At 38.5% G+C, this 70603-nt stretch overlaps 2 protein-coding genes and 2 long non-coding RNA genes across 5 annotated transcripts; 3 read left to right on the plus strand and 1 right to left on the minus strand.

Moving 5' to 3' along the window:
- Positions 1-15814: 15814 nt before the first annotated feature.
- On the plus strand, positions 15815-19951 carry LOC121777139. The gene is made up of 9 exons (XM_042174285.1): positions 15815-16776; positions 18013-18068; positions 18137-18219; positions 18291-18369; positions 18727-18837; positions 19066-19175; positions 19332-19415; positions 19548-19585; positions 19810-19951. The coding sequence occupies exons 1-9, from the start codon at positions 15852-15854 to the stop codon at positions 19878-19880; spliced, it is 1557 nt and encodes a 518-aa protein (XP_042030219.1). The 5' UTR covers positions 15815-15851; the 3' UTR covers positions 19881-19951.
- Positions 19952-23609: 3658 nt separating this feature from the next.
- LOC121777141 lies at positions 23610-32605 on the plus strand. Its single transcript, XR_006045381.1, has 5 exons — positions 23610-24240; positions 25198-25293; positions 27084-29767; positions 30725-30820; positions 32406-32605. It is a non-coding gene; the product is annotated as an uncharacterized LOC121777141 (long non-coding RNA).
- A 1891-nt stretch (positions 32606-34496) lies between these two features.
- Positions 34497-36235, plus strand: LOC121777677. The gene is made up of 2 exons (XR_006045549.1): positions 34497-35824; positions 35939-36235. It is a non-coding gene; the product is annotated as an uncharacterized LOC121777677 (long non-coding RNA).
- A 486-nt stretch (positions 36236-36721) lies between these two features.
- Positions 36722-40468, minus strand: LOC121777535. 2 transcript variants are annotated; one of them, XM_042174821.1, is made up of 15 exons: positions 40290-40468; positions 39762-39868; positions 39558-39672; positions 39283-39429; positions 38741-38845; positions 38457-38540; positions 38268-38383; positions 38047-38148; positions 37850-37963; positions 37701-37757; positions 37531-37597; positions 37410-37463; positions 37253-37327; positions 37141-37176; positions 36722-37053 (listed from the first exon to the last, which is right to left on the minus strand). In XM_042174821.1, exons 2-15 carry the CDS (start codon positions 39794-39796, stop codon positions 36937-36939), a joined length of 1224 nt encoding a protein of 407 aa, XP_042030755.1. In that variant the 5' UTR covers positions 39797-39868; positions 40290-40468; the 3' UTR covers positions 36722-36936. The 2 variants fall into 2 exon arrangements, with proteins under 2 accessions (XP_042030755.1, XP_042030754.1); XM_042174820.1 differs by lacking the exon at positions 40290-40468 and having other exon boundaries at positions 39762-40277.
- Positions 40469-70603: the final 30135 nt, after the last annotated feature.

A 70603-nucleotide genomic window follows, 5' to 3' on the forward strand; every position in this document is an offset into this window, starting at 1 on the left:
TTCATTCTGCCTAGGTAGCTTAGATCTAGTTGTTGCAGTAATTTCTAAGTGTTGGAAGCATGATTTCATTTGGAGTTGTTCGATCTGTGATTTGTCAGTTCAGTGGCTGTTTAGATTTATTTTCCAGAAGTGTTTTAGTGTGAAATCCGAGTTTACGTTATTCTGCCACACTGCATGTTGACCAGTAAGCATAATTGCAGTTTCAGTGTTTAATCTTTTGATTTGGAGTTTAGATTGTAGATCTGTTTTTGTGAAGTTGTTAATCTGCATTTCTCGTTCATGGAACCTGAGTTGTTTGATTTGTGATCAGACTTGCTGGAGAAGACAATGTCCACATCCAAATTTGGGACCACATTTACTTTTTAGTTACTTTTGCTTTTGTCATTTACTTTTCCTTACTTTTCAGCTGTTACTTTTCAGACCTGTAGGCCTAGTCACCTAACTACCTCTTTTTCCTCTGATATTCTGTTTAACATTTTATAGTAAACTCGTACCTTCCACATTTATTAACCAAAAACCATGTTCCCCACTTTCCACGTACACAGCCGCCTGTCCAACACCTTTTCCGCCTCCTAGTCAATAGAGTACCACCTTAAATTCCAGCCTAGATAAATCTCAACCCAAAGCGTGGTAGCTAACCAAACCTTCCAGAATATCACCACAATCACTACAAAACGCTTTCATCTCTGTGGGATTCGACCCCTACCTTCACTATACTACCCAGTAGAAGAGGGTTGAGGATTTATTGATACCAGGTTCAGCATTAGCAGGGACTTCCATACTGATCAGTAGGATACACCCTTTGCTTGAAACGACACCTGCACAAACCTGCTCTTTCAGCTATGCTGGATTCAGGAGCCAATGGGGGATTCTTGAGGAAGAGTGGACTAGAGGCCATGTCGGTGATAGAGGAGTTCGCCACCAACAGTAGAGGGTGGTCGAAAGAGAGGCACAACTCGCGGAGAGTAGCGGCCATAGAGGAGGCCGAGGAGAGTTCATTTGCTAAGGAATTGGTCGAGCTTAGAGTTCGGGTTAACCAAATGGACACATCTAGAAGAGAGGATCCGGCTCCACCAACCTCCGTCATTGTGGTCACCAAACCCGACACTCCTTCCGCTCCCGTAGAAGACATCAACTACGTGAAACAAGGAGGTGGTCCCAATCGGGGTTACAACAACAATTATCGCCCTAACCAAGGGGCGGTAATTTCAATAATTATAATGGGAACCGTTCTCATCCAAACCTTTCTTATTCTAACAATAATTTCTTGCAACCTCCCGCGGGGTTTAATGTTAGCAAAGGTGGGGTAGTTGATCCAATAAAAAAGGAGGACAAGTACGACCAAGGGATCATGAAGATTTTAGAAGTGCTAGTGCAAGATAAAAAGACCAATGACACCAAGATTGGGGTTGTTGAAGCAAGGTTGAACAATCTCGAGCAAGGAATAAACACCATTGCCACTACCGTCTGGAACATCCAAACTCAAATGGACCAAGTTCACAAGAAGCTCGAGGAATACAAGGCAAAGGCAGCAGCCCAAGTGGCGGACATAAACAAAAAGTGGGTCGCCAAGCAGAAAAAGGACGAAGGCAGCATCTCCAGAACGAAATCTAGGGACTACCTGACGCCCAGCGGACCGCCGCATACTTTGCAGCGGGCCCCTACTGGGGCACCGTCTGGAGTCTGCCCAACACCTAGCGGACCGCCGCACATCCCGCAATGGTCCGCCACACAAGAGGCAGAGGGCCCCGCCAAGAATGAGCTGGTGCGGCACAACAGGATTGTACCCCCTTTCCAGCCGAAGAAGAAGTTCAAGCTTGAAGAGCAACTCAAGCATTTTCTAAACATGTTATGCAAGGTCCATATTAACATCCCTCTCGTTGAATCATTCCAGGAGATACCTAGGTACGCGAAGCTACTAAGGGAGGTCGTGATGAGAAAGAAGAAACCCACCAAAGCCGACCTTAAGTTGCCGCATCATTGCAGCGAGATCATTCAACGACAAAGGCCGTGAAGGAAAGGGACCCCGGTCAGTTCATCATAAGGTGCTCTATTGGAAAATGAAAAGTGGACAAGGCTCTTTGTGACTTGGGAGCCAGCATCAACACCATGCCACTTAAGTACTATGAAAAGCTCAACATCGAACCTCTCAAGACGTCGGATGTAATCATAAGGTTGGCCGACAATTCGGCAATCAAGACATTTAGCATGATTGAGGATGTATTGGTAAAGGTAGACGATTTCATTATCCTTGATATGAAAGTAGACAAAAATGTGCCCATAATCTTAGGCAGAGATTTTCTAGCCACATGCAAAGCTCTTATTGATGTAGGTAGAGTCGAGATCACAATCAGTGACAACTACAGTCACTTCACCTACAAGATTGAGACCGAAGTGCTTAAGTATGAAGAGGCGCGCAACAAGCAAGGATGGAGCGCGAATGTAGGGCAGTCGTGATGTCTGACACGTCTAAGCCTTATAGGCCATGTGAAGGGGAGGACTCTTCTAACTCTTCTATCTTTATTGTCCATACTCCTCCCCAATCTCCCAAAAAGGGTGCACCTAAGCAAGCTAAGCTTCCCTCTCAGGAGACGGCCAAAAAGAGGAAGAAGGCTAAGAAGAAGCCTCAAATTCAAGTCGACCCCGATGTTTTCGTGATCAAGACCCCGAACGGGAAATACAAATGGTTGAGAAAAATTGGAAATAAAATGATCCAGTTCGCGGTCTTCAGCACAAGGGTCGTTGAGCTGCCCACCTAGTTGGGGCACTTCAAGTCGAGCCAACGACTCAAAACAAAAGCGATTGTTGGAGGCAACCCAACTTGTTTTTCCTTTATGTCTTTAATTTTCATTTTATGTGTTTTCCCTTTAATTTTCGTGCATTTTCTGTACCCAAAAAAAAATTAAAAATCTAATCGTAGCGACCGCTGCATAATCCACAGCGGTCGGCACAAAGTTATTAGTGTGCAGGAGCAGTTTGGGCCTAGGGCGGGCTGTAGCAGGCGCTGTGCGGGCCGCAGCTGCCCGTTGGAGATGCGCCGTTCTCAGATCACGTGCTGCAGTCGCTGCACAAGTCGTAGCGGTCGCCACGGAGAGGTCAGAATACGCGAAAAGCCTATATAAGGTGAGTTTTCTCTCCTTTCACCCATCTTCTCCAATTCTCCCTTGCACACGACCCCAACTACAAAACATCATCAAATTCACACACCCACACTCTCATTCTCTCATTCCATTCCGAAATTCAAGCTTTCGTCTTGCAATTCTCTCCAACTCAAGGTATGAATCCTATCTTTAATACCTGAGTTTTGGTTGAATTCTTTCATGGATTTTGTTCTTTCATGTTGAATTGTTCGGTTGAAAAGCATGTTGAATTGTTCGGTTGAAAAGCATGTTTTATGAGAACTGTGCATATTTGAGCCTAAAAAGAGAGTCAAAACGCGAAATTGGAAATTTGTAGTTGTTCTGCATGTCCAGCGGTCCGCTGCACCATTGCTGGCAACTGCTGGCGCCCAACGACCGCTAAGCCAGTAGCGGCCTGCTCCGGGAAAGTTGTGCATGAAGTCAAGACACACCCAGCGACCGCTGGAGGATGCGCGGCGACCGCTACCAAGAGTCCAGAGAGTTACGGGATGATGGATGGCGACCGCTGAAACAAGTGCAGCGACCGCCAGCGACACAACTTGGTTGGGGATCACCTCCTGATCAGTTGAATACACGAGCCTGCATAAACCTGCTCTTGGAAATGGTGGCGTTGTCGGGGATGGATGACGTTCTTATTTGCTATTGTGTGTGATAGTTTGGCGTATATATTGTTCATAATTTTTCTTTTTTTCTTGTTTTCCAGTTTATGAGAAGGAGCTCAAACTTTGAGCAGTGGAGACCAAAGATACTCCCGGGAGGATCAATACTTGTCACCACTCGTTCTGGCCTGTCGACAACCCTATATGATCTAGGCACGAGTAGCGACGAGGACAAGGATACCATAGAGAAAGTAGAGCCAGTATCACCAGTTAAGCCAGAATGAAGTCCAGCAAGGATGGCTGAAATCATAGAGGATGATTCGGAGATCGGGTCACTGAATGCACATGCCGATGGAAAACCTCCACAGGCTATAGTTGTCACCCTAGGGCAAGCCGCATGTGATGTCAAGCCCGCATGTTATAGCAGTTCTGCCCACATACCATGGGAAGAGCTATGAAGGGCCTTACGAGTTCCTTCATGAATTCTGTAAGATTTGTAAGGCGCGGAAGTGGCCAACAGGGTCGAGTGAAGTTGATTACTAGTTGAAGTCATTACCGTTCGTCCTCAAGAGAGAAGTGAACACATGGTTCATGCATCTACCACCCAACTCCATCAGAACTTGGGTCGACTTCAAGCTAGCCTTCCTGGATTAGTTTTTTCCATCGATAAAGACGAGTGCGCTGAAAAATGAAATATCATGCATCAGGAGAGATTATGACGGGTCCCTAAGTGACTACTGGGAACGATACATGAGTCTCTTTGACGCATGCCCCAACCATCGCATGTCGGAGGTGGAGATCTATAATACCTTCGATAAGGCAATGAACAAGGAGACCAAAGATCTGGCGAACTCATCAGTCGGATGTGGTTTCCCTCATGTGAAGGTCAGTAAGGCCAAAGAAGTCCTTGGGAAACTTTTAAGTGCAAAAAGAGCTTACGACAGCCCAAGAGAGAACTATACCAGGAGGGGAATGGCCAGCGCTTCGTCATCCGAGAAGGGTGATAAGTTGGAAACGCGCATGGATAAGCTTGAAAAGGCGCTCAGAACGGCGATAGAAAAGCATGCGCCACTTTCACCAGCTGAGAACAAACAAGTTGCCGAGCCGAGAGGTCAGGATCCTACCTATAATCAACCGGAGGATCAAGACAATATGGCACAAGTCAATGTAGCTGGGCACTGGAATCCCAATGGGAGTTGGAACCCAGGGTGGCAGAGGCACGCACCGTGGATGGAACGTCCAAAACCTGAACCACCAGAACCAATACAACCCCCCTCAAAATTAGAAACCCTACCGAGGCTCTACAAACCCAGACCACCAATCCAACTGGCCAGGAAGAAACCAGCAGCCACAGAACCCAATTAAATCCCCGTAGAATTCAAACTCAAGTTCCCCGTATGTACCGCCCCATTAGAGGAACTACTAGAACCTCCAGAACTAAAACTCCCAACCTCTATACCATTCCCACCAAGAACACCAGAACCAATCTAACCAGTTCAATTACTACCCACCTAACCCATCAACCCCACCCTACCTATCACTCAAACAACCCGAATTACCAGTAAAATCCCAACAGCCAGTATAACTCTTACCACCAGCCAGGACCCAACCAGTACCAGAACCCCAACAAGCCAAAAAGGTCAATTGAGGACATGATGGGGGGGAGCTACTTTCGTCACAGCAAAATATAAGGAATGAGTTGCAGTCCAATGACGAAGTGGTGCAAGGGATGCAAAGTGCCCAAAAGGAACACAAGGCTAATATGGACATGATGAACAAGCAACTATCCCAGCTGGCAAACTCGATGAGTGAGATGAAAGGGAACTCGGGGAGACTCTCATCTGCAGTCCATATACCAGAGAAGGAAAATGTTAGTAAGATCACGCTGTGATCCGGCACATCATACAAAGGGCCTGAGATGAAAAGGTCAGTAGGGGAGCCGAGCGCAAGGTTTGGGTCGCAAGAGTTTTCGACTCAAGGAGGAGAGCCTGAACGAGGTAGGGAAGGAGTCTGGAGAAAAGGAACAGATGTACCAAATCCACAAGTGATGGAACCAGTCCAAATCGGGAGAAAGTCGTGTGAAATTGAAAAGGAAGGAGACCAACTGACTGAGAGGAATGGCCATAACAAAACTGGTTCAGTTACTAAACCCCCAACCAGAGTGGAAAGGGAGAATTCCGAGGAGGTCACCGAAATTCCAAGGAAGGTAGCGAAGGGAGAGAAACCATTCTCATATCGCTTTGTAACAAAAAGAAGGAATGAGGACCTCGTGGATTATTCGTCAATATTCGGGAAGATGGATGTTACCATACCTTTCCTCCAAGCTGTGAAGCTGCCCCTATTGGGGAAATTCATCAAAGATTTCATAGCAGGAAAGGCCAAGGAGGATGGAAAGATCGTGGTGGAAGGAATAACAACAGCTATTGTCCAGGAGAAATTCCCGCCCAAGAGAGACGCCTAGGTATGTTCACTTTACCCATAACCATTGAAAATGTAAAATTGACTATGCAATATGCGATCTAGGAGCATCCATAAATGTCATGCCTTGTCAATATACAACCGTTTGAAGGGGGTAAGGTTAGCAAGCACTAGGGTCCTAATTCAACAGGCTGATAGGTCATGCATTAATCCTAAAGGTGTCTTAGAGAATGTGTTAGTAAAGGTGCATGATTTTTTGTACCCTGCTGACTTTTACGTGATTAAAATGAGTGAACCCGAAGCTAGGGAGTCTAGCGGGGTACTTCTAGGAAGACCCTTCTTGAGAACAGCAAAAAATATTGTAGATATGGCCAAGGGAACAATATGCATAGATTTTCATGGTGAAAAATTGACGTTTAATATTGATGAAGCCATGAGAAAACCCATCGACTCTGAGAATCTATGCTATATTGATGTGATTGACCCCCTAGTCCAAGAATATCTTGTGTTGTGGAGTTATAAGTGTTAAGCTACCAGTCAGAAGATGTTGTGGAGTTAGAAATAGAGAAGGAGGATGAATCAGGAAGGAACCACTTGCCTTCAAATACACTCTCCCCATAAGTTGAATTGAAGAAGCTACCAGCCTATTTGAAGTACGCCTACCAAGGGGAGGAAGATTAGCTCCCAGTAATTATCAATAGCGAGCTGACTGAGGAGCAAGAGGCAAGGCTACTGGCTATGCTGAGCAAGAACAAAAAAGCCATCAGATAGGTCTGACGGACCTAGTGGGAATAAGCCCAGATGTATGTATGCACCATATCAGGTTGGAGGACGGAGCTAAAGCAAACTGGGAGTCTCAGCGAAAGTTGAATCTGAATATGCGGGAAGAGATTTTAAAGGAAATCTTGAAGTTGTTGTCATTGGGGATTATCTACTCGGTGCCTCATAGTGAGTGGGCTGGTCCAGTCCATATGGTTCCTAAGAAGTCGGGAATCCAGGAGGTGAAAAATGACAAGAATGAGTTGGTACCCACCCGGTTAGTTACTGGTTGGCGGATGTGTATCGACTACAGCAAGCTATACGCTGCCACCAGGAAGGACCATTTCCCCCTACCGTTCATCGACCAGATGTTGGAGCGTTTAGCTGGGAGGTAATATTTTTGTTTTCTGGACGGGTACAATGGATATTTCCAAATCTCCGTAGATCCTGAAGATCAAGATAAGACCACATTTACCTGCCCGTTTGGAACCTATGCATATAGGCGGATGTCGTTTGGTCTATGTAATGCTCAGGGAACGTTCCAGCGATCCATGATGAGCATCTTCTCTAACCTGATCGAAGACTGTATAGAAATCTTCATGGATGACTTCACAGTCTACGGAGATTTTTTTGACTCCTGTCTACGCCACCTAGACATGGTTCTGGAGAGATGCCAAGCGAGAAACCTGGTCCTAAATTTCGAAAAATGTTATTTCATGGTTACAGAAAGCATTGTCTTAGAGTATGTGGTTTCAGAAAGAGGAATCCAGGCGGATCAAGCCAAAGTAGAAGTCATATCCAAGCTACCGTTCCCCACTAACCAGAAGGAGATAAGAGATTTTATGGGGCATGCAGGGTTTTATCGAAGGTTCATTAAATATTTCGCCAAGATCACCTAACCTCTTACCAGACTCCTCCAGAATGAAGTGGAGTTTGTCTTTGACGACTCCTATACGGGTGCTCCTGCTGCCTACATTTTATTTGACTTGATCCGTCTGGCCGCCCAAATGATCCATGCAGCTTCTGATTATGGCGGATTTTAAACACACCTAGCTCACAATTATACGTTAGCTTACAGAAATGGGTGTAGTTTTATCACAAAGCAAATGCATGAAACGAGCCTTATCACAGTTCACACAAGATATCAAGTTTAATTAACTAACTCTAATAATACTGCAATATTGCAAGATTACAACATCGTAGTAGTATTTCAAGTGTCGATCTACAGGGAAGTGAAAGTTTTTTACACTTAAAAGCATGCAAAACCATGTAAAGATTTGATTTTTGATTTTGAAAGTTGTTGACAAAGTGCATATTAACTAGAGAAGACTTTTTCAAACGGGAAAAATATGTCACTCCAAGTTGCTCAATAGACTTGTAATGTTCTAAACCTCTAACAAAGAAACTTATGCAGGTATTAAAACATCAACCTAATCACATACACTGAACATGTGCATAATGAATCGTTCACAATTAGCTGAACACATAATATATGAACTAATTTTCAACGACTACAAACTCCTGCGAAAGCACGGGAGAAATACTCATCTACTATGATCACCTACTTAATCCACTATCAAATTATCCTCTGAATAATTCTAATTCAATAGCATACCAACAATCAAACACACCCAAACTACGTTAAAGAGAATATAGCATAGGAAATAACAACACTGCGTTTTTAGCCAAAAACATACTGTATAAACATCAAGCATATTGTTGGTAACAAAACATAATGATTCAATGGCGTTGAAACATCCATACAAGCCTAAATTACAACTTGGAGTGTTAATATATTATATGTATTCTATCCCACATCGGAGATGTAATATAGCCTAGCTTAGTCTCTTGTACTATATATATGTGGCATATGTTTATTAATGAAATATACAACTCTTTCTCCACTATGTCTCTATATTTTACTGTTCTACATGGAGCAACATTGAGAGTTTTAGCCTAAACACATGGTAGATTTTGCAATAAAACCATAGGAAGCATTCCCTCGTTGAGTGGAATTGGAATTTGGAGACGGATCGTCGGAATGTTGGCCGGAATTTCTTCCTTCTCTTCTTCCTCCTCTCTTTCTCTCTTTTTCTCTCTCTTTTCTCGTCCAAATATGTCTAAATAATCCTCCAAAAACTGCCTCAAAACTATTAACAAACTGAATATTGCGGTTAATGCGTCTTCGTACCCGGATGCGTGGCTCTTTTTCAGCCTCTTCTGTTTCTTAGTCACCCGACCGCGTGAATTATTAGGTACAAAATTCACTCGGCCGGGTGCCTCATTTTAAGCACATTCTGGACTCGCGGCGCAGACTGGGCAGTCTGTCAAATTGGGCATTTTGTACGACTTTTTTCAATGACCTTGTTCTCATTCCGAGCTTCATTATGTGCCACGTTTCACCATCCATTCCACTTCCTACACCATAAAACATATTTTTGCGAGCATCAAATCATATAAATCACGTAAAGCAATGGGAATAAAGATATACTATTTTATTCACATCACTAGGCAAACAATCTGTGATATATATGGAAGCAATATGTGATACATTGGCAAGCAACTCGGCATATGGTTCCAAGCAATATGTGATACGAAGTCAAAGATAATCAAACAATCAACGATATATAGGCAGGCTATGATTGAATCTGCTCCCAAATCTAAGGGTTCTCATTGGTGATACATTGTTATTTTAAAAGTGGTTGTCAACTTAATACAATCCTATTTTCATACTTCGTATTGATTAAGAGAAAATGTGTTTTAAAAAGAAAATGTATCTTTTATAGGATAAATTAAAAAGAAAAATATGATATGTATTTGGGATAGCGGCAGTATTATACCATCATTATTAACTAATTAATATACATTTTTTAAGAAATTATAAATTACTCATAAGTCTAGAAATAGTTTGATAATCATTATTAATATTTTCTTTATCCAAAATAATAATCTCATTGACATGGACACCCATAGGAACGTCTTGGACTTTAGATGTAAGCCCTATTAGAAATGGGTCACTCACCCCTTCAAAGGCCTTATAAGTGGAGGGTTGTCCACACATAGATTAGATGGGATCTTCACCAAGTCGATGTGGGACAGAATTTTTAGAGAATTTAACACGCCCCCTCACGTGGGGGCCGAAAAGGACATCGGTCTTCCATCACGTGGGTAGGCAATGCAAGAGATAAGAGAACCATCATCGATGTGGGCCGGAAAGGACATCGGTCTTCCAGCCATCGGTCTTCCACTCGTGAGGTAGATAAGAGATAAAGAGAAAACCATCATCGACTTGGGCCCGCTCTGATACCATATTAGAAATAGGCCACTCACCCCTTAAAAGACCTTATAAGGGGGAGGGTTATCCACACTTATATAGATTAGATGGGATCTTCACCAAGTCGATGTGGGACAGAATTTTTAGAGAATTTAACAAGCCTCTAATAAAGATGGTTTTTTTTCCTTCTGTAAATTTTTAAAATTTATATAAAATTTACGTAAATATTTATATATCAGCCCTTAGAGGCCCATTATAGCAAATCCACTCTTAAAGATCGAATTAGAGACCAAATTTGGGCCCTTAGATCTTAAATTTGATGGATTAGATTAGATAATCAAGGGTTATTTTTCGCACTTCATTGCATACTCAATTTACTTCAATGCGGGGGTATTTATGTCATTTCATAATTAGGGTAAAAAATCAAAATCACCAAAAATTTAATCGTCCCGCTTACGAGTCTTCAGCTATAAACTTCTTCTCTCTCAAAACTTCTCTCACTAACCTAGCTAAAATCCGACGAAGAATCTTCATTTTCATCGGTCATCTCCAGCAAAAACGACATTCATCGACGATTCAGCACTTCGATCAATCTGTTCAGCATTTAAATCGGTAGATTTAGCATCTACATCAAATCCACATATTCAAAATGGTTGATACTCGAAAAAGTTCGACCGAAAATTCTGGCCTCCACTTGCGTTTTGGTCGATCTTCTGGTGAAGGTAATACACCTTTGAAGCTTTGCAAAGTTCTTAGTCTTAATTTACATCATCTAATTCCTAACTTGGAATATGATTTTTGTCAAAATAGTAGTAAAATATACTCGCAAGCAGCCGGGTAAATCAAAGACGGTCAAACAATCAAATCCGAAGCCCGATACAGATGCTGGAAACAAAATTCCAGATCCAGAAGGTAAAACCTAGAAATTAAATTGGTAAAATGAAGAAATAAATTATCATAATGAGGTAGCAGAGTATTCCAAGTGAACTGTCTATAATTGTGGATGATATGTTGTATATTGATATAATGTTTCTTATGAATGGGTTTAGGGTTTTAGGATTAAACTTAAGTGTTGTGTTGTTTCCACATAAAAATGAACTACATATTCTAATTTATGATATAATAACCTCATGTGATGAAGTAATGCAAGTAATCTGTTTTACTATTATCTATAACCTTGTTGTTGTGAAGTATTGAATTGATATAATGAAGTTATCTATGTATTAAATGAAGTAATATACACTGACTGGATGTATGTAAAAGGTTTAGAAGTAATAATCTATTGCACATGTAAATAGATAGTAATGAAGTTAAAGCCCTACTCCTACTGTATAAAGCTAAGAAGTAGTAAATTGGTAAAACAAAGTAATAAAACATGATAATGAAGTAACAGAGTCTAAAAATGAACTATCTATTTACTGTGTTGCATGGGTTTAGGGTTTTAGGATTAAACTTAACTGTTGTGTTGTTTCCACATTGAAATGAACTACATATTCTTTTTAATGAAGTAATAAATTGGTAAGATGAAGTAATAAATTATGATAATGAACTAATATAAATGACTTGTTTATACAGTAGGGTTTATTACTAAAATGAAGTAATAAATTAAGATAATGAAGTGTTGTACTTATTATATGAAGTATATGCACATAGTACTGTAGTAATGATATATTTTGATGGAGTAATATTATTATTATAAATTGAAATATTCTATTTCCTAAATTTTTTTTATTGTACTTCATTCTCACAGTTTATTACTCCATTCGTGTGGTCTGTTACTTCATTACATAGGTCTTCTTCCCCATATGTGCGAATCAACATTATTATGGTATTTGCTTTTGCTTCAAAAGAAGTGGAAAGTACTAGATAACTCTGGAAATGGCAACAGCAATGATCTCACCATCAATTATGGTGACATTCCAGAGACGCTGGTTTGTATTCTTATCATATGATTGAATTTTATTAGACTTACATATGAAATTGATACACAACTAAAAATAACATATATTTGTTTTATACATGCATAGATCATATTTTTGTCACTTCCTCACACAAACAGGTCTTCACACACAGTGCAAGACAATATCCAATGCTAAAATACAAAGATTCAAAATGCCATGGAGAATTTCTGATAATGTTGAAGACCGTGGAGTATTTCTAATGCGCCACATGGAAATATACAAGGGTGAGCGTGAAGGTTGCTGGAACTGTGGCTTAAAAAAATCAAGTTTAGGTGTGCTCCAGAGCTTGAGGGCCAAATATTGCTCAGCGTTGATGTTAGCAAATAACAGTCATGAAAGCTTCAACAGAAAACACGTTACAACATCATACTACGAGGAGGAAAGCAAACACCATGTAATAGATGTTGAGAAAATGATTGCAGCATATTTGAACAAGAAATGATGATTTTAGCAGATTAAGTTTTGTAATACTCATACATCTGTTTTGAGCAATTGAAAATAAAGTACCACGCTTTTTAATGTTGTTCATTATTAGCTTTAAATACTGCATTGGGTAATGGATATAGTTCATTGGGTAGTAAATTGGTAGAATGAAGTAACAAACTACAAATTTGAAGTATCAGACTCTAATAATGAAGTAACATACTCTAATTATGAACTATATATAACCTCATGTGATGAGGTAATGCAAATGATCTGTTTTCATATTAACTATAACCTAGTTGCTGTGAAGTACTGAATTGCTATAATGAAATTATCTGTGTACTAAATGAAATAATGACATTTTACTTTATGTCAATTAATAAACTAAACTATAGAACTTTTAAAATATTTACAGCTTCAACAATAAAAAAACATCATAATAAAGAACAACATAAGCCATTATAAAAACACTTTAGTCTATACTCTTTAAGATTGCAAAAAGTTTAAACAAATTCAAATTCAAAGTGTAAATGAATTAAGAAACTGCGGGAATGAAGTACAGAACTTAAAGAATGAAGTACAAAACATATCCCACTGAAGTAATAAACAATTGAACAGAACTACTGGAACATAACAGAACAACAAGCCTCAACATTGTTGTTTCCTCTTTTTCTTCTTCTTCTCCTTCTATATCTTGTCATAATTCCTTGAATCATGCCGACCAACCTCGCCACATTTGGCACATTTCCGACCAAGCTTGGACAACTCTCTTAATTGTTTCTCAAGGCGTGAAAGACGTCGATCGGAACCCTTGGTGCTGAATACATCAGGTGGATGAACTTCTATTTCACTAGGGACTTGTGAGCCATAAAAATTCTCAATCATCTGTCTCTTTTCACTTATGGACAATACATTTCCCTCACTAAGTACTTCTTTTCTCACATAGTAGTTCATTATGAGTCGTATTGATCGCATACAAATTACTGTTAGTGGAAAATCAAAACAAAAATCAAATCAAATCAAAACAAAACAAAACATATTCATTCAACAAGCATATAAGTTCATTCGGCTCTATTAATACTTCATTATAATCACACAGTAGTTCATTATGAGTCGTATTGATCGCATACAAACTATTGTCGCATACAAACTACTGTTAGTGGAAAATCAAAACAAAACAAAACATATTCATTCAACAAGAATATAAGTTTATTCAGTTGTATTACTACTTCGTTATAATCAAAGATTAGTTCATTATGAGTCGTATTTATCGCATACAATACAGAGCATGTCAGCATACATATTACGATAAAATCTTCATTAGTGTGTTTGCTAATGCATTAATTCGACCTTTTACTTCATTATGAATCTGTTTACACTATAGCATGAAAAAAAATTAAATTACAACCTTCAACTGCGTTACTTTCTCCTTCTAACTCTGAATCTGAATCTGAATCGAATAGAGTGCCTCCTTGATATTGTAGATCATCTAGAATTGATCCAATACTAGCTTCTTCATTATTGGTCGATGAAGATCCATCTTTAACCCCAGAATTTGTCGGTGTCGTTCCTACTCCATCGAGACGCAGATGAATTTCACGTGTGGGATTCTCCATGGATGACAATTGAGGCAGATCGTGAATTGAAGGAATTGCGAAAACTGAGACAGATCGATCGAGAATTTGATGCAGATCGCGATTGTCCGGCGATGCAGATCGTGAATTGATGCAATTGCAAAACGATCGTGAATTGAGGAAGCAAAACTGAGGAAGCAAAACGTGATGGAGGTAGAACATGAATTGAAGGAATTGCATATTGAGGCAGATCGCGATTGAGGTAGATCGTGGAGATCGATGCAGATTGAAGAAGATGTTGATGCAGATTATACAGCTAACGTAAATTGCGAGGAAATTGAAGAAGATTGCGTAAAAATTGATGGAGATTAATAAACTGATTTCCGAAAATACCCCTCAGCATGTTTTAATTGAATAAAATATTAAATTAATTGTAAATTAATCCTAACCACAAGATTAAAAAAATGGAGGGCCCTAATTTGGTCTCTAGTTCGACCCTTAAGAATGGTTCGACATTGATCACAACTCTATATATATATATATAGAGAGAGAGAGAGAGTTGTGATCAATGTCGAACCAATTTTAAAGACCGAACTAGAGACCAAATCTGGGCCATTAGATCTAGTTTATTTGATGAGATGTGCTGCTGTGTAAATTTTTCGGTCTTCATTATAGGCCCATTTTACTTCATTGTATAGGTTTATTACTTCATTCCGTACGTAATACCTTGAAACTACAACATGTTTTTACTTTCTTCCAGTAGGTTTTGAAATGATTCAACATATGTTTCATTTGAATTCATTGACCCGAGTTTTTACTTTATTTACATTAAAAAAATGCAATTTATTCAAGTAAGTTTATTACTTCATTCAGAAACGTTATTACTTCATTAGATAAGGTTTTTACTTCATTCCAGTAGGACTTCAAATGCTTCTACACATACTTCATTCCAATAATTTATTACATCATTCCATGTGTTTATTACACCATATCAGCGTTGTGGCGGTGGTAATAGATATTGTAGAGAGAAAGAACGGCACGCGACGGCGAAACCGCATTTACGTACTGGAATGAAGTAATAATCCTACTGGAATAAAGTAAAAACCTACTGGAATGAAGTAAAAACCTACTGGAATGAAGTAAAAACCTACTGGAATGAAGTTAAATCTTCGTAACATGTTAGTATGACTTATTTACCTTCGGATGAATTAAAATAGGCTCGTGATGAAGGCGAAAATAATTGATAAATTTGTGTCTCTCATCCATAAAAAACTAGATCTAAAAACCCTAATTTGGTATGGTTCGGTGGTTCGGTTTTTAAGAGTGGATTTGTGAATAATGAGACTCTATATATATATATATATATATATATATATATATATATATATATATATATATATATATATATATATTTCTTTTAACCTTAGTTACAAGTTATTTAAATTAAATTATTTTAATATTAAAAAGTAATCAAATTTAACTCCAAGTTATTTTAATGATTAAATTTATAAATTATATTTTATAATTCATATTTTAATAATTTTTATACTAGTATTTTTTCCCCTAAAAGTTTAAGAGAGTGAATGAAATTCAAGCAGAAAATATCAGTAATTAAATAATTAATATTGTACTATTATTGTGAAGACTGAAGAGGGACACTGAATAAGAAAAGTAAGCTTAGCTTTGTTTCAAACAGATTACCAATGGCGGCATCTCTGCACCTAAATCTCCTCCACCACCTCCGCCGCTGCAAACCTCTCTACTCCTCCCGACTCCTCCTCCGATCTAAACCATCTAAACTCGCTTCCAAAAGACTCTTCTCCACCCCAGCAACACCATACCCTCTGCAATACGAAATGATAATCGCCCGCCCCGCCAATTCCTCCAACCCCCCTCCCCGCCGCCGCCGCCTCCCCGATCCCCCCGCCGCATCCTCAACTCCCCAATCCGACTCCGAAATTACCTTCAACGAGTGGGTCGACAAGAAGCTCTCCGCCAAAGAAGCCGACAACACAAACCCCCAATTATCCATGGACAAATCGAAAAGAAAGTATTACAACAAGCGGAGGAAGCGAATGTACGGTGAATCGGAATCGGACGAGGAAGGCGGCAGCGGCCGCCGCGGAGGCGACAGCGATTTCATCGAATTGAAGCAGGAAGTGGTGGAGCTCAAAACCCTACACAAGAGGGAGGAGGAATTGTATTTCTACGACGCATTCGCTTACCCGTGGGAGAAAAACAAGCACTACAAAATGGTGTATCAGATGGAGAAGAAGTTTTTCCCTGACCAGTGCTTCGATAGGGCGTTTTTGGAGCCGGGGAAGGTGAATTCGAAGCAGGGGAAGAGGGATTTGAGGTGTGAGGCTGTGAAAGGGAAGGGCGGAGATGAGAGAGGGTTGGTTTTCTTCGATGAGAGAGAGGGAGAAGGTGGGGATTTGAAGAGTGGAGAGGGAGAGGCAACAGATGTTAGTGAGAAGAGAGTGGAGGATTTCTTCAAGTGTTTGAAGAAAGTCCCCAATGAAAATGGTGGTGGAGCTCCAGAGCCGTTTCTTTCAAGTAGGAGAGTTGGGCTTCCGCCCAAGTGGGATGGCCCAAATGGGACTGTGGTTTTGGTGAACAAACCTAAAGGTACAATTAATTTTCGATTGATCAAGTTCTGTGTCATTAACTTTCAGCATTTTATGGATAAATGTCCTCAATTTGGGTTTTCTCTTCGAAAAATCCCAACTTTGTGATAGGCTTGGTTTATGTCTTGCATGATACTATATCTAGTAGGAACCTGAGTTCTTAGATATGTTATACTCCCTCCGACCCATTGAAAATAACCGACTTTCCTTTTTGGTTTTGTTCCAACCAAGATGACCACTTTTTTTCTACTTTATTCTCTCTCTTACTTTACTTTCTCCACTTCACCCCCAAAATAAAGTTGCATAAATTCCCGTGCCGCCCAAGGAAATGGTCATCTTCCTTGGGACAGAGGGAGTAGTTGATTTCTTTTGAGATTAGTTTAACTATAATCCACCATAGTCAGTAAATCATGATATAAGTTAATTTTTTGGTTAATTTGGGATTCTTGTAAGATGACGAAATGTTGGGTACATTGCACAATGATTAATCTAAACTAAATAATTTGGGAGTTTTTCATTAATTTTTTGTTAAATTTGGGATTCTTTTGCGTGGTTCTGGTTTCTTCTCGTGAAGTAGGAGGTTCTTGGTTTTCTAGGTTTGATGGATTTGATCAGCTGATATTGTATTAATGAATTATGAATTAGAATCTTGCGTATTATATATCGGTTGGTGCCTAGAGTTCAAGCTATGTTTATGATGTAGAATTTTATTTATGAGTTTTGCATTGTTAAAATGAACCCGAAACATCTCCCTTTTACAGAATGCATTGATTGATGTACTGATGTTATATAATCTGGTTCGACATTTTGAGGATGAGATGAGAAAGATGTGTCTAAGCCACTTCGTTTCTTGGTGTCCAAGTTGTTTTTTCTTTTTTGTTGAACTCTTTTTTTTCTGAGTTTTGGTAAAATCCCCCTCATGGGTCCGAGATGTATATCTGTCAATGCCTCAATTGAAAGGTCTGAAAGATCAACTCTGCAATCACTTGTTAGAGTCAATAGGTCTTCAAACTATTCATTTGAAGAATGGAAACCTTCTTATTGGATGATCATGATACTTCCCGAAATGTAAATTCTTGATCAATGGAGGAACGCCCTGTTTGTTCAATAAGTGTAGGAGAAAGGGGAATGATATTAACCGAGTTAATGAACTGTGTTGAGTCACTGAAATCTTTGATTTCTAGTGTTCTGAGGCAGTAGCGTATCCAAGAGACGAACTAATAACCATTTGGAACAGGTTGGACTTCATTTACTGTGTGTGGAAAACTGCGACGTGTGGTTAATGTGAAAAAGGTGATTGATATATTTCTACCCCAGAGGCTCCTTGATTCATATTCATTGACGGGGTTTCTCATCCTCAGGTAGGCCATGCCGGAACTCTAGATCCAATGGCAACCGGCCTGTTGATTGTATGTGTAGGTAAAGCTACCAAGGTGGTCGACAGGTAAGTTACGACGTGCTTCATCCATATTTTCTATATCTTTTTTAATTATTACAATTTCATCTTGCTTGTAGTTACCAGGGCATGTTGAAGGGATACAGTGGAACCTTTCGCTTAGGGGAAGCCACCTCAACCTGGGATGCTGATTCGCCTGTGTGTTTTCACTTAACCCGATTATTTTTAGTCCTTGCGCTTGCTTTTTAGCTGTTTATTTCCTGTTAAAAGAAGAAATGGATTAGGAAGCTTCAGTATTAGAATTTGGACTTTTATATGTGATAATGTAGGTTACAAACAAGAATTGAAGCACTATGATGTCACCTTTAAATATATTTCTTGATGAGTATGCTCTATCCATCTTCAAACCTTTTGTAAAAGTATGAAAACCCTATGATCTTAAGGAGAAACTATGGGATTCCCCTGATCTAAGTTTAGCAATATTAATCATTTTTCTAGCCTTCTGTATTCACACGCGTGCATGAATTAAGTGAGTTGTTTCTTTTGTCTATGCAGGTAATCCAAAGGGAGTCTTGGGAACACATCAAGGACAACGATATAAAGAAAGCTGCTGCGTCCTTTTGTGGAGAGATATGGCAAGTTCCACCAATGTTCTCTGCTATTAAAGTAAGATTTTCAGTGCCTGTAGCTTGTTGCTCGTATCCCATTTTCAAGCACTCGGCTTTATAACTACTCTCACATTCTTCATCCCTGACAAAAACCGTGCCTAGAAAAATGCAATGAGGCAATTGCTCTTGTCCTGTGAATTCTGTGTTTATGGCTACAAGCCTACAACGATAAAATCTTAATAAACCTTTCTTGATTATTTGATTTGAATTTGCCCCTAATATTTAGGTTGGAGGGGAGAGGATGTATGAGAAAGCTAGGAAAGGAGAAAGCATTGAGCTTTCCCCTAGAAGGATATCAATCTTCCAGTTCGACGTTGAAAGAAGTTTAGAAGACAGGTTTGATCTCATCCGGCTAATATTTTCTAAATTAATAGTAAAATGTTTATGATTTATATGTATCTCAGTAGGTAATTTATGTTCATCCTGTTGTTTCTATCTTTTGAGGTTGTAAAATGGTTCTATTTGTTGATACATTTCTATAACTATTCGCAGGCAAAATGTGGTTTTTCGAGTGACTTGCTCGAAAGGAACTTATATTCGTTCACTTTGTGCTGATTTTGGAAAGGCTCTGGGGAGGTACGATTACAAACTATAATATTGTTATAAATATATGTAGACGATATTTTCATGATACTTTTTCGACGTTTTATTTTGCAATTCGAACATATTTTTTTTGTTTTTATCGATCCGATTTCATCTCTTTTACAGCTGCGCTCACTTAACAGCTCTACGCAGAGATTCAATAGGTGAGTTCCTATCTGTTCATGATTTTTATGAAGTTCTTGTAGTACTACCAACTAAGCCATGATTTTATTCTTAAACAATGATCTTAAATCAGAGTATAAATTATCTAATTAATGCAACAAAAGAAAATTACACACATAAAAATCAAAACTTCAAGTAGCTACATGATCATTGACTGTATTTAAATATATTTTTCGTGGCTTATTTATGCTGAAAAATATCACAGGTGAATATTCAGCAGATGATGCTTGGGAATTTCAAGAGCTGGAAGAAGAAATTACCAAAGGATATATGTAGTGTTTTTCTACTCAACAATTCCATTGTTCAACCTTCTTAATTTCATGGCAAAAGTAAATTCGTTTATCTTATAATGTGGTATAATACTAATAAATACAAATCTTAAACTATAAAAATTATCAAGCATTTAATTTAATACATTCTTCCTAATAATGAATTATTAGTATAATATACTATTAGAAATGACTTGAGTTTTAATGCATAATTAGAAAAATAAGAGAGATAGAAAGAAAGAAAGAAAAAAGGTGATTGAAATATGATTTGTGGAGAATGAGTTCAACTTTATTAAAGTAAAAAAAGTTTTAAAATTGAAAGTTTAGAATTTTAAGTGACAGGTCCAAAATAGAAATAGATAGAAATAAATTTTATTTTAAAAGACACAGGGCGTACCAAATGATTGTGAATATTGTTATACTATTAACAAATATGAAAATAATTGTTTCTAGCATTTTGCTTGTTAATAATTTTATTGCGGATAACGAGAATGTTTTGTACATAACCAATTTATGATTACACGAGCTATTCAATGTTAATTTCCGCTCTAATTATAATGTGTTGGGGTTTAAGTTGATGTCAATTTTGTTGCTCCACTTATATTGTTTAGCAGTAGTAAGTAAATGAAGCCATAGAAATGGCTGGGTAAATATACCGAAAAATGGTATATCGATCGTATCGTACCGAAAAATATCAAATTTTTGGTATACTGAAATTTTCGTTATGATACAATACCGTATCGTAAGTTTTCGATACGATAACGATATGAATTTTCTTGTACCGCGGTATACCGTTTTATATCAAACATACGAAAAATATATCGATATTATCGGTTGTCACGACCACAACTCTCTAGTAATAGCGAGTGCAGCTATATCATGACTAAACAACTCTTAACAAGTAAACATAGATGATAAATCAAGTTCAAAACGTAAATCTCAAAGGTGAAAGTGGTACAAGGTCGAATATCGGTTGTCACGACCACAACTCCCTAGTAATAGCGAGTGCAGCTATATCATGACTAAACAACTCTTAACAAGTAAACATAGATGATACATCAAGTTCAAAACGTAAATCTCAAAGGTGAAAGTGGTACAAGGTCGAAATAAGTTCAGAGTACATTAACTAGGTTCGTGAATTCCTAGTATAAAGTCCTAGTGCAGCGGAAGAGACCAAGACAAAGTAGCATGTGTGAATTCCCACTTATTAATACCATTTCCCAACATCTTCGTCTTTTCGTTCACGCTCAACCTGCACGTTAGAAAAGAAACATGCATGGCTGAGTACTTAATATACTCACTGGACATAGTACCAAAAATATAAGTTCCATTTAAATTTGTCAGCCACAGTTGAGTGAACACATGGTGTTTATTTAAAAGGCCTGAGTCACTAAATTTCCTTTAATTTCATAAAATGGATTGCGTAATCACATAAACATAGATACCATATCTGAAACGTATGTGAACCGGGAATGTAGCCACAGTCTACGACGGTCACTGGACCGGCCAACTCGAAAGTTAGCTAACGATCCCCATGTGTGTACACTAGTCCAAGTAGGGTTTTCGGCCCTACTAGGACCCGAATTCGATTTAAAATGATTGGCATAGCCAAGCAGATAGGTAATTGTAAAAGTAAAACATGGCATGACAAACATGTTTAGGAAAGATTTACGTATTCATACTAAAATCACGTTTTGAAAAGAATGTCCACCTCAAAGCTATTTCTTTAGCTGAAGAGTTTCTTGATTTGGTCTTAAACTAAGTGCGAAGACGCCCATTTTAGAAATAAGAAATAATTCTTAATTAGACGTAAGAGATTAAGAACTTAACGTGAATGCATCCCTAAGTGCGTGGTCAGTTTATTCTTTTTTTTTCTTATTTCATAGAAAATTCCTTGAGCATTAAATTAAATCAAGTGATTTTATTTATGTGGAGGTTTACAAATTATTCGCTTAACAAGAGAGTCTTACTTCCTATGCAAATTATTCAATTATTAAAGAAAATCCGGAAATTTAGCTTATCATCGTGGAATTAATCAGCTGACCGTCAAATTATTTGATCGGGCCAAAACGCAAAATAAACAAGTCCTTGTCCCAAACTTTAAAATTTTAATGGGTGGCCCAACTCTATACTTAAATTCTACCAGCCCACCTTCCCATTTAATTTTCCTTAATCTCTATTACTTTGGGAGGCCCAATAGAAAAGAGAAAAAGAAAGGCCCAGCAGGTGCCCCCTTAATCCCCATCGGCCTCATCCCCCTTCATTTCCAACGAGAAATTTCGGAATAAGGGGTTCATTTCGCTGACCTCTCAAAACTTAGGATTAAATTCGCTGACCTTTCGTAATTTGGGATTGTGGCATGCGTATTTTTCAAAACAAGGGATTTCTGATTTTTTTTCTCTTTTTTTCTCCTTTTCAATATTATTTCCCTCCATCCATTTATGAATTGCCTAAATAACCCACTCAAATATTTTACCTAATTTCTACAAAATCAGTGCCGTTTCTGTGATCATTCCCAATCACTCAGCCTTTTTTTTGTTCCAAGCCTGCTTCTACTCTCCACCCTCCTTCACGGCGCTTCCACTATTCGCCGCCTCCGCCTCCACCCTCCTCTTCCGTCTCTCAGACTCAAAACAGTCATGATTCTGTAAGGATTCAAAAATACACACATATATATATATATAGGGTAGTGATCTATGGCAAACACCCCTTAACTAAATAACTAGAGAACAAATCATAGCCACATGATCAAAAAAATCAAGGGCTAGTATTAATATATGTAATTTTCGAATTTAAGTAGAAATTAGTTCCCTCATCACAAATTTACTCCACATTAACAAGGCGGGGGTATAATTGTCATTGCATAGCCAAAATTAGGCAAATTTACAAATTCAATTCAAACGAATTCTTCGTTAAGCTCCGAGAATCCGAGCAAGCGGAAGCAGGTGGCGGAGAAGAAGCCCTACCGCGGGATTCGGATGGCAAGTGGGGGAAATGGGTGGCGGAGATCAGGGAGCCCAACTAGCGCTCCAAAATCTGGCTGGGCTCCCACTCCTCCCCCGTCGCTGCCACCCGGGCATACGACACCGCCGTCTTCCTCCTCCGCGGCCCCACCGCCCGCCTCAACTTCCCCGACTGCGTCCCCGAGTACGGCCACCAGGACCTCTCCGCCGCCGCCATCAAGAAGAAGGCCACCGAGGTCGGCGCTAGAGTCGACGCGACCCATTGAGAAAATAAGGGTGAAGAAATTGGAAATTTGAGCTTCTCTGTGAGCTCAAAAGTGTAGAGACGGTTTGGTTTGGTTTGAATAATTTGAGCTTTCTATTGATTGTATTTTTGCGGTTGATACACGCGAATCGCACATTCCAGGCTAATTGAACAGTTTCCAACATTTGAAATGAGTGGATTTGTCTCTTCGATTTAGATGGTGAAGATATGTGAACAGACGCACAGTTGGTATTCAATGTTCAGGGATTGGCGTTATTAATTAATATTCCTATTAATTCTCAACTTCATTTTAAATGAAATTTGATTAATTTAATATGGAGTAGTAGTTTATTTAATATACTTACTAGCATTTAATTCAAAAATAATAATTTTCATATTTGAGTAATAAATAGTGAAGTAAAAACATGCTAAGAGTGATGTGTTTTGTAAACAAGAGTGAAGTAAAATTATGCTAAGAGTGATGTGTTTTGTAAACAAGATGGAAGTAAAATCATGCTAAGAGTGTAACATCCCGAATTATAGGCACCAATAAAAGGTTTGGATATGTGGTGAGGAATAGTAGTTAAGTTAAACCGTAAGGTATAAATTTGATACGAAATGCCGATTAGTCAATTTTCGGCAATTTCTTTTGTCCGTGTAAAATCATAAATCGAAGCTAAGGGGTAATAATTTTATAAATTACAAATTATGGCCTAGAATAATTGTTGATAATGTGAGGAATTGTTTTGGGCCATTTGAAGGTAATTAAAAAAATTTCTATCGCCGATAATTTCAGTTTTTAACGAAAACGATCGGCGAAACTTTTGAAGATATAGACAGGAATAATTTTGCCTTAAACTAGAATTTAAATGCTAAATGATGATATAAAGAGTTCCTAAATGTGATATCATATGATAGGGCAATAAAATGTTACAAGATAATTAATTTATTTAAAAACTAACTAAATAATTAAATAATGATTAGAATTCTCTAGAGAATTCTTTTGTCTATCATCAACTCCAAACCCCCCCTCATTTCAGCCACAAGCACGTCCTCCCCCTCTCCATGGAAGACCAAAAGCTTAAGCTTTTTAATTTCCAAATATTTGTCATTTAATCGGTAAATCGATCGGGTAATCTTGTATCCGCCAGCAAATCGAGGTAGCCCTTTCTTCCTATTCTATTTTTATACCTTGAACTTGAGTATATGTTGATGTTGAAGGGCTGAAATTTCATTCACTCGGGGGTAGGAAAACTAACCGATTAAAATTCGATATATTGACGTTTACGCGATCATAGGCCTTCATTTGTCGTTGTTTGATATTTGAATTAGAAGTTTGATTACATGGATGTGAATTTGGATGAATATTGAACAGGGGGGGAGCTGAATTGATGATATTTGATGTGGAATGGTTGGGTTTGAGATAAAAGCTTGAGAAGAATCAAACTCTCTAATCTGCCGCCTCCTAGTTTGAATTATTAAGCATTTTAAGAAAGGTTAAAACTTTTGTTTAACAATTTTAAAAATAACTATATTTAGTCTTGAGGTCCCCTGAATTTTATGGAGAATTTAGGAGTTCAGTTACTGCATGTATAAATTGTTAAGACAATACCGCCGGAAACTGTCAAAATTGTGGTAAACTGCCATATTTTAGTATGTTCTATCCGAATTATTCAGGGCATTTAAGGTCAATGAAAACTTGATTTCATAATTTCTAAATTAACTATAAGGTGTCTCGTTGTTCTCTGAATTTTGTGACTAATTAAAGAGTACAAATACTATTTATAAAAATTGTGTAGAAAATGTTGCCAGAAACTGTTCGATTTTGTTAGTCTCTGGTAAAAGGAGAATATCTCTCAAACCATTAGAAATTTTTGAATGAATCTTGTTGGATTATAAACTATACTTCTTTGGGCATTTAAAAATATTAGGTCAAGCCTCTAAATCCTTCCGAATGAATATAGAATTTTTATGACGAATCAGTCCAGTGCAGTTGTATAGTTAGATGATTTAAGTTAATATAGCAAATTAATTTATTTAGATGATTTAATGATGAAAACATGATCATGGGTAAATATGAGTTATTAATTGGTACGCTATTTATATTATGCATAAAGCGAAGGAGCATATAGTGCGTTTTGATCACAAAGGAGTGGATTTAGAGAGTAGAGAAGTATCAAGGTGAAATAGGCTTATGTTCATAAGCCTGCGAGGTAGCGTATCCTCTCTATGGTTTTCGATTCTTTAGGTTGAGATGATGTGTGCTATAATGTGATTATATGTGAGATGTTTAAATAATGTGCTTAAATATGCTTATAATTTAATATGTGGATTATTATGATTCTTTTTAATTTTAATATGAATGATCTGTGGAAAAAAAAATGGTACGAATATGAATAAAGACAATGGATATGATATGCAATGAAGTGTAATAAATTATGAAGATCTGAATAATGTGAAATATGTCTGAATAGATTATGAAAAAAAATATCTGAATATATATGAAAAAGAGTGTCTGTGAATTCGATAAGAATGATTATCTGAAGTGATATTTGGAAATGGAATAAATGTGAAAAAGAGATTTGAAAGAAGAATATGAAATAAAACGTCCTGTTTGCTTGGTCATATGTGTTGGGTACAATTGGCATGCCATAGGACAGCAGCGCTGCATTATCTGTGATCACTCGTCTTCTGGATAACCGAAGCGAGGATCGTCTGTTATCTGATGGGCCCCTATCTGATCTGTCTGATCTGCACCCTAATGGGTGGTTTGATTATCTGTCCGCACCCTCATGGGTGGTTTGATTATCTGTCTGCACCCTCATGGGTGGTCTGATTATCTGTCTGCACCCTATGGGTGGTCTGTGCGGAGTCCTCTCGAGGACAAAATCCGCGTCTGCATCTGATTCTGTTTCTGATCTGGTCCGTGTACCCTGCCTGAAACCAAGCAGATATTGGGGCTATAAGATAAAATAATATCTGATGATTTCTGAATAAAGGATCTGTAATCTGTAATCTGTGATATATGATAATATAAGATAAAATAATATCTGATGATTTCTGAATAAATGATCTGTAAGCTGTAATCTGTGATATATGATAATATAAGATAAAATAATATCTGATGATTTCTGAATAAATGATCTGTAATCTGTGATATATGATAATATAAGATAAAATAATATCTGATGATTTCTGAATAAATGATCTGTAATCTGTAATATGTGATATATGATAATATAAGATAAAATAATATCTGATGATTTCTGAATAAATGATCTGTAATATATGATAAGATAAGAAAAATTAATATCTGATGACTTGTGAATAAAGGATCTGTAATATGTGATATGTGATATGTGATTTGTGAAATATGATATATGATATGATTGTTGATCAGTCCTCACGGAGGAAATGATATTTTATGTTGAACGGTCCCCGCTCGGGCTAATTAACACGGAAGAATAGTATACGAAAATAAATGGTAAAATGAGAAAAATGTGATACGAAATGATATATGATGATATGCGAAATCTGGAGAAACCAAAGCTATAAGATACAATGAAAATGTTGTAGTATAGAAATAAATATATGAATATGTTATCAAGAGACCATAAGAGAAATATGACGAGGATGATATGATGAATATATATGGGTATCTGAACAGGTATGCTTTGGTGTGAAAATTCTGAGAATTTGGAATATATATATTGTAATAATAAGTCAAGATAATAAGGAAATGACATTAAGAATGAAATCTCTGAAGAGACATGAGTAAGAATATATGGAAAAGTTGTATGACGATAATACAAATAAGTTTGATATAATGTGATTGTAAGTAATTTTGGAAATCTGTGAAATTGAAATGAAAACAAGCAAAAGATTAAAAAGGAAATAATGTAGTTATTATAGTTACTATTGTCTTAGCTGAGAGGGTTGGATTCTGTAGTTTGGATATTGCTACTGGGCTTTCGAGCTCACTCCCCCTCTTTCCCCCCTGCAGGTTAGAGTCGACATTATGTCAGTGGTGTTGCGCAGCTTTGCATCTTTGGCGAGTCACTGGTGGTCAACTTGGTTTAGTAGTCGTGGCATGTTATGTAATAGTTTAATCTTTAACCTTCCGCTGGATAAATGTTAAGTTTTTAAATGTAATAGATTTTAATTATGCTTTTAAGCTAAAAAGAAAAAGGAAAAATTTCAGCACGGGTTTTCGATACTGAAACGTGACATCACTTATTCGGTGGGTTACCTACCGGGTAAGGGGTGTTACAAGTTTTGGTATCAGAGCCTAGGTTTAGGCGGTTCTGGAAAGAAGTGATTCAGTAAAGTGTGTAGAAACATGCCACATAGGTTTAATTGTCTGTTAGTACCAGTGACTCGATGCAGCTGCTTATGTCTAAAGTGGAAAGAAGTTAACAAGGTACGGGACATAGTTTCCCGTGTGACCGAGAAAGATGTTATATGGGACTGGCCACCCCATATAGCTCTAATCTCGGTAGCGTCGGTATGTGTAAAAGATTTAAAAAAAAAAATTCAGGGAGGATGGGTCTGAAAATGTTGATGAAAAGTATGTCCTAATGAAAGATACTAATAAATATATGCAGATTATGAAAGAGTATAAGTAAAAGAGAAGAAAATGAGTTAAAGGAATGATATGGAAAGAAAGTAAGTTATAGACTAAGTGACCATCATGATATAAAAGTGTAACATGAAAATTCACAAAGGTATGTGGATTGTCTGATATAAGATGGATTAAGAGTCATAAAGTAATATCCTATAATGATAAACAAAAGTATAGAAATATGTGAAAGGAAATGTGTTTGGCAAAATGATAAATATTGATATGAAAACATATGAAACTATAAGGCATTATATGAATAAAACCATAAATGTGCGAATGAGAAAATGCGACGAATAAGAAATAAATGATATGATCTGAACATGTGTGCCCCTATATGGATTACATGTGTACTTCGAATCGGGCAATATGAGATATGACGTGATGTGATGGAAATATGAACTGAATAATCGTGCAAGACAATAAATTATATGATTGGAAATGTGAACTCCGTGAGAATTATGTGTGCGCTCGAATACGAGCTATATAAATGTTAGAACCGAATGATGATTCAGAAATGAAATGGAAAATGGGAATGTATGCTCTAAGCGAGCTGTATAGTATATGATAAGATATGTCTAAAAATATGAGTTTGAAATTGAGCTATATGATATAAAATGGTATTCTGGTTGAAAGTGTTGTCTGTGATCTGTAAATGTGTTAGTTATGGATAAGAATGAGTTTTGAAAATAAATATGGTTGTTGATGAATACTGACTTGATATTTGAATTATGTTGTGATTTGGTGGTTTGATTTGATAATCTGTGATTAACATTGTATCTTGTTGGTTTTGGGGAAGCACTGGTTATAGAGAAAACGCTGCCCAATTTTTGCTAGAAATTGATCAGATAAATTAATACGAAGTTGTGGTAAATAAACTGATAAGTGATAATACATGAAGAGAATGATGTTACATGATGACTTAAGAAAGGAAAAAGGGAAAAGATAAGAAGTGTTGTGAATGATAATAAAGGAAAACGTAATGAAATGATGATATGTGGAAAGTGAAATGCACCCTTCGTCGGCTATAAGTGCCCGAATAGGGACTATGCAATTGGGACTATACAATATATGATGAGTATGTGAATTATACATATGCGTGATGAATATGATATGTGCGCCTCATGTGGACAAAGAAAAGATGCAAATAACATGGAAATTACTATGTAAAGAAATGATAATGTGACAAATGTGCTTGAAATATATTAGAGATAATGATAATATTATTATGTGATCGCAAAATGTGGCTATGTGTTAAGATGTGATTATGTGATTTTGTATGTCATTCTGTGTTTGGTTATGGAAGTGAGGATACGCTATGTAGATGAGGATATAGGATGTCGTGGAATGGCATACGTATATGCGACGCTAATAGGAATGATGTAAACCCGAGGGAATTTCGAGGACGAAATTCCTTTTAGGGGGGATGAGTTGTAACATCCCGAATTATAGGCACCAATAAAAGGTTTGGATATGTGGTGAGGAATAGTAGTTAAGTTAAACCGTAAGGTATAAATTTGATACGAAATGCCGATTAGTCAATTTTCGGCAATTTCTTTTGTCCGTGTAAAATCATAAATCGAAGCTAAGGGGTAATAATTTTATAAATTACAAATTATGGCCTAGAATAATTGTTGATAATGTGAGGAATTGTTTTGGGCCATTTGAAGGTAATTAAAAAAATTTCTATCGCCGATAATTTCAGTTTTTAACGAAAACGATCGGCGAAACTTTTGAAGATATAGACAGGAATAATTTTGCCTTAAACTAGAATTTAAATGCTAAATGATGATATAAAGAGTTCCTAAATGTGATATCATATGATAGGGCAATAAAATGTTACAAGATAATTAATTTATTTAAAAACTAACTAAATAATTAAATAATGATTAGAATTCTCTAGAGAATTCTTTTGTCTATCATCAACTCCAAACCCCCCCTCATTTCAGCCACAAGCACGTCCTCCCCCTCTCCATGGAAGACCAAAAGCTTAAGCTTTTTAATTTCCAAATATTTGTCATTTAATCGGTAAATCGATCGGGTAATCTTGTATCCGCCAGCAAATCGAGGTAGCCCTTTCTTCCTATTCTATTTTTATACCTTGAACTTGAGTATATGTTGATGTTGAAGGGCTGAAATTTCATTCACTCGGGGGTAGGAAAACTAACCGATTAAAATTCGATATATTGACGTTTACGCGATCATAGGCCTTCATTTGTCGTTGTTTGATATTTGAATTAGAAGTTTGATTACATGGATGTGAATTTGGATGAATATTGAACAGGGGGGGAGCTGAATTGATGATATTTGATGTGGAATGGTTGGGTTTGAGATAAAAGCTTGAGAAGAATCAAACTCTCTAATCTGCCGCCTCCTAGTTTGAATTATTAAGCATTTTAAGAAAGGTTAAAACTTTTGTTTAACAATTTTAAAAATAACTATATTTAGTCTTGAGGTCCCCTGAATTTTATGGAGAATTTAGGAGTTCAGTTACTGCATGTATAAATTGTTAAGACAATACCGCCGGAAACTGTCAAAATTGTGGTAAACTGCCATATTTTAGTATGTTCTATCCGAATTATTCAGGGCATTTAAGGTCAATGAAAACTTGATTTCATAATTTCTAAATTAACTATAAGGTGTCTCGTTGTTCTCTGAATTTTGTGACTAATTAAAGAGTACAAATACTATTTATAAAAATTGTGTAGAAAATGTTGCCAGAAACTGTTCGATTTTGTTAGTCTCTGGTAAAAGGAGAATATCTCTCAAACCATTAGAAATTTTTGAATGAATCTTGTTGGATTATAAACTATACTTCTTTGGGCATTTAAAAATATTAGGTCAAGCCTCTAAATCCTTCCGAATGAATATAGAATTTTTATGACGAATCAGTCCAGTGCAGTTGTATAGTTAGATGATTTAAGTTAATATAGCAAATTAATTTATTTAGATGATTTAATGATGAAAACATGATCATGGGTAAATATGAGTTATTAATTGGTACGCTATTTATATTATGCATAAAGCGAAGGAGCATATAGTGCGTTTTGATCACAAAGGAGTGGATTTAGAGAGTAGAGAAGTATCAAGGTGAAATAGGCTTATGTTCATAAGCCTGCGAGGTAGCGTATCCTCTCTATGGTTTTCGATTCTTTAGGTTGAGATGATGTGTGCTATAATGTGATTATATGTGAGATGTTTAAATAATGTGCTTAAATATGCTTATAATTTAATATGTGGATTATTATGATTCTTTTTAATTTTAATATGAATGATCTGTGGAAAAAAAAATGGTACGAATATGAATAAAGACAATGGATATGATATGCAATGAAGTGTAATAAATTATGAAGATCTGAATAATGTGAAATATGTCTGAATAGATTATGAAAAAAAATATCTGAATATATATGAAAAAGAGTGTCTGTGAATTCGATAAGAATGATTATCTGAAGTGATATTTGGAAATGGAATAAATGTGAAAAAGAGATTTGAAAGAAGAATATGAAATAAAACGTCCTGTTTGCTTGGTCATATGTGTTGGGTACAATTGGCATGCCATAGGACAGCAGCGCTGCATTATCTGTGATCACTCGTCTTCTGGATAACCGAAGCGAGGATCGTCTGTTATCTGATGGGCCCCTATCTGATCTGTCTGATCTGCACCCTAATGGGTGGTTTGATTATCTGTCCGCACCCTCATGGGTGGTCTGATTATCTGTCTGCACCCTCATGGGTGGTCTGATTATCTGTCTGCACCCTATGGGTGGTATGTGCGGAGTCCTCTCGAGGACAAAATCCGCGTCTGCATCTGATTCTGTTTCTGATCTGGTCCGTGTACCCTGCCTGAAACCAAGCAGATATTGGGGCTATAAGATAAAATAATATCTGATGATTTCTGAATAAAGGATCTGTAATCTGTAATCTGTGATATATGATAATATAAGATAAAATAATATCTGATGATTTCTGAATAAATGATCTGTAATATATGATAAGATAAGAAAAAATTAATATCTGATGACTTGTGAATAAAGGATCTGTAATATGTGATATGTGATATGTGATTTGTGAAATATGATATATGATATGATTGTTGATCAGTCCTCACGGAGGAAATGATATTTTATGTTGAACGGTCCCCGCTCGGGGTAATTAACACGGAAGAATAGTATACGAAAATAAATGGTAAAATGAGAAAAATGTGATACGAAATGATATATGATGATATGCGAAATCTGGAGAAACCAAAGCTATAAGATACAATGAAAATGTTGTAGTATAGAAATAAATATATGAATATGTTATCAAGAGACCATAAGAGAAATATGACGAGGATGATATGATGAATATATATGGGTATCTGAACAGGTATGCTTTGGTGTGAAAATTCTGAGAATTTGGAATATATATATTGTAATAATAAGTCAAGATAATAAGGAAATGACATTAAGAATGAAATCTCTGAAGAGACATGAGTAAGAATATATGGAAAAGTTGTATGACGATAATACAAATAAGTTTGATATAATGTGATTGTAAGTAATTTTGGAAATCTGTGAAATTGAAATGAAAACAAGCAAAAGATTAAAAAGGAAATAATGTAGTTATTATAGTTACTATTGTCTTAGTTGAGAGGGTTGGATTCTGTAGTTTGGATATTGCTACTGGGCTTTCGAGCTCACTCCCCCTCTTTCCCCCCTGCAGGTTAGAGTCGACATTATGTCAGTGGTGTTGCGCAGCTTTGCATCTTTGGCGAGTCACTGGTGGTCAACTTGGTTTAGTAGTCGTGGCATGTTATGTAATAGTTTAATCTTTAACCTTCCGCTGGATAAATGTTAAGTTTTTAAATGTAATAGATTTTAATTATGCTTTTAAGCTAAAAAGAAAAAGGAAAAATTTCAGCACGGGTTTTCGATACTGAAACGTGACATCACTTATTCGGTGGGTTACCTACCGGGTAAGGGGTGTTACAAAGAGTGATGTGTTTTGTAAACAAAAGTGAAGTAAAAATCATGCTAAAAGTGATGTGTTTTGTAAACAAGAGTGAAGTAAAATCAGAATAAGAGTGACGTGTTTTGTGAACAAGAGTGAAGTAAACTCAGAATAAGAGTGACGTGTTTTGTGAACAAGAGTGAAGTAAAATCAGAATAAGAGTGACGTGTTTTGTGAACAAGAGTGAAGTAAAATCAGAATAAGAGTGATGTGTTTTGTGAACAAGAGTGAAGTAAAATCACGTTAAGAGTGATGCGTTTTGTAAACAAGAGTGAAGTTAAATCATGCTAAGAGTGATGTGTTTTGTGAACAAGAGTGAAGTAAACTCAGAATAAGAGTGATGTGTTTTGTGAAAAGAGTGAAGTAAAATCACGTTAAGAGTGATGTATTTTGTAAACAAGAGTGAAGTTAAATCATGCTAAGAGTGATGTGTTTTGTAAATAATAGTGAAATAAAATCACGATAATAGTGATGTGTTTTGTAAACAACGGGGACAAATTCAAACCACAAAATCCCTTCCTTCTTCTTCTTCTCTCATTCCGAAGAATGAAACATTAATAGCTACGAATTTCTCCCTCTAGCATTGTACTCAAATCTAATTTTTCTCAGATCTATTTTTTTTAGTAGCACATTTTTCTGACTAAAGTCAACTACATCTATATGAGTTTTAAAAGCTTTTGGTTTTATTTTTTACTTACATAAATAAAAAAATTCTGATAACTAATCCTACTTATTTATGGCCAAAAATGTCGACGGAGGAAGAAGCAAGCACGTTAGCAATAAATGCGCCTCTGGCGCCGTGCTTCCGTTAATGGTGAAAACCTCCATCGAGCTCGATCTCTTCCAGCTGATCAAAAACGCCGGCAGCATTTTGGCGGCGGAGCTCGCTGCTCAGCTTCCTACGAGCAACCCCGGGGCCGGGGCCTTGCTCGAGAGAATCCTCCGCCTCCTCGCCGCCCACTCCATCCTCAGCTGCGAGGGAGGAGACGAGCGGCGCTACGCTCTTTCAGCGGTGGGAAGTTGTTCACCAAGAATGAAGAAAGTGGGTAATTTGGAAGGAAATAGAAGGAATCGAAGCAGATTTAAATTTTATAATTTAATTTCCAAAAATACCCTTGGCCTATTTTACATTATTAAAATAAATAATATTTGTTCCATTAAGATGTGTGGCTGAGATTTGTTCTCTAGTTATACACTTAAGATTAGTTATATCTTGATCACTACCATATATATATATATATATATATATATATATATAGAGTTGTGATCAATGTCGAACCAATTTTAAAGACCGAACTAGAGACCAAATCTGGGCCATTAGATCTAGTTTTTTTTATGAGATGTGCTGCTGTGTAATTTTTTCGATCTTCATTACTAGCCCATTTTACTTCATTGTATAGGTTTATTACTTCATTCCGTACGTAATACCTTGAAACTACAACATGTTTTTACTTTCTTCCAGTAGGTTTTGAAATGATTCAACATATGTTTCATTTGAATTCATTGACCTGAGTTTTTACTTTATTTACATTAAAAAATATAATTTATTCAAGTGCGTTTATTACTTCATTCAGAAACGTTATTACTTCATTGGATAATGTTTTTACTTCATTCCAGTAGGACTGCAAATGCTTCTATACATACTTCATTCCAATAATTTATTACATCATTTCATGTGTTTGTTACACCATATCAGCGTTGTGGCGGTGGTGATAGATATTGTAGAGAGAAAGAACGGCACGCGACGGGGAAACCCCATTTACGTACTGAATGAAGTAATAATCCTACTGGAATGAAGTAAAAACCTACTGGAATGAAGTAAAAACCTACTGGAATGAAGTTAATCTTAAATTTCGAGAGGTAAGCGGAATTAACCCCTTATTCCGAAATTTCTCCATTTCCAACATTCCCAATTTGGGGAAAAAATCGAATCCCTAATCAGAAGTGCATCGTTCCCCTCATCTTCTACATTCGGCGCATCACTCCGGGCAGCAGCCTTGCGCCGCCGTCGTCTTCCCCCTCGGCGTCTCGCGTCACCGGAGACCCTCTCTTCCTCTCGGCTGCAACTCCGGGTAGCCGCCTTCGTGACCGCCCTTACTACTCCGACAACTCGCAGCACCGCTACCGCCGTCATGCACAGGCGGCGGTTTCTCCGCTGCCGCCTCTCTGCGCTTGGCGTCGCACCGATGCCGCCGTTTCACAGCCGGAGCCGCCGCTGCCTCGAAGGCAGCTCACAGCCTCTGCCGACGCCATCCGCTCCTCTGTCGGCTAAGCTCGGGGCCTCCCGACACCCCACCCATTTCCTAAGCTAAGTTCCTCTTCCTAGAATTCCAGTTCTTGATTCAAGGTGTTTACTTTAGAAATTTTTGTGTTTTAGGCTTGGCCGAATCTGAGTTAGGAGGAACACGCACTATCCTAAACCCTTTTTATCATTTAGAAATTGAGGTGTTGTTATTAAGGGGTCTAAAGCTGGAAAGGGATTAACATTTTGTTCTTCTGTTCCATTTCGTACAAGAGCATACTTGAGCCTTGAGCTACTGTTATTCCCTTTCTATCATTCTACCATGCTATGATTTTGTTGAAGTGTTGGTGCTTTAGCATGCTTGAGGTTTGGTTGCTAAACGATGGCATGGCATTTAAATTGGATTCGAAAAGGAGGCGGAGGTTACCTTTTTGAACGGTAGATGCTGCTCCTTGAGTTTCCTGTTTCTAGACTCTAAGTTCGCCCACCCACTTCGAAGCTCCTATTTGCAATGAAAGGGAAAAGGGTGGTTTGAGTTCTTAGTATGAAAGGAAAGGTGGGGAGGGAGAGGAAACAAAGCCTTATTTACAGAAGGTAGTGGCTGCTGTAAGAAGCCTGCAGAAAACTCTACTCCAAGCGCTCTCTCTCACTCTCAATCTTGCTATCTGAGACTGAAGTTTCAAAATGTGTGGAAGGGATGTGGAGGGGTTTTTATAGGAGGATTTTGGTGTACTTTGATGAATTAAATGGCTGATATGGTATTTTGTAGCATATCTCTCAATTTGATTCACTTTGTAACACTTGTATTTGGTGTTATTTGGTAGTACTTGATACTTGGCTATTACTCCAATTTGTTTGCTCATTGCAGGGCATTGACCTTCCTTTCTTGGTAAGTCTTGGGTCTTCCCAAGTTAAAGAGGGGGGTTGTCCCCTTCCTTTAGTATGTCCTCTTTAATTTCTTCTTGTTCTTTATTGATCAAGTTTGTTTTTATCTTGCAAGTAGAACAAGACATGGGCTGCCCGCTGCCATCCGCGGTACGGGCTCACTGCCCTGGGCCCAACGGCTGCCTCGGATACGGCCCGCAATGGGAGCGATTTGGGCTTGGGGAGAAATGATGCCCAAAAGCATATTTTGTATTCTTAAACTCCATCTCGTCAATTCGTGTGCAAAAATTTGTATCTAGCTAGTAGTTGATATGTATTTAAAAGGATATTCGAACATCTTCGTTCGGAAAGGCAAGTTCATATTCTTGTACAACGCTCCTTTTATTTCATAACGTATATTAGATTGTTTAGTTCATTCGATTATTTCTTTAACTTTTGTCTTGCAAACTAACGGCATCAAGTATTAACGAAAGGCAAAGAATTCCATTCAAGGGACTAGTTCGACATTAATATTAACGGAAAAGGATAACGAAGGAGCGGGTTTTACATCGTTATACCGAAATATATTGAAAATCAATACGTATTGAATTATCGATATATACCGTTTATACTGATTATAATAATAATATAATTTATTTTTTAAAGATTAAAAGTTTAAAATATATAAATAGATATCCATTTAATTTCGATATACTGTTCAGAACGGTACACCGAAGTTCAGTACGATATACTGAAATTTCGATACGTTAAAGGTATATATATTATTCATGCCGAAATTTCTGTATATCGAAATCTAGTACACCGAACCTTTCGATATGAAATTCTTTCATATCGATATTTTCGACACGATAACGATAAATATACCTTATCGACCTAGACCTACATAGAATTATAAGGAGGCGATGTAGAACTAGCTCACTTGTATGAACTCGGTTACAGATGAGATTCAATTCTTGTACATGAACCAATATCTCCCACATCTCAAAAAAAGGGCGAAATCAGTCGAGAGTAGAAGATGAAGGTCAATACATATACCTAAGCTACAGCTTACTATGAACCACAAAGACCGCGAGGAAAAAAAATAAAAAATAAAAAATAAAAAATAACCACAACGGTCTAATAACGAATCGTGGAGTTAGGAGGATCAATACCCATGGCCTCAAAATATACTTTCTCAGCTTCAATCCACCGATCTTGAAACATAGTCCACTCGTTTTTACACCTCTCCCTCACCTAAGTCGAGAAAACAATAACATGGTTTTCAACTTTTCCGTGCCAATGCACACACACACACATTTCATATTTTAGGTGGTTTCTTACCCCCTCCCATGGCGCCTTTCCTTCCTCCTCTTGACCCTGCAGAAAACTCGTGTTTTTGAGTCGTTGAAGAGTAAGACGGACCCTACCATTGGACGAGATTTAGCATATTTACCTGATTCCCAAGTGATGGAACAGTTTGATGCACTATCCACTGAGCATCCACTACTCCTATTTTCTCATGAGCAGGCTGTATAACAAACAGAGAGAGATTTGGGGAAAGATAAACGGAGCAAATGTGTTATATGGTATAGAAAGTGATGATAGCTGACCTCTACACATTTTCTAAGAGCAAAATCAAGGCCCCATCCATGGACCAAGTCATTCTGCAGCATTGTAAGTTCAAATCGTAAAAAATTGGGAGGGACGAATGTGTGGCGACGCGAGAAATACCTGGATCATATGCCAGACACAGCGCCAAGCATTCCTGGAGAAAACAGGGGCCATGATCTCGACAAAACTGCATACAAAAATATCTCGGATATGTAGAACATTTGAACTATGTGAGATCATTCGAGTAACAAAACGGATCTTTAAACAAAATTCTCGTCTCATCTACATACGCTGCACAGGGTGGCTGATGAGGGTCCGTGCACCAGCCCGGTCTTTCCTCCGCGTCCCTGTAGGAAAAAAAAGTAGCGATTTTTGGATTGAAGAAACTCGATACTGATTAGGCAGCAGAATATGAGGCAAAACTATTAGTTATGCCTACTTATGGACTTCGGTGTCTTCTCGCCTTCTCGTCATCTCCCACGTCATACCACTGTTGGGGGATAAACCGGGCTGTGAAATATCTAGCCCGTGCTTCCTCACTAGCTTTATATATCTGACATGGAGCGGATGGTTTTAGCACAGAATATTGTCCAAGTTTTACAAAATGAGAGTCGAAGCGACCCATTTTCTACTTACTCCTCTGGGTTGAAGTTCTCAACTCCAAGATCTTCGTCCCAGATGAAGATATAGTCGTATGGGGCCACAATGTCAGGATGTAAGAATCTCTTCGCGTACCACCTAGAAAGATAGTTTAGCAATTGCATCTAAATACACACAAACTTCTACTTAGTTTTGGTTTTGCACATGAACCAAAAATTATGCCACCAAATAAATGAAGGAATTGCTTTATAAATTACCATTTAGTTTGCTTCCTCACACTCACGTGTATAGCCCGTTTAGACCACTCAAATTCATCCCATTCGCTTGGCCGGCCATCATAGTGAAACAACAGAACTTGGAAGTTCTCTGACAACTGCACAGCATTGTCAGGAATTTACATAAAACACCTGTTTAGCAGAGAGGAAACGGGACGGCTTCCAGTTTACCTTCTTTACTGCAGCATCGATGTTGTCTTTCTGGTCGTAACCAACAGTAAAGGTCATGAGATATCTTGGCTTAACAATTAGGTCCTGCAATGTCAAGCCTCCTTATCAGATAACAGTACATAACTCGCATGTACATGTGTTCGCCATCAACACTAAGCAAAGACTGATATTTATAGAACTCTACACCTTTAAAAAGATTGTATTCAAATTCAACGAGTGATAAGTATCGAGACCTCTTAACTAAGCTTTGTAACTGCTATTTAGTTTAGGGGAAGAATACACACCTCGCCAGGAACACCCCACAATCTGCGAGTGTACAAATCAGAGTCAGCTACGAGAATGCCAGGTGGTAGTCTCTCTGCACCTCGAGGATTGGATGGAACCCAGATCTGCGTAAAATCATCCAAAAATAAGAAAATGAAGATAATTGGAATTTGTTGGAGTCACCAGAAGTTCTCCAACTATTAAGAGGAATACACAATTATGTCTGATTTTTCACTAGGCGGAGAAGATCAAAGAACTCATATCAGAAATATATGAAGAGACTGATTCAAGATTGGGTCAACTCGCCTGGAAGATCTCTAATTGCGTTGAAAACAAGAACTCGTATGAATCCTCAAAGAGTTAAAAGCACTCATGTAACATGAATTATTCGAATAGTTCATATCGACCATATAACTTAATCCAGAAACAGAGGTACTATCCTAAAAATCAGAGATGTTTCAGCAGAATTCAAAATTAGAAACTGCATATATAAACCTCTGTGATCAGGATTTGCAACGAGCGTAAAGGTATGGTTTACAGCAAATTTCATGAAACTACTTACCTTAGTGTTGTTGTATTTGCACGAGAATCTTCTCCTTCCTTTAAGAGCCGACCATACATTTAAAAGCGCTTCAGTCGAGAGACCTGAGTACTTGTCCTCTATGTAAGTGAGATCAACAGAAGGAAATATGTTTGATGATAAGTTAACCTACAAAGGATACAGCCCAAACAATCTCCATAAGTCTCTTATCGAAATTCAAACACAGACTACCAAGAAATCGAGTAGGAAGCAAACTAGTAAAGGAATTGACAAGAGTGAAATCCAAATCTTCCTGCCTTAGTCAATGAAAGTGTGGGAAAAGATACGCCTAAAACAAAGCCAAATATAATCCCCACAAAAGTGGTTATGATTAGCCTCATTGTTTCATTTGTTCTTCTCAAATGCCAGCCACTGCAAAACCAAGGAATTGTTTCAACTTCTGCCCCAACGATTCGAGCAATTTTTCGCTTGAATGGATGATTCTTGAGCTTAAAAATTACCTAGAAGTCACGGCTCTCCGTATAGGATTACCCATTTTACTCACAATCTCTGTAGAAGATGATCCAAATTTCACATACCACACACTATATAGCTTAGGATTCCATTCCTTCACAAGCAAACAATCCATTTTCAGATTCAATCCAACACCACATTCCATTCCTTCACAAATTAGAGAATCAACTTTCACAAATAGCAACACCACAGAAATTTCGTCTCCTTTTGTTTCTCTCCAACATTAAAATGCCCAAAAATCAATCATCATTTACAACCAACATAATAATTTCTTAACAGCATCATCATAATTGAGTCCCATTACGCAAAAAAATCCTAATATATATACAAATTATAAGATTATGACTCATTTGCAAGATGCACAAATATCTCATTGGCACAAAATCCATCCTTCCAGGAATAATTAGAAAAGATCAGGCACAAAATAAAACAAAAGGAGCAATCTTTAAACGAAAAAATCTAGAATTATGATTAAATAATTCGTGGAATGGAAATGCAGGGCATTTGGGTGTCACCTTATTCAAGTAAATTGAGTTACAAAAGGCAGAGAAATGGCAGAATCACAATGATGGGACTGTTATTAGGAAATGAATTAGATAAAATTAGCAAAAACATAAACAAAACAAAAAAACCACTGCAATTATTTTGATTTATGAGTTTTGATTTTGAATAATCAAAACTGTGGTTTCGGAGGAAGAGAATAGCTGGTGGACCCTCGTCGATAAATTCTTCAAATATTTATACTAGCGAGGGATTTTATTTATTATTTATTTATTTTTATTTTTTTGTTGTTGTTTGCTAAAAATAGTTTTTTTTGGGATCAAAATTAACTTCTTATGTTAAATATCGCTCTTTAATGAGTGGATCTCATTTTAGGTAATAACAATATGTCATTATTTCTTTTAGATGTCTCTTATTTCATTAATTTTACATTAAATTAAATGTTACTATTTACTATTGAAATTAATTTTTTATAGATGCAGTTATTATGTTCTATTTGGAATTTAATTTTTCAAGTAAACAAACAAAATACTCATACTATATTTAGAATATAAAGAACTGTGTTGTATTTGGAATTTATTTTGCAAAGTTTAGAATTGATGCGGTTCAAGTGAAACGATGGCTTTTTATAAGGCCATCCACAATAGGAATAGCCCAGCAATAGCTCAGCCATAGCCCAGCCACTGTCACATCAGCAGCACTAAAAATCCTCCTGCCACATCATCAAAACAAGCAAATAGCCCAGCAATAGCCCAGCCATAGCCTAGCCACTAATATCCACATCACTATTAACAAATATATACAAAATGAAATAATTAACAATCACACAATATGCGAAATTTAATTTACGAGACATATACGAGAAAAGTTTAATAATACTATTAAAATTTAAAAAAGTACAATAATTTAAAAAGTAAATTAATTAAAAAAAATACAATAATAAAAAAAAGTACATAAATTTTAAGATAGAGAGAATACTCGTTAAAACAAGTGGTGCGAATGAAAATGACGAACAAAGCGCGTATATATAGTGTTTCGAAAAAGAAAAAAAATTTATTTTTTCGCGCTAGGCGGTGCGCTGGGCGATCCGGGCGCTGCAATAGCGCCGAACGGACCGCCCAGCGCACCGCCCAGCGCCACGCGACCGCCCAACGCTGCGCGGTTTCTCTCTCCAATCGCCCGCTGGGCGGCTGCAATAGATCGCCCAGCGAACCGCCCAGCGCCGGCGCTCGGCTGGGCGGTCGCTGGGCGCCTATTGTGGATGGCCTAATGATGAACTTTCTTTATATACGAACATGCAAGTGTTGGAATGTATTTAAATACCAGTTTAACACCATAAATAGATATTTAATTTTCTTTATATTAATTAAAATTTAAATAAAAATTCTAATATTACGAAACAAAAATAAATAAATATATATGTAAGAACAATTTAATATATAACAAAATACTAAAGTTAGTTAAAATAGAGAAACAATCCAACACATTACATCTTTTGTTTTCAACTTACTATCAAACTAAAGTTTCAATGAGAATAGATTAACATAAATCAACATCAAAAAAATGATGATGGTGATAATAATAATAATAATAATAATAATAATAATAATAATAATAATAATAATAATAATAATAATAATATATTGGTGAGAGAATGAAAATATAAATTATAGTTTAGTTAATTTATTTAATAAATACCTCGTACGCATATTTGTTAATAAAAAATTCGAAGCAGAATTGCAATTTATTTTAATTTATAGATTATATAGTGTTTGGAATATATAATAATGCACTTATATGGTTTAACTTCAACCGTTGGCGGATTTTTAATAGTAGGAGCATTACTTACCAGTTTTTATACCAATATTAATATAAAGAAAAATCAAAGAGTTTTCATCAATTGAACTTTATTGATTTGTTCTAGGACATATTACTACCATTAGAACTTATAGATAGTCTGCTTGTACAATCTATTCTTGACTAGGTCATGGTGTCTTGGTGTAGAGAGCGTGAACAATAGGAGTCTTAGATGTCTTTGGGAGTTATAAATCTAGAATTGATGCTCCTAGTGTTGGCTGTGGATGCTCAAATGAATAGGAAACAAGTGCAGGGACTGACTTGCAAATAATCCAGAGTTCAAGTTTGAAGTTCAATTACAACGGCTAGCAACGGTTTTTCGGTTGTGAAAGAGTTGAGCTGCTTTAAAGAGTGTTGAAGCAGCAGTTACTAGCTCATAACAGCAATCAATAGCTAGAGTTATAGATACACACTATCTTTGTGAGGAATTAGATTGAATAGTCTTCGGTTCTTGATGTGAGTTCATGAGCGAAGAGAGAGTTGCTGATTCTTGAGTGTGTGATCGTGTTGTATGATTGTAATTCTTGATCGTGTTGATATAAAGAGCTTCGTGATTCTCCCGTGGACGTAGGTTCGAAAGAGCCGAACCACGTAAACAACCATGTCCTCTATTTCTGCAAGTTTATTCATTGCTTTGCTTGTGTTTGTTGAATTGTCCGTGAGTTAGAGTTTCTTCATTCTCGTTTCGTTTCTTCGTTCATTCTAACAAATTGGCGCCGTCTGTGGGAATCTCAAGCTCACGAGATGACAACCGCGAAGTTCGACATGGAGAAGTTCACGGGCAAAAACGATTTTGGGATGTGGCGGCTCAAGATGAAGGCAATTCTTATGCAGCAAGGTTTATGGGAGGTGTTGAAGAATAAGGCTGATCCAGATGGGGAGAAGGGTGATGCCAAGGGGCAAGAGGCTGACAAGGGTGGAGCTAAGGCCCAGGATCTTCATGACAGAGCTTATAGTACACTGATCTTGAGTTTTAGTGATCGGGTACTGAGAGAAGTTTCTAAAGAAGAGACCGCGGCTGGGGTTGGGCCAACCTCGAGTCATTGTACATGACTAAGTCGCTCAGCAATAGGCTCTTGCTCAAACAAAAGCTATTCACGTTCAAGATGTCAGAATCAAGAAGTATTGGAGAGCAACTTGAGGAGTTTGCCAAGTATGTCGAAGATCTTGAGAATATAGAAGCGGTTATCAAGGATGAGGACAAGGCACTAATGCTCCTCAACTCCTTGCCCAAAAGTTTTGAGCAATTCAAGGATGCGATACTACTTGGCAGGGATTCGAAAGTCACCTATGAAGAGGTGCATTCTGCCCTCAAGATGAAAGAATTCCAGAAGGTAGCTGAGAAGGTTGTGGATCAAAAGAGTGAAAGCCTTACTGTAAAGTTTGATCCAAGAAAGGGTGGAAAGAAGAAGTTTCCGAAGAAGCAGAAACCTTGGAAGGAGAGGCCCGTGGAGGAAAAGGAAATCAGATCATGTCATTATTGCAAGAAGCCCGGACACATCAAGAAAAACTGTTTTGCTTGGAGAAGGAAGCAAGCCGAAGGTGACAAAGCACTTGATACTGCTGATGTTACAGAGGAAGTTGAGATGGCCCAGGTTATGAATGTGACAGAGGATGAGGCCCCGAATGTATGGGTGATTGATACTTCCAAGAGAAGGTGGCTCATGAACCTCCAAGATGCCACTGGTTCTGTTTTGCTTGGAAATAATCAAGTCTGCCAGGTGAAGGGCATAGGGAGTGCGAGATTGCTCATGGATGATGGTTCTCAGAGGATATTATCAGAAGTTAGGTATATCCCCTTGTTAAGGATATAGTTCCTCAACGATAGGAAATCGCTTCGAACGTCGCGGGAGCTTTGCCCGTCGATCAATCCGGCGTCGAATTCTAAGGTTTGTGCTTTTGTGCACGAGGGAAAAAGATAAATTGCGTATAAAAATATTTTATTTCTTGATTGAATAATATGAATAATAATGTCCACTATTTATAATAGTGGATACTAACTTAATGAGCAAGACAAAAGATATGAAAAAGATATGCAAATCCATAATTAACTAACTAACTAAATAATAATAATAATAATAATCGTATCAATTCCCCCACGATTGAAATCCACCTTGTCCTCAAGGTGGGAACCATGAAGCAACGATGAGCGTCGAGGAATCCTCCTGGGTCAAACATACACGGAATAGTTGGGCGTCTCCCTGCATCATCTCCATCAAAAATCACAAAGGGATGACCCTTATGGACATGATAATTCAGTTCTAAAATCTTGTGAATGCGTCCATGAATGCTCAAGAATAGAGTGTCATTTTGCGGAGGAATCAAACGGGCATCGACATCGAGTGATGTTAATCGATGATTCATATTTGCAACATTCTTAACATGTGAATCACTCAATAATTCCATTGACGCGTTGCACCTCATGGAATTACCAAAATCAACCTTAGCTTGAAGAACCTTGATTGGAAAAGCATTAAGTTGCATCGAGCACTCAAATTGCCCTTGAACTTGTTCCTCCTCGCGCCTGTGATCCTGACTAGGTTTCGTCTCCTTCTCAGCCTTTTCAACACCACAAAAACCAGCAGAAGAATCAAGAATCTTCTCGGTGGAATAATCAAATCCATCCTCAATGGAGCCATCCTCCTCGTCTATCACCTCAATCGGAGGCAATTCTTCTGTCCAAACCTCTTCCATGATCGGCATCTCTACGTCACTGGAATCGGAGATAGGTTCAGCGAAAATCTGAAATTGGGCATGCTCCGGCGAACGCGGCAAATGTTGGATTTCAACAAACCCATTGGCAGGGGTTGAGATCGGGACAGCAGCAGTGGGCAGCGGCGTGGCTTTCGGTGGACACCAGCAGGACGGTGAGTGTTGCGGGGGTAGTTGTGGCCGCTGAGGCGGTTGATAAGGCTGATCATATGGTGAGTATCCCTGCTGCGTGCGCAACCTTGGCGGGTCCCAACAAGAGGGTGGTGGTGGCGAGTACAAATCTGGCTCGTAGGACGATGGTTGCTGATACGCAGTTTCCTGACTCAGCCATGGCGGGTCCAAGGAAGTGGGCTGACGGGCTTGGTAGGGATGGTGTGTTGGGTGGAGTCGCCCATCCTGTGGATATGGATATGATGGCTGTTGATCTAACGCTCTGATCGGATGGTGCGGGGGTTAATATACGGGCTGCAACGGTGGCTGGTAGTGCGCGTGAGGTGGCTGTGCGGCAGTGTACAGCCGAGGTTGGTCGGGTGGATCAGGTTCGGGTTGCAATGGAGGGAGCGTTGCTGCCACCCTGCGCTTATGCTCAACCAATCGGGTCTCGAGCTGGGCGAGCCTATCGAGAATATTCTCCCACGTTGCTTCTGTTGAATTCAATTGCAAGCCTTCAGATGCTTGCGATATCTCCCACCATGAACGAAGATTGACTTCAGCCATGAGCTCTCAATGAAAGCACCACTTGTTAAGGATATAGTTCCTCAACGATAGGAAATCGCGTCGAACATCGCGAGAGCTTTGCTCGTCGATCAATCCGACGTCGAATTCTAGGGTTTGTGCTTTTGTACACGAGGGAAAAAGATAAATTGCGTATAAAAAGTATTTTATTTCTTGATTGAATAATATGAATAATAATGTCCACTATTTATAATAGTGGATACTAACTTAATGAGCAAGACAAAAGATATGCAAATCCATAACAGAGAAAGGCAGTACACTGAAGTGTCTTTGGACAGACAACGGCCTGGAGTTCCTCTCATCAAAATTTGATGTTTTTCTGTAAGAGCAAAGGGATCAAGAGGCATAGGACTGTTCCACATAATCTACAACAAAACGGAGTGGCTGAGAGAGCCAATAGGACAATCCTAGAGAGGCTGAGATGTATGTTGATTTCATCTGGTATGCCTAAGCATTTCTGGGCAGAGGCTGCTTCAATGGCTGTTGTGCTCATCAATAAGTATCCTTCTACTTCAATTAACAATGACACACCAGATATGAGGTGGTATGGATCGGCTGGAGATTACACTAAGTTGAGAAGTTTTGGCTGCAGGGTGTATGCACACACCAAGAGAACCAAGCTGGATCCTAGAGCTTTGAAATGTATTATGTTGGGGTATCAAAAGGGTGTCAAAGGCTACAGGTTATGGTGCACGGAAAAGGGGATGGGCCAGGTTGTCATAAGCAGAGATGTGGTATTCAAAGAGAGTGAAATGCCTTATTTGTTGGGAAATTCAGACAGTACTCGATTTGAGGTGGAGCTCACTGGGCAGCAGTCTGAGAATTCCCATGATGCTCAGTCTGATGAGGAGACTACAGAAGTAATTCCATCAGAGGAAACAAATGAGAGCCAGAGAAGTCATGTTATAGCCAGAGACAGACAGAGAAGGCAGATCAAGCTCCCTTCCAGATATAGTGATTATGACATGTTGTATTATGCTCTCACTGTTGCAGAGGAGATTGAATACCATGAGCCATCAACCTATAAAGAGGCACTGAGAAGTCCAGAGCAAGATAGATGGCTCAGAGCAATGCAAGAGAAGATAGATTCACTCTACAAGAATCACACTTGGATTCTGGTTCTGAGGTCCAAGCACCAGAAATGTATAGGCTGTAAGTGGGTGTACAAGAAGAAAGTAGAGGCATTCAGGAACAATGAAGTGAGATATAAGGCAAGATTGGTAGCCAAGGGATTCACACAAAGAGAGGGAATAGATTTCAATGAGATTTTTTCCCCTGTGGTGAAGCATAGTTCCATAAGGATTCTACTTGCCATTGTTGCTCACAAAGATTGGGAGCTTCAACAGATGGATGTGAAGACGGCCTTCTTGAATGGAGAATTAGAGGAGATGATATACATGGAGCAGCCTGAGGGCTTTGTGAAGAAGGGTGGGAAAGATAGAGTTTGCCTGCTGAAAAGAAGCTTGTATGGACTTAGGCAAAGCTCTAGGCAGTGGTACATCATATTTGATGAATTTATGCAGAGAGTAGGTTTTGAGAAATCGCAATATGACAATTGTGTTTTCATTAAGAAGAGCAAGGGGGTGGCCATTGCATATTTGCTGCTCTATGTAGACGATATGTTAATTGCAGCAGCTTCATTATCAGATATTCAAGACATTAAGAATGAATTGGAGTCAGAATTTGATATGAAGGATTTGGGGAATGCAAAGAGGATCTTAGGGATGGATATCATCAGAAATAGGAAAGAAAGAAAGCTATGGCTCACTCAGAAGGAATACATCAAGAAGCTGCTGGAAAGGTTTCAGATGGAGAACAACAAGTCTGTAACAATTCCTTTGTCAGCTCAGTTCAAGTTATCTGCCAATCAGAGTCCAAAGATAGAAGATCAGAGAAGAGAGATGCTGAAAGTACCTTATGCTAGCATTGTGGGCAGTATAATGTATACAATGGTTTGCTCAAGACCAGACATAAGCTATGCTATCAGTGTAACTAGTAGGTTCATGGCTGACCCGGGAATGGAGCATTGGCATGGATTGAAGTGGATATTGAAGTATCTCAGAGGCACAACTGATTACAGCATACTATTTGATGGTGAATGCAAGTCCAGTGATGAGGTTGTGATGGGATATCGTGACTCAGATTTTGCAGTGAGTCAAGATACAAGGAAATCACAATCCGGGTATGTCTTTTGCCTATATGGATCTGCTGTCAGCTGGAAATCGAATTTACAATCAGTAGTAGAATTCTCCACAATAGAAGATGAGTATATTTCCATGGCAGAGACAGTGAAAAAGAGTTTCTGGTTGAAGGGCATACTTTCAGACTTTGGAATAAAGCAAGAGGCAGTCATGTGTGACAGTAATAGTGCGATATGTTTGTCTAAACATCAGACATTCCATGAAAGGTCCAAACATGTTGATGTTAAGCTTTACTTTATTAGGGATGAAGTGAGTAAAGGAAAGGTGAAGATTGTGAAAGTTTCCACTGAGGAGAATGCGGCAGATATGTTAACCAAGACCATTCCAAGTTCCAAGCTCAAACATTGCTTGGAGTTGGTCAAGTTGGTGGAGTACTGAGAGCTGGGAGATTGGAAAAGATGATCGAGCATTGTTTCATTTGAGATCCAAGGTGGAGATTTGTTGGCTGTGGATGCTCAAATGAATAAGAAACAAGTACAGGGACTGACTTGCAAATAATCAAGAGTTCAAGTTTGAAGTTCAATTACAACGGCTAGCAACGGTTTTTCGGTTGTGAAAGAGTTATGCTGCTTTAAAGAGTGTTGAAGCAGCAATTACTAGCTCATAACAACAATCAATAGCTAGAGTTAGAGATACACACTATCTTTGTGAGGAATTAGATTGAATAGTCTTCGGTTCTTGATGTGAGTTCATGAGCGAAGAGAGAGTTGCTGATTCTTGAGTGTGTGATCGTGTTGTATGATTGTAATTCTTGATCGTGTTGATATAAAGAGCTTCGTACCCGTGGACGTAGGTTCGAAAGAGCCGAACCACGTAAACAGTCGTGTCCTCTATTTCTGCAAGTTTATTCATTGCTTTGCTTGTGTTTGTTGAATTGTCCGTGAATTAGAGTTTCTTCATTCTCGTTTCGTTTCTTTGTTCATTCTAACACCTAGTGTATATGACATACTTTGTGCCGCATGGGTAATAGTTATGTGATTCGTTCTAGTTACATATGAACTGTGAAAGCATATATGCAATTGTTTATTGCTCTCGTTAACTTACAAGCTTTTGGTTTTCAAAATAAAAAATCTTTTGTTTCTCCAAATAGTAAAAGAACTTAGTAGAAGGTAGACAATCTATGATAGTTTTTCCTGTGATCGATATTCAGTACTGACCTTTAGTTATACTATATATAATATGTACACTTGCAGGTTTATTTAATGGTAATAAAAAGTGCATCAGATTTTTGGCGTCGTTGCCGTGGAATACTTTCACGCTTTGTGGTTGATATATTTTAACGGATTATTTTGCTAATTTGTTTTTTACTACTTTTATTTAATTTTTGTTTCAATAGATTTTCCTACAAGAATGGAAAATTGATACTATTACGGTGAGGAGCAACAATGAGGATACTACGAAGGATATTATGACCCCAACCAAGAGGAGAATATTATTATAATGATTGATCTGATTATCCATCTTCTGAATTGAAGAAGAACCCTACTTCGAATTGTAAATTGGGAGAATTAGGGAGAGAAAATGTGACACGATTTTTGGGGTGTGTCTATTAGATCACTTTTAAAATAAAAGAAATGTGTGTTGGGAGTTATTTGAGTGTCGGCTAGATTGGTTTAACGTGAAGGGTGGCTGTGTTATTTGTTAGTTGGGCCAAGGAATTAAGAATTTGTGTTTGGGTTTAAATTAAGTATTTGGGCTGCCCATTTCCTTAATTCATTGTTGGGCTAGTTTTTTGGAATTAACAGTTTTGCCGATAATTAATTGTTGGTGAATAAAAATTCAAGAATTGTAAAAGGGTCGAAGTGTAGGATTTTGAGGACACAAATTGCCGACCGGCGTCTCCCATGACGCCTTGGGCGGCCGCGAAAGAAAAGAGAAACGGCGTTGTCAAGTCAAAGAAATAATTAATTTAAAGAAATGCTATTAATTAAATTTCCAGATTTAACTAATACTATGCAAGTTCTGAAAATCTCCTTGAAGTGAACCACGTATAACATGATTAATTAGGAGCATCCATTATAAATTAAGTATAAGAATTTCCCAAGTCTTATTAGTACGTTGATTTGTTTCAAAAGGCTATCTCCGCGAGCTAGAGTCAGAGTGAGAGAACTCAAGTTAAGGATAAGCGAACAAGGTGTGTTTTTTTTTAAATTCAGAAAATATCTTTGAAGTATGCTTACAGTTATTTACATTTCCTTTATTTTTTATCTTGCCATATTTTGTTTTGAGCTTTGTCTATCTGCTTGTAATGTATTTTTTAAGGATTCAAGACACATATGTTTACCCCGGACTTGCTCTTGTAAATATTTCAATTACCCAACAAACTCAACAAGAAAATGAAACAATAAAAATGGTGAAAAAGGAAGAAGATGAAGGTGTTATGATTTTTAGATAGATGCTTGGAACCTGTGGAACTTCGACAAAACAATGAAGACAACCCAAGACAACTTTCACTAAAACAAGAATCTAATAGCTCCATAAAACTAGCAACAAAAGAACTAGAATTGCATACCTTAACATTCAATCCAAGTCTGAAACCACAAGAAATTTTTGATAGATCTTAAAAAATGAAGAAGGATGCTCAATGTTGAGACTTTGCTTGTTTACAAATGAGTTCAAAGCTTCCATGAAATGAACCATAGCAATAGTATTTATACTATGGGTTTAAGAAGAGAAAAAGAAAACATAAAATAGAAGTCTAAAAGTTATTGTTAATTATGGAGCCTAAAATATCTCCTACCATGTTTAGGATTTGTTTCCTTGAAGTATATTTCCTTGTGATAGATTTATTCCTTAAAAGATATTTCCTTATGGAATATGTTTCCTAGTTTGACTAGAATTAGGGCTCTCTAGTTACTTATAAATAGAGGTGCTCCCTTATTGTTAAATCATCCTGAAATTATATAGTGAAATCCCTGGCTTGGCATCGCCCCCAGACGTAGATACACATTATATCGAACTGGGTAAACAACTTCTTGTGTTCATTCTCTTTCATATTCGTGATTGCCTGTGTTTATTTCCCAACAACTGGTATCAAGAGCCTAGGGTTTAAGAGGCAGAAATCACGATGGGGATCGACGAGAAAATTGCTGTAGAGAAGTTCGATGGATCTGATTTCGGATTTTGGAAGATGCAGATTGAGGATTACCTGTACGGTAAAGATCTCTGGAAGCCTTTAAAAACCAAACCCGAAAAGATGGAACATGAGGAGTGGGAGCTGCTGGACAGAAAAGCGATGAGCGCGATTAGGCTATCGTTGTCCAAGGATGTGGCTTATCACACGACTGCAGCAAAGTCGACAAAGGAGATGATAAAGATCTTGGAGGACATGTATCAGAAACCATCAACGGTAAACAAGGTACATCTGATTAGACGATTGTTTAATATTAGAATGCAAGAGGGAAAGCTGGTGCAACAACATCTCAACGAGTTCAACATGATTACTTCGCAACTGAACTCGGTTAATATAAAATTCGATGATGAAATTCGTGCCCTGATTTTGCTATCGTCTCTGCCTGAGAGATGGGCTGACACAGTGACAGCAGTTACTTCTGCAGAGACAAAACTAACAGTTGACAGAGTAAGAGATCTGATGATTGGTGAGGAAGTTCGCCGGAGAGAATCAGGATCTTCTACTTCGGGATCAGCACTGAATACAGAACAAAGAGGCATATCGAAGGGAAAGCAAAATCGTGGAAGATCAAATTCCAGAGGAAGGAGTCAATCCAAGAAGGATTTGGATAAAGTTAAATGCTGGAATCGTGATGAGTTTGGGCATTTTAGAAATCAATGTGAGGCACCGAAGAAGTATAAGAATAAGGATCAGAAGGACAAGAAGACAGCAAACGCTACCATGTCTGATGACGATGGCGAGGCGTTGGTCTTGAGCGTCAGTAGTCCGATGGAATCGTGGGTATTGGATTCTGGGGCGTCGTTTCACTCCTGCAGCAATGTGGAGATAATGGAAGACTACGTTTCTGGCGATTTTGGGAAGGTACATCTGGCTGATGACGAGCCCTTAGATATCGTGGGAAAGGGAAACGTGAAGGTAGTGACGTCCAATGGATCCGTAATAAAACTGAATGGAGTCAGACACATTCCTGGATTGCAGAGAAATTTGATTTCGATTGGGCAGCTTGATGCAGAAGGGTACACCGTGACGTTTGGCTGCAACAATTGGAAGATTACCAAGGGAGCTATGATAGTAGCTCGAGGTAAGAAGGAGGGTACGTTGTATACCACAACTAACTCCAAAGATTGCATTGATATTGCAAGTGAGGCAAATAATGCAGATTTGTGGCACTGTCGACTTGGCCACATGAGCAAGAAAGGGATGAAGATAATGTGCTCAAGAGGTTTACTGCCTGGCTTGAAAACTGTTGAAGTTGGCCTGTGCGAGGATTCCGTGTTTGGGAAACAGAAAAGGGTGAGTTTCTCAAGAGGAGGCAGAAAATTGAAGACACAGAAGTTGGAGATGGTCCACACTGATCTATGGGGACCAACACATGTGAAGTCCCTAGGAGGCTCTGAATATTATATGACTTTCATCGACGACTCTACTCGAAAGCTATGGGTTTATTTTCTGAAGAGTAAATCCGATGCGTTTGACGCTTTCAGGAAATGGAAAGCCCTTGTTGAAACTGAAACCGGGATGAAGGTGAAGTGTCTAAGATCCGATAATGGAGGAGAATATGAACTTGCAAAGTTCAAGGAATTCTGCGCCGAGAATGGAATCCGCATGGAGAAAACTGTGAAAGGAACTCCACATCAGAATGGAATCGCAGAGCGCATGAACAGAACGTTGAATGAGCGAGCAAGATGCATGAGGTTGAAAAGTGGATTGCCAAAGAGTTTTTGGGCAGATGCAGTCAACACAGCTGCATTCCTAATTAATAGAGGTCCATCAGTTCCCTTGGAGTTTCGGATACCCGAGGAGGTTTGGACAGGAAAAGAGTTAAATCTATCTTTCCTACGCATCTTTGGTTGTGTTGCTTATGCTCATGTTAGTTCCGTTGAGAGAAGTAAGTTGGATGCTAAATCTATTAAGTGTACGTTCATTGGTTATGGAGGCGATGAGTTCGGTTATAGACTCTGGGATGAGCAGAACCGTAAGGTTATTCGCAGTAGAGATGTCATCTTCAATGAACAGGTATTGTACAAGGATAGATTGGAGGCGTCAAGTCCCAGCAGTTCTGAGCCACAAGTGGTCGAGCTAGACATCTCAAACTCGAGTGGGAGCAAGGAGAGTCAGAATGCTGAAGAGGTGTTTGAAGAAGAACCAAGCACTCCACCACCGACTATTCCGCTGCCTAAATCGACTAGAGAGCGACGTGCACCTGATAGGTACTCGCCCTCTAATTTCTATTTGTTACTTACTGATGGTGGTGAGCCCGAGTGTTATGCAGAGGCAGGAGAATGCCCTGATAAACGAATGTGGAAAATTGCCATGGATGACGAGTTTGCCTCTCTTCTCCTAAATGGCACATGGGAGCTTGTGGAACTTCCTAAAGGGAAAAAGGCATTGCATTGCAAGTGGGTCTATCGAATCAAAGGTGAAGCTGATGGTAGCAAGCACTACAAGGCTAGGCTGGTTGTCAAGGGATTTGAGCAACGATACGGTATTGATTATACAGATGTGTTCACTCCTGTTGTGAAACTAACTACTATTCGTTTAGTGTTGAGTATGGTAGTTGCAGAAAATCTATTGTTACATCAGATGGATGTAAAGACGGCATTCCTTCATGGTGATTTGGAGGATGAGTTGTACATGACACAGCCTGAAGGATTCATAGTAAAAGGAATGGAAAACCTTGTATGCAAGTTGAAGAAGAGCTTGTATGGTTTAAAGCAAGCTCCAAAGCAGTGGTACAAGATGTTTGATGGATTCATGATGGAGATTGGCTATAAAAGATGCTACGCTGACCATTGTTGTTACTACAAGAGGTTTCACAAGAGCTATCTTATTCTGTTATTATATGTTGATGATATGTTGATCGCAGGAGGTGATCAAAAGGAGATGGATAAGTTGAAAAGGCAATTTTCTGAACGATTCTCCATGAAAGATCTTGGAGAGGCTAATCAAATTTTGGGCATGAGAATCGAGCGTGACAAGGCGGCAGGAAAATTGTATCTTTCGCAAGCTGCTTACATTGGTAAGGTTTTGGAAAGATTCAACATGGATAATTCGAAGCCAGTAAGTGTGCCTTTGGGCAGTCACTTTAAGCTGTCGAAGAAGGAGTCGCCGAGTACAAAAGAAGAACGTGCTGAAATGAAGAAAATTCCTTATGCTTCAGCAATTGGCAGTATTATGTATGCAATGGTGTGTACGAGGCCTGATATTGCACAAGCAGTGGGAGTAGTGAGCCGGTTCATGGGTGATCCGGGCAAGCAACATTGGGAAGCAGTTAAATGGATCCTTCGATACTTGAGAGGTACTACAGAAAGCGTCTTATGTTTCAATGGCAAGAATGTCGAGCTGGCAGGTTATGTGGATGCAGACTTGGCGTCCAATGATCTTGCTGGGAGGAGAAGCACAACCGGGTATGTATTTACTTATGGTGGTACTGCTATTTCATGGACTTCTAAGTTGCAGAAGACTGTTGCTTTGTCTACTACGGAGGCTGAATATGTAGCTGCGACAGAGGCAAGCAAGGAGATGGTGTGGTTGCAGAGTTTCTTAGATGAACTTGGGAAGGAGAACAAGAGTAGCATACTCTACAGTGATAGTCAGAGTGCTATTTTCTTGGCGAAGAATCCAGCGTTTCATTCTAGGACAAAGCATGTGGAGTTGAAATATCATTACATCTGACACCTAGTGGAGATGAAAATCCTGCAACTTGTGAAGATACTTGGAAGTGAGAATCCTGCAGACATGTTTACTAAGGTGGTGACCTTAGAGAAATTGAAGCTATGCATAGCTTCAATTGGCCTTGGAACTTGAAGAGAAGGTTAGGCGATGCTAAGCGGATGAAGGGATGAGATCACGAGGAAATGGTTGTTTAGGAGTTGTTAGTCTCCAAGTGGGAGATTGTTAATTATGGAGCCTAAAATATCTCCTACCATGTTTAGGATTTGTTTCCTTGAAGTATATTTCCTTGTGATAGATTTATTCCTTAAAAGATATTTCCTTATGGAATATGTTTCCTAGTTTGACTAGAATTAGGGGCTCTCTAGTTACTTATAAATAGAGGTGCCCCCTCATTGTTAAATCATCCTGAAATTATATAGTGAAATCCCTGGCTTGGCATCGCCCCCAGACGTAGATACACATTATATCGAACTGGGTAAACAACTTCTTGTGTTCATTATCTTTCATATTCGTGATTGCCTGTGTTTATTTCCCAACAGTTATTTCGTCAAAAATGTCGGGTTGGACGAATTACTCATGACCAAATCACCTGGTCGAGCGATATTTCTGGACACCAAACTTCAAAACAGACATATCGTTCCTTGGAATACGTCCGGCCGCACGTTTCTTCTAGGCTGCGCGGCTTTCGTAAAATCACCATAACTTCCTCATCCGGGCTCCGATTGAGGCGTGTAAGGTGCTCATGCAAAGCTCTTTCGAAGAAGAAGACAATGGTGGTATTAGAAAAGTATTTAGACACCATCTTGATAAACATATTAATGTTTGAAACAGACCCCATCTCTGGTTTGAGCTTCACTTGTTCTATTAGTTTGGCACTTCCCGGATTCAGATAAACTTGTCTAGCAAGAGCGATGTCCCTACTAGAACAGGATAATTTAATCGAATTCGGGTCCAAGCTTGGTAGCATCCAAACACAGACTAGTGTACACCGGGGACCGGGAGCCAATTGTTGAGTTGGTCGGTTATTGTGATCATGGAATGTGGTCACATTCTCAGTTCACCAGGAGTTAGTTTAGATATGGTATGTATTCCAGGAAAATAAATCCGCCGATCGCTTTTGATAAAGGAAATGATTTAGTGTTCTCGGACCTTTTACTTATAACCCCAAGTTCACTCAGGAGTGGCTTGACAAAATAAGTTTTTATTAAAATATATTTCGTCGCATGTACATTGAGTACACAGACGATGACGGTGGGCGGTGATGACCACAGACGATGAAGATCATTCGATAGAATAGTACTGGGATGCATCGTGTCTCCATACACGACATCATTTGCTCTTGTCTCTTCTGATGCAATGTAAAAGTCGAACTTACATTCTTTGTATAATGTAGTCTGATATATTGTCCAAGTTATGCAGATTAATTTCAGTTCATACTCAGTTGTGCCAATGTTTCCCCTTGCTTCTTTCATCCCTCCCTAGTCACGATCAACCGGGCTTTCTATCCTTAGAAAGTGCGGTCCTAACAACTAAGGTGTGGTAGTAGGGTCAGAACATATTTCATCCGTGTGGGCGGAAGACACGGGCTTTCCACAACAGAAGACACGGAAAATAAACAGGTCCTTACGGATCTATTCAGGTGATTACGTATTCGATTCCAATTTCATGCATATAAACTTGATCTATAGATAAAACACATCAAAACACATACAACGTGCAATTTGATGTAGATTCAATTATTACCTCTCGATCTATTGAAGGATTGACGTTGCTAGCAGTACCTCTCGGTGATCCTTGATTTATCGACCACGAATCTTCCATTCTATTCCCATATCCTTGATTATTCATCCGTGTGGGCGGATCTCGAAGAATCAATAATAGTGAAATGAGATCTAGGAAATCCAACACAAAACACGAGATTGTCTTGCCCTAATCCTATGAATTAGGATAGAACAAGAACAAAACTAGAACCCTAACCGAGGCAAAGAGGGAGAGAGAGAGGCTCTGATTATGGCGGCTAGGGTTTTGGGGTTGAGTTGTGAATTGTGTATTGTGTAGGCTAGGGTTTCCATCTCTATCACTATTTATAAGAAGACTTGTTGGGCTAGAATGAGGATCTATGGAGTGAATTAGATGTTGGGCTCACCCATTAGACAAATATCTAATTAAATCAATTAACTCATGATTTAATATATTATCAATGAAATATTATTTTGTTCCACTAAAGAATAGCATTGGACTCCCATCTAAATCACCAAATTACGAATAACTTGGGTTCCATTTTATTTATAATATTTCCCGCGTTTAATATTATCTTAATCCATCTATTTAATTCTTTGTATGCTATGTGAATTGAATTAAATTAATTCTCCAAACATTTTTTCTAGTTTGAAACTTTATTTATTATTCATGGAATAAAATTCCAACTTCGCAGATTTCTGAATAATAAATTCCTTTTTCAAACACCTCTTGGGGATTTAATCATACCATACTGGGCACGCGAATTCTATTAAATAATATTCCAATACTTTCATGTTATTCAATTACTACCACTCAAGATATAATGTTTGAGTTACGAAAAACTCTCCCATATTGATAAGTCAAAGTGTCGTCTGATTAAATAAAAAATATTAATATTAATTTCATAGACTAGAAAATACTAAAATTTCTGAAATATATTCTTTCAGTAGACAACAATAAAGAAACATTTCGTATTAGATCCTTTCAATGCTGTACCACACCAGTGTTACTAATCTTTACGTAGGTAAGAGAGAATTATCACAAACACTGCAACCATATCAATAGGTAGCCAAGGTCTATCTAGGTTGTGAACTGGTTTTTCTTCTTACTAGATCTGGTCAAGTCCCCTACTAGAAAACCCATGAGGAATCATCAGATTTCCCTACTTTAACCTTCTTAGTGAGAAGCCTTAGACTTGTGTATTATATTTCAATAAATAAATCATTATATTATATTATTTATTCTCATAATTAGGTAAACAAGTGGACGTGGCGTTTCTCGTATACATGCACAAGCTGACTGTACAAAGGCATGTATGCTCGAAGCATCTTTTAGTATACAAACCCCAACAATTAACTCCAAAGAACAAAAGACCCTAGCCCTCACAAAGGATCCTCTATCTCGAGTGCAGATCATCTAAGTGATGTTCATTCTTTTATCACCCCTAATTAAGTATCTCGCGATTACTACTATCTAGGTAACCAAACTCAATTGGTAGCTAAGCAATTGAATCAATTAAGCACAAGAATGAACAAAGAAACCACAAGAGCTAAGATATCTCAAGAAGTTATTCAATTAATCACAAACATCCATTGTAGTCTTCATCAAAACTCCACAATAAGTTTAGCTACTCATATTCAATCCAAATACATAAGATTCATCTATGGGAATTGAACTAAACAGGAGAAAACTAATAAAGTACTCCCGAGAGATAAGAATTAAAGCAATAAAATCCAAAGGTTGAATCCTTGTAGCCTTGATGATCTTGAATCCTTCTTCAACTCCTTGCACAATGAAGCACTCTATCTTTTAAGCTCTGAAAATATTTGGCAAAGAGAAGATCTCCTTTTGATGAAGCTTTGGAGGGTATTTATAGGAGAAAAATCGCCCCTCATCATATAAGAAAAAAAGTTGCAAAATATGGTAAATCTTGGAGAGAAAGTAGGGCAAATTCTGCTCGCTGCTATTTCCCAGTGGGCCGCTGCACCTTGGCTAGCAGTCGCTGTGGGTTGGTCCGAGGCTTCTGTCTCTTGGCTAGCGGGCCGCTACACTTGTTCCAGCGATCGCTAGCCATCATCACGTAACTCTCTGGACTCTCGGTAGCGGTCGCCACGCATCCTCCAGCGGTCGCTGGGCGTGTCTTGACTTCATGCACAACTTTCCCAGAGCGGGCCGCTACTGGCTTAGTGGTCGTTGGGCGCCAGCGGTTGCCGGCAGTGTTGCAGCGGACCGCTGGACATGCAGAACGGCTCCAGATTTCCAACTTCGCGTTTTGACTCCTTTTTGAGGCTCAAATATGCACATTTCTCACATAACATGTCAAAATACCAAAATAGATAAAATATGCAAATAATGGACATGTAATGCAACTTTGACATTGAAAACGGACCAAAAGATGGCCTTAAAACCGTACAAAATCTGAGCGTATCAGTCTAGCCGATGTAGTTCTTGGAATAAAAATTATAAGAACATCTGAAGGATTCACTTGACACAATCTCATTACGTTGAGAAATAGCTAAAGAGATTCGACGGTTATGATAGTGTGCCGACTAAGACACCTATAGAGGTCAACGTTCACTTGATTTATAGAATTCAGAATCAAAATTCACAGCTTTATATAAAGCCGCCGAAGAAGCTGAATGGCTTAAAACCTTCCTTGAAGGTATTTCATGTTGGTCAAAGTCAGTGGTGTTGATATACTGTGTTAGCCACGCTGCTATTGGGAGGACAAATAGTGGCTTGTAAAATAATAAGTCTCGACACATTCACCGATGACATAATGCCGTGAGACATTTGATCACATCAGGGATGATTACTATTGACTTTTTGAAGTCATTGGATAATATAGTGGATCCACTAACTAAAGGGTTAAATCGTGATCAACTGAACAAATTGCTAGAGGGAATGAGTTTTAAATCCATAAACTAAAGAATTGTCATGGTGGTAACCCAATCATGATGACTGGAGATCCCAAGAACTTGGTTCAATGAGAAAAATAAGCGATGGGTGTTCGTATGAAACACTCATCTATATCTATTCCCTAGAAAGCGATAGAGTGTTGAAAAACTTGCCTAGTGGTGAGGTTAAATCTATGACTTTTAATGATTTCTAAAGGATAACGAGTAGATTGAGTTCTCAATGAGACCGAGTATGGCAATATACTCGACGAGGAATCGCCTATGTTTATATGGATCTAAGTATTGTGAGATCCATTTCCCAAGGAAAACTGAATTTGATGTTTGATCTTACTTTTTTTATAAAATGAAATACTAGAAGAATCACACCCCCAAATCAACACAAAAGAAAAAAAAAAAAAAAAAAAAAAAATCAACACCAAACCAATCAACACCAAACCATAGATCAACATTGAACCAGAGATCTCAACACCAACACCAAAGATCTAAACACCTGTTGGGGTTACCGCAACAAATGACACGGAAAACAAACAGGTCCTTACAGATCTATTTAAGTGATTACGTATTCGATTCCAATTTCATGCAAAATAATCTAGATCTATAGAAAAACACATCGAAACACACATAAAAATGTTATTTGATGTAGATTTGATTTTTACCTCTTTATCCATTGAAGGATTGACGTTGATAGCTGCATCTCCCGGTAATCCTTAATCTCTTGACCACAGATCTTTCATTCTATTCCCACGTCCTTAATTAATCATCTGTGTGGCCAGATGAAGAATCAATAATAGTGTAATATGAGATCTAGGAAGAACAATACACAAAACAATTTATCTCAATTTAATTCTATGGATTAGAATGAACAAAACAAGACCAAACCAAAACCCTAGATCTCCCTTTTGGGATGGCTCAAAAATCGAGGTAAAGGAAGAGAGAGGCCGAATTATTGGCGGCTAGGGTTAGGGTTTTTGGAGTTCTGAATTGTGTAGTCTAGGTTTTTCCATCTCTTTTCACTATTTATAAGTTGGACTAGGTTTGGGCTAGAATGGGGATCTATGGAGTAAATTAGATGTTGGGCCCACCCATTAGATAAAATTCTAATTAAATCAATTAACCTATGATTTAATATATTATCCAAGAAAATATTATTTTGTTCCACTAAAAAATAATGTTGGACTCTCACCTGAATCACCAAATTACAAAGAACTAGGGTTTCATTTTATATTATAATATTTCTCGCATTTAAGATTATCTTAATCCATTAATTTAATTCTTTGTCTGCTATGTGACTTGAATTAAATTAATTCTCCAAAGAGTTTTTCTAGTTTGAAACTTTATTTTATTCATGGAATAAAAATTCTAACTGCGCAGTTTTCTGAATAATAAATCATTTTTCAAACACCTCTTGGGGATAAAATAATACGACAATGGAAATGCAGATTCTATTAAATAATAATATACTCTCTCCGTCTCTTAAATATTGTCACAGTTTGACCGGGCATGGATTTTAAGAAATGTAATGGAAAGTGAGTTGAAAAAGTTGATAGGATGTGAGTGCTACTTCAAAGTATTAGTTTTAAAATAAAATGTGAGTGGTAATAGGTTAGTAGAATGTGAGATCCATTACTTAAAATGGTAAAAAGTGAAATGTGACAAATTTTGTGGGACGGATAGAAATGGAAAAATGTGACAAAATTTCAGGGACAGAGGGAGTTATATTTTCATGTTATTCAATTACTACCACCCAAGATACCATGATTGAGTTGTGAAAAACTATTACATATTGATAAGTCAAAGTGACGTCTGATTAAATAAACAATATCAATATTGTGTGCACAGACTAAGAAATATTAAAATTTCTGAAGTATATTCTTTTAGTAGATAGCAATAAAGGATATATTTCTGGTTGATCCTTACAGTGCTCTACCACACCAGTGTTACTAATCTTTTCTTAGGTAAAAGAGAATTATCACATACACTACAACCAATATGTAGTCAAGGCCTATCTAGGTTGTGAACTCATTTTTCTTCTTACTAAATCCGGTCAAATCCCCTACTGGAGAACCCATGAGAAATCATCAGATTACCCTACTTTAACTTTTTTTTATTAAGGAGCCTTAGACTTGTTTATTTATATTTCAATAAATAAACCATTATATTACTCTCTCCGTCCCTGAAAATTTGTCACTTATTTCCATTTCTGTCCGTCCCTAAAAATTTATCACCTTTAACTTTTACCATTTTTGGTAGTGGACCATACATTCCACTAACGCATTCTCACTCATATTTTATTATAAAACTTATATATAAAAGTAGGATCTACATGCCACCATTGTTTTCAACCCACTTTCTATTGCATTTCTTAAAACTCGTGTCGAGTCAAATGGCAACGAATTATTAGGGACGGAAGGGAGTATATTATTTGTTCTTATAATTAGGTAAACAAGTGGAGGTGTTTCTCCTATACATGCATAAGTTGACTATACAGAGGTATGTACGTTCAAAGCATCTTTTAGTATATAAACCCCAGCAACACCAACTCAATAGAGATCTCAACACCAACACACCAAAGATCTCAACACCGTAACAACAGAGATCTCAACACCAGATCTTCGAACACATATTCTTCTACAATGCCGAAACCAAATTCATTTGGAAATAAAAGAGGAAAACAAAAAGTGAGGCGATTAGAAGTCTTATCAAAATCGATCTTCGCGATACAGAGGAAACATCGAGAAAAAGATAGAGAAAAGAAAAGGTTAAGCGATAAGAAATTTCATCTCGGGAGTAATTTTGATGGATTGTGGATGAGCCGAGCTGCTGCATACACTTCTTTTATAAGCGAACCTAAAGACAATTGAGCCACTTGCGTTGGGCCGAAGTTTAATTTTATATTATTCGAAATTAGAGTATTAGACCCTACTCTTTATATCTCTATTTCTTATTTTGATTTTTATCTTTATTTCAAAATTGATATTGTATTAACAAGTTGATATAAAAATGTAAACTTTTAAGTTAAACTTAACTAGGATCTCACCCGCGCAATGCACGGCACATTGTATTTTCTTCTAAAATGTACTTCATCTATCCCATTAAAAATGAAACGTTTTCCTTTTTGAGTTGTCCCACTAAAAATGAAACATTTCCTAAAACGGAAACAACTCTATTTCTACTTTTTCATCTCTCTTACTTTACTCTCTCTTCATTAACTCACAAAACAACACTACATAAAATCTCGTACGGATTCTAAAATATTTCAATTTAAGTGGGATGGAGGGAGTATATAAGTATCAAATTATTATGCATCGAAATATCTAATGAAAAATCATTTAGGTATCTAATAAACTGCAGACACACAGCCACAACATATAATTAACATATAATTAGTTCCCAAACTCTAAAAAAAACTAAAACCCTAAAAAAAAACTAAAACCCAAACCCGAACCCAAAATTGTCGAATTTTTAAATTTTAAATGATATTTAGTATTCTTTTAATTAGTGAATTTAATGAGCCTAATGTCATAGTAGGACTAATATTATTGACCTTTTCAGACACGTGTTTCAATAATTACAAAATTTAGAAGTATTAATTAACTAATAAAATATTATAACCAATAGATCACATATATTGTAAACTTTTATTTCCAAAAAAGAAAAATACCTATGTAATCTAGGACTGAAAACCGTCTTCAACATTACATTTATAAAAAAAAATATTTTCAAAATTCATTAACTATTTAAAAATTATTTTCCTCCAATTAGTGCCTAAAATTCAACTTTCAAAATTTATAGCCAAAAATCAAAGCCTTAAATCTACAACTACCCTTTCCCTTCCCATAATTGGCGTTCCAACAGTTTCGAATTCTAATTTATTTTGTATGAATTCATTTCATGTATTTTTCTTTTGATCTCTTCTTTCATGTTTTTATTTCTTTGAACTAATTTTATGTATGTCTACAAATCTTCTCTTACAATTTATGAGTTTATTACTCCATTTTCTTCAGTTCGTTATGAATCTGTATCCCCACTTCAAGACATACAAGCGCATTTTTTACTACTATATATATATAACAAAAATTGACAAATTATGCAACAAAAACACAATGCATCACATGATTCCTCGATGAAAAAAGATGGCAGTATTTCCCAAAGCACAGATTTTATCATCATTATATTAATTTTTGAGAATCAAGAATTCAGGCGGTAATTTCTTTGCTTTCTGAAATCAATATATGGATCATTTTGATATCCAACTAGGATAATATTTCTATGACCAAACACTTGGAAACGTAGAGATTGAAACAAACAAATCACAGGCTGCGTAAAAAAGGTAAAAAGTGAAGTTAAGAAATGCTTTAAAGTCTTGCATCAAACAAATAATCCATTAACCCTAATAAAAAAATTCAGATTGTTAAAAGAAAAGTTTGTATCACCTACCTTGTGCTTTATTGACAATCACATACCGTATTTCCTCTTATGTAAAAGATGTTCCCATTTATGTATTTTTTTGTATAACTACAAAAAATAAAATGTAAGTACTGGATTGGAAATCCACGTCGAAGATAACACAAATAGAAACTTCGAAAATGGTATGGGTTTTATTACAAAATGTCACGACCACATCTCCCTAGTCAAAGAAAGTGTAGTTTTACCGCGACTAAAACATACTGAAACTGTCTCAACTCATCATAAGATGCTTAAATCAAAAGAAACATTGTCTGAAGTGTGTTGAGGGTACAAATCATGCTGAATCAGAGTAGTTATGAGAAATTGTCTTTGTTAAATGAATGTTCTGAATTTGCGCAACGGAAGAGTACCAAAACAGATGTAATATGTATGAAGACATACTACACCCACTACCTTCCTACTTATTTGGCCTTCTGTCCCAACACCTCCTCGGCTTCGACAACGATCAACCTGCACATTAAGGAAAAACAATATGCAGGGCTGAGTACTTGATGCACTCAGTGGGCTTATGCCGAAAACTGTTTTCTTTTAGTTGTCAGCCAAGCTGAGTGAACGCGGGGTTTTACTGAAAATCTAACCCGGTCACTAAAATCTGTTATTTCTTTCTGAAAATAGACTGCAGTCATTTAAACTTCTGATGATATGCCATATCAGCTGCGTGAGTCGGGAATGTGGCCACATTCCACGACCACTGGGCCGGCCAACCTGGCGCTAGCTCACGACCCACGGACCGGCCAACCTGGCGCTAGCTCACGGTCCCTACGTGTACACTAGTCCGAGTAGGATTTACTGACCTACTGGGACCCGAATTCGATTTACCAGATAGGCAACCACAAAATAAAACATGGCATGACAACTCATTCAAATAATCATGCTTTTCACATAAATTCTGAAAAAGAAAGCCCACACATAATGTAGGATAGAAAAGCCCACCTCGTTTGCTTAACTCTTTCAAACGGGCACTGTCTGACTTGAGATTTACTCGTCGAGCGACGACGTCCCTTTTCAAAAAATAATATACTTAAATTAGGCTTTAAGTAATCATTGATCTTGCATGAATGCATGCCTAAGCGTGATCTTTTATTTTATCTCTTTCTTTCTAAATATTAGAGATCTAAAATCTTTAATTAAATCGGCGATTTAATTTGTTCCGAAACCGACTGATCTGTTTTGGTATAATATATATTCCCGGATTATCCTTAAGTATTTTTAAAAATACTTTTTGTGACTATTAAAGCCCGCTTTAAATTTTATCAAAAGCTATTCTACACGGTTTAATATTTCTACTCTTCCGTGGCTTAGGGAATTAATTCCATTAACTCTTGGAAATAATCTTAAGATAATGGCTCCAACCCAAAATAATGGTCCTACTAAATAATTTCTCAGGCCCAGTTAGAAATAATCTGGCCCAGAAAGTATCCTTCGGCCCACTTCTCTTTTCTTTTATTCTTTTCTAAAAGAGGCCCAAAAGAAAACATACTCCCTTCCTCAATCAGCCGATTCCATCGGCTTTTCCCCATTCTTCATTTCCTCCTTTCTCCGAAATTAAAACCCCACATTGAGAAAGCCCTAGTTTCTTCGACGTCCGCTCCCTCCGCGAAGCTCCAGCTCCGGCGGAGGTCCGATGACGCGCGACGCGTTGTCTCACCCTCGCTCATCCCTGCAAGGGCGAACTCTCTCCCTGATTTGGGAATATCCTCGCCGCGTCGGTCCCTTCCAACCACGGCGAGTCTTGCCGTGCTCCCATCCATCGGCTCCGTCTCGTTCTCGCCAGTGAAGGGAAGTGGCGACCCTCCGCGCTCCTCCGTTTCCTCGGCGGGATCACCATCGATTCACCCTCCGTCGCGTCGAGGCAGCAGTCCCTCGTCGGTGCTGTCCCCCCTTCCCGCGAGCTCGTCGAGCCGCCACCGTCGAGGGCCAGTGGGGAGGCATCCAGCTTCGCGAGGCTTACGCCGTCGCTGTTCGCAGGGGTTAGGCTGAACACGGTAGGGTCCGTTGCCGTTACTGCACGCCGGGATCGCCTGCTGTCTCGGCTCGCCACCGCTCTTGACACCCCGCCGTCGGGTCGCTGCCTCTCGTCTAGCGTTTCCGCCTCTGGCAGCACGGCACCTCGGCCAGAGCCATTCTCCCTCCAAAGCTAAGTTTCTTGTTTAAATCTTTCTAGTGTTGTTAAGTGAAGCTTGCGAAAAAGATACTGTGACTTGAGCATTAGGGGATTTTCTTACATTCTGCTATGATTGATTTGATTTCATGGAGGGGTTGAGCCAGTGGTAGCCGTTTCTATGTTACTGATTATGTTCTGATGTGGGGTTCTAAGGCATACTCCTATGTTCTTGAGCTCATGTGTTCCTAAGTTCTCATTCTTGGCTATCTACTGTGTACTACATGATGCTAGTATGGTTTGGAGGATTTACCTCTTGTGATTGCTGAGTGAGGCTGCTCTTACTCTTGCTCGATTCCTCCCGCTTTCTCTCGGTTCTCCCTCCCTCTCTTTAGCTTGTTACTTTGCTACTAAGTGGAAGGTGTGGTGGTGTGGTATAGTAACCGAGGGGCTTAGAATGTGTATATAAACACATATCTTGTAACTGAAAGCTGCAGAGGCTGAGTGTTGGCTGACCTTGCAGCATCCTTTAACTGATTTTGGTGTTTTGTGCTGCCTTGTACTCTGATTCATTCATGAATTTTGTCTTCTTTTGCAGGTGCACACTAGAGGTGGCATTGTGGGGGCTGATTTCCGGACTATAACCGGTTTGGGTAGGGGAAGCAAGGGCTGTTACCCGCAGCTTTGCAGAGTATTAGCTGGAGGGGAGCCTGCTGGCTGGAGTTTGCCTCTTTCGGTCCAACACTCACTCACCTTTCTGAAAGGTATTGTTTCCCCTTCCCTTTCTTAATACACTTCTCTTGTTGTCTCTGTAAACAATTGAGGAGATCTAACGGCTGTTGAAACGAGTTGTCATAACAGCCGAGCTCTTCTTCATGTTTTGATCTTTCTCTCCAGATCACGGAGTTGCCGAGCTTGGTGCCGAACTGCCGAGCTTGGTACCGAACTGCTGAGCTCCCTGCCGAACTGCCGAGCTTGGTGGCGAACTGCTGAGCTTGGTGCCGAGCTATCACAATCCACCAACAGTCTCTATTCATGCAACTAGTTCTCTTTCGTGTGCTTTGGCAGGAGTTGCGACTGGCCAACGAGGCTGTCTTCCCTCGTGGTCTCGCCCTCCCGGCTCGTTTGAAAAATCTGGGGCCGAGACGGCCCGATGACGAAGGCCAAAGTAGCCCTTAGGGATTTCTAAATGTAGTAGTGTAGCTCGACTTTTATTTTCATTGTCAAAGATTGTAATTTAGTTTGAGGTTTCTGAAAATTGTAATTGTACCATTTTTCAAGAAATAAAAATACTCTTTCATTTGTCAATAAAAGTTCTAGTATTTTATTTCATAACTCCCGAGAAACCTAAGTCTCGGCTATTACATTCTACCCCCCTTAACAAAAATTTCGTCCCGAAATTTTGTCTCGGTTAGGCAAAAAGCTGTGGGTACTTCTCTTTCATCTGGTCCTCGAGCTCCCACGTCGCCTCCTTGCGGTCGTGATGCTTCCAAAGGACTTTCACTGTTACAATATTTTTATTTCGCAGTTCTTTAACTTTTCTGTCCAGAATTGCTTCTGGCTTTTCTTCATAGCTCAAATCTGGTTCTAACACCATCTCTTCTTGGTGCACTATGTGTTTGGGGTCAAACACGTACTTCCTCAACTGTGATACTTGAAACACATTATGAACATTCCCGAAGCTTGGCGGAAGCGCTAATCTGTACGCCACAGGGCCGACTGTTTCTAGGATCTCGTAAGGTCCGATAAAACGCGGTTTCAGCTTGCCCTTGACGCCAAATCTGGTTATCCCTTTTGATGGGGATACCTTCAGAAAGACCTTGTCTCCTGCTTTAAACTGTAAATCCGTTCTGCGAGCATCTGCATAGGATTTCTGTCTATCTTGAGCTTCCTTGATTCTCCCTCGGATTTGTCGGACAATTTCTATCATTTCCTCTACCGAGTCCGGTCCGAGTATCCTTCTCTCACCAACTTCATCCCAGTAAAGCGGTGATCTACATTTCTTCCCATAGAGTGCTTCATATGGGGCCATAATTATGGTTGTCTGGTAACTGTTGTTGTAGGAAAACTCTATAAGTGGAAGTACTGGCTCCCAGCTTACTCCACGGTCGAGCACTACGGCTTTCAACATATCCTCTAATGTCTGAATCGTCCTTTCGGACCGTCCGTCTGTCTGTGGATGGAATGCTGTGCTGAAATTCAGCTGAGTGCCTAACTCTCGCTGTAGGCTTATCCAAAATCTAGAAGTAAATTTTGAATCTCGATCTGAGGTGATCGTTACTGGTACACCATGTAGGCGCACAATCTCTTGCACATAAATCTGTGCCAACTTGTCAGATCCGTATGTGATACGAATTGGTATGACGTGAGCACTTTTGGTGAGTCGATCTATAATCACCAAGATGGCAGTGTTTCCTTGCTGTGATTTTGGCAATCCTGTCACAAAATCCATTGCTATATGCTCCCATTTCCATTCTGGAATCTCGAGAGGCTGTAACTTTCCATAGGGTCGTTGATGTAACGCCTTCACTTGCTGGCAAGCCAGGCATCTTTCTACAAACGATGCTATGCTTTTCTTCATGCCATCCCACCAAAATTGCTTCTTCAAGTCCTGATACATCTTTGTACTCCCAGGATGGGCAGTGTAGGGTGTCTCATGAGCTTCACTCATGACCTCGTTCCTAAGTGCCTCCTCTTTGGGTACGCATAGTCTCCCTTTGAAAGTGAGAGCATTATCCGCCTCTTCGCGGTAGTATTCCCCTTTTCCCGTCCTTACTCTGAGACGGATCTTTTCTAGAGCGTCATCGTCTCTCTGGGCTTCAACGATTCTGGCTCTTAAATCTGGTTTTATGACCAAGGTGGAAATTCTGCTGTCCACTGTCTCCGGGGCTCTTACTATTTCCAGTCGCATCTTGGCGAATTCCCGGATAAGCTCTTCCTCTTGTGTGAGGAAAGCAGCCACTTGAGGCGCAGTCTTTCTGCTCAAGGCATCTGCTACCACATTGGCTTTGCCTGGGTGGTAGTTTATACCACAGTCGTAGTCTTTGACTAGTCCCAGCCATCTGCGCTGTCTCATATTCAGATCCTCCTGCTCGAAAAAGTATTTGAGACTCTTATGATCTGTGAAGATCTCACATCGAACTCCATATAGGTGATGCCTCCAAATCTTCAAGGCGTGTACCACTGCTGCTAATTCCAAGTCGTGCGTCGGGTAGTTCAACTCGTGCGGCCTCAACTGGCGTGACGCAAATGCTATCACCTTACCCTTCTGCATCAGCACGCACCCGAGTCTGACCTTCGATGCATCTGTATACACCACATAGTCGACTCCCGCCTCTGGTACGGCTAGCACTGGCGCTGTGGTCAACTTTTCCTTAAGCAATTGGAAACTTGCTTCACATTCTGGGGTCCAGTTGACTTTAACTCCTTTCTTGAGTTGTTGAGTCATCGGCCTTGCTATTTTAGAAAATCCTTTGATAAATCTTCGGTAGTACCCTGCCAGACCTAGGAAACTTCGAATTTCGTTGGGCGTCGCTGGTGACTGCCAACGTTGCACGGCTTCAACTTTAGCGGGGTCTACTCGGATCCCTTCTGCTGTCACTATGTGTCCAAGGAAATTCACTTCATTAAGCCAGAACTCACACTTGCTGAACTTAGCATGGAGTTTCTCGCCTCTTAACGTTTCTAAAGTGGCCCTCAAATGCATCCTCGGGCTCCTTCTCGTTCCTCGAGTAAATGGACACGTCATCTACAAAACTAGGACAACTTGTCCATCTGTGGGTGGGACACACAGTTCATTAGGTTCATGAACACGGCTGGGGCATTTGTAAGCCCAAAAGACATTACTGTAAACTCGTACTGGTCATATCTGGTGCGAAATGCAGTCTTAGGTATACCGTCTTGTCGAACTCCCAGCTAGTGATAACCCGATCTCAAGCCCATCTTCGAGAATACGCTGGCTCCTCGCAGCTGGTCGAAGAGGTCGTTAATTCTCGGTAGAGGTACTTGTTCTTGAGGGTTAACTTATTTAGCTCTCGATAGTCGATATACATTCGCAAAAAGTCCCATCCTTCTTCTTCATGAAGAGTACCGATACGCCCAAAAACGATACACTGGGTCTGATGAAACCCAGGTCTACTTATTCTTGTAACTGGATCTTAAGTTCTTCTTATTTCTTGAGCGCCATTCTATATGGTGACTGAGATAATATGACTGATTCAAGTCATTCCTTTAGTAATTCATTTCGTCTGGGTGATGAAGCTATTTCTAATCTTAGATTTCATCTCCAGGTATTGAGTTCTCTAACGCTTGCATCGATCGTGAAGGTAGTCATTGAGCTGCCATAATGATCTCGTAACCTCTCGCTCAGTTGAGGTAGTCTACTTTTACTTCTTCCAAGATACTTTTGTGCCTACCGCGACTCTTTCGTCATGATCTAGCGCACACTCTGTTCTACTCGCGTTAATTCTTGAACACTGGGCCGGTGCATGTGGATGTGTTGGCTTCTTTCTCCCAACGCTATTGTCTCCATGCCCTTTTGGTTCGACTAAGCGATTCTTGGTGAGATAATCTAGCATGACTTTCCAACATGGTCTAGATCTCGTGTCTATAAAACTCTATCGACAGCTCCTTTCTGAGCCGTTTAATTTGGGGGTGGCATTTCATAGAGTACTTCTTCGCGTTTTATTGCTAGCGTCTTCCCTTGCTTTTATATTATAGAGCTCTACTTCGGTTCTCCTGCGATAACTCTTTACAGAAGAATTTCGATTTATCCTTTCATCGTAGGGAT

The sequence above is a fragment of the Salvia splendens genome, chromosome 18 (genome assembly GCF_004379255.2).
Source record: "Salvia splendens isolate huo1 chromosome 18, SspV2, whole genome shotgun sequence".
Taxonomy (NCBI): domain Eukaryota; kingdom Viridiplantae; phylum Streptophyta; class Magnoliopsida; order Lamiales; family Lamiaceae; genus Salvia; species Salvia splendens.

Excerpts from the sequence above, each read along its gene's own strand:
- LOC121777535 (XM_042174820.1), bottom strand. The coding sequence starts at position 39,919 with ATGGAATGTGGTGTTGGATTGAATCTGAAAATGGATTGTTTGCTTGTG. Across the intron at positions 37,758-37,849 it reads GAAGACACCGAAGTCCATAA|GGACGCGGAGGAAAGACCGG; the intron begins GTAGGCATAACT and ends TTTTTCCTACAG. Across the intron at positions 37,054-37,140 it reads GAAAGGCGCCATGGGAGGGG|GTGAGGGAGAGGTGTAAAAA; the intron begins GTAAGAAACCAC and ends TTCTCGACTTAG.
- LOC121777139 (XM_042174285.1), top strand. The coding sequence starts at position 15,852 with ATGGCGGCATCTCTGCACCTAAATCTCCTCCACCACCTCCGCCGCTGC. Across the intron at positions 18,370-18,726 it reads CCTGGGATGCTGATTCGCCT|GTAATCCAAAGGGAGTCTTG; the intron begins GTGTGTTTTCAC and ends TTGTCTATGCAG. Across the intron at positions 19,176-19,331 it reads GAAAGAAGTTTAGAAGACAG|GCAAAATGTGGTTTTTCGAG; the intron begins GTTTGATCTCAT and ends AACTATTCGCAG.